The 70,510-nt window shown below is 36.5% G+C and overlaps 7 protein-coding genes and 1 long non-coding RNA gene across 9 annotated transcripts in view; 6 read left to right on the top strand and 2 right to left on the bottom strand.

Annotated features, from left to right (window-relative positions):
• Positions 1-31,753: 31,753 nt before the first annotated feature.
• Positions 31,754-33,071, top strand: LOC113728820 (uncharacterized). The gene is made up of 5 exons (XR_011841168.1): positions 31,754-32,088; positions 32,495-32,542; positions 32,711-32,740; positions 32,836-32,946; positions 33,045-33,071. It is a non-coding gene; the product is annotated as an uncharacterized lncRNA (long non-coding RNA).
• Positions 33,072-35,199: 2,128 nt separating this feature from the next.
• LOC113732141 (UTP--glucose-1-phosphate uridylyltransferase-like) lies at positions 35,200-42,994 on the top strand. The gene is made up of 18 exons (XM_027257787.2): positions 35,200-35,953; positions 36,840-36,925; positions 37,054-37,144; positions 37,649-37,709; positions 37,832-37,909; positions 37,993-38,037; positions 38,143-38,192; positions 39,009-39,081; positions 39,196-39,253; positions 39,401-39,447; positions 39,527-39,589; positions 40,567-40,598; positions 40,684-40,753; positions 40,990-41,073; positions 41,162-41,260; positions 41,337-41,441; positions 42,495-42,566; positions 42,649-42,994. Exons 1-18 carry the CDS (start codon positions 35,322-35,324, stop codon positions 42,685-42,687), a joined length of 1,785 nt encoding a protein of 594 aa, XP_027113588.1. The 5' UTR covers positions 35,200-35,321; the 3' UTR covers positions 42,688-42,994.
• LOC113732142 (protein PHLOEM PROTEIN 2-LIKE A1) lies at positions 42,847-43,926 on the bottom strand. Its single transcript, XM_027257789.2, has 3 exons — positions 43,749-43,926; positions 43,544-43,659; positions 42,847-43,367 (listed from the first exon to the last, which is right to left on the bottom strand). The coding sequence occupies exons 1-3, from the start codon at positions 43,797-43,799 to the stop codon at positions 42,998-43,000; spliced, it is 537 nt and encodes a 178-aa protein (XP_027113590.1). The 5' UTR covers positions 43,800-43,926; the 3' UTR covers positions 42,847-42,997.
• Positions 43,927-47,115: 3,189 nt separating this feature from the next.
• On the top strand, positions 47,116-53,318 carry LOC113732140 (putative disease resistance protein RGA4). The gene is made up of 3 exons (XM_027257786.2): positions 47,116-47,444; positions 48,965-52,745; positions 52,891-53,318. The coding sequence occupies exons 2-3, from the start codon at positions 49,220-49,222 to the stop codon at positions 52,896-52,898; spliced, it is 3,534 nt and encodes a 1,177-aa protein (XP_027113587.1). The 5' UTR covers positions 47,116-47,444; positions 48,965-49,219; the 3' UTR covers positions 52,899-53,318.
• A 608-nt stretch (positions 53,319-53,926) lies between these two features.
• LOC113732139 (large ribosomal subunit protein uL3c) lies at positions 53,927-56,963 on the top strand. Its single transcript, XM_027257784.2, has 2 exons — positions 53,927-54,606; positions 56,581-56,963. Exons 1-2 carry the CDS (start codon positions 54,018-54,020, stop codon positions 56,868-56,870), a joined length of 879 nt encoding a protein of 292 aa, XP_027113585.1. The 5' UTR covers positions 53,927-54,017; the 3' UTR covers positions 56,871-56,963.
• Positions 56,964-58,232: 1,269 nt separating this feature from the next.
• LOC113728472 (protein PHLOEM PROTEIN 2-LIKE A1-like) lies at positions 58,233-59,674 on the top strand. The gene is made up of 3 exons (XM_027252873.2): positions 58,233-58,426; positions 58,712-58,827; positions 59,151-59,674. The coding sequence occupies exons 1-3, from the start codon at positions 58,364-58,366 to the stop codon at positions 59,515-59,517; spliced, it is 546 nt and encodes a 181-aa protein (XP_027108674.1). The 5' UTR covers positions 58,233-58,363; the 3' UTR covers positions 59,518-59,674.
• A 2,855-nt stretch (positions 59,675-62,529) lies between these two features.
• LOC113732138 (putative disease resistance protein RGA3) lies at positions 62,530-67,706 on the top strand. The gene is made up of 3 exons (XM_027257783.2): positions 62,530-66,383; positions 66,517-66,579; positions 67,358-67,706. Exons 1-2 carry the CDS (start codon positions 62,885-62,887, stop codon positions 66,543-66,545), a joined length of 3,528 nt encoding a protein of 1,175 aa, XP_027113584.2. The 5' UTR covers positions 62,530-62,884; the 3' UTR covers positions 66,546-66,579; positions 67,358-67,706.
• A 1,805-nt stretch (positions 67,707-69,511) lies between these two features.
• LOC113732136 (chromo domain protein LHP1-like) overlaps positions 69,512-70,510 on the bottom strand; it is a 3,726-nt gene continuing 2,727 nt past the window's right edge. Inside the window, exons 5-6 of one of the 2 annotated variants that reach the window (XM_027257781.2) lie at positions 70,100-70,202; positions 69,512-70,027 (exon numbers count right to left, since the gene is read on the bottom strand). In XM_027257781.2, the coding sequence (XP_027113582.2) occupies positions 69,983-70,027; positions 70,100-70,202 (148 nt within the window). In that variant the 3' untranslated portion in view covers positions 69,512-69,982. The remainder of the gene's footprint in view (positions 70,028-70,099; positions 70,203-70,510) is intronic. The other variant, XM_027257782.2, reaches the window with a different exon arrangement.

Here is a 70,510-nt window from a genome sequence, read left to right as displayed (position 1 = left end):
TGTGCTGGTATCCGACCCTGTTTTGGACTAGAATTGATAGTAATTCCATCTACTAGTCGTGCATGTTAGTTTTGAGTACATAATTCAGTGATTCAGCCAAGGAAAATCCGGATTAACGATCGATTAAGCTGCTGGAATTTTTCCAGTGTAGCCGAGTGAAGAAGAAAAGAATTTTTCCAGTTTTCTTTTGCGAATTTTGGGTTCTAAAATTATGTTATAAGCTGTAAATTTCGTGTTGTTGATTAAGAGACCCCGTAAGCTTAATAAGTACCATCTGCATGATAAGCTGGGAGTGGAAAAGATCGAAGTCTTGATGCTAGAAAATTTGGTTAATGGCCGTATGAGAAAGGAGCTGAAATTCTTATATTGTTTTGGAAAATGTTCATGATAACTGGCTATAATTCTAAGTAAAACGTCTTATAACATCTTGTGCTAGTTCTCATGTTATTTTATTGATTGTAACACTTGAACAGCTAGTGAATTGGAACATGAACTAGAGCAATTGTTGAAGGAAAATATTTTCCAGCATGGCCGAGAGAAAGAGTTGAGCATTTGATTAGTTTGCTTCGAGTTTGTAGCTGAGACTTTCATATTGGATGTTAAAGATTTGCTTGTAGCTTGCTAGTTACCTTTTTGCGTGTTGAGTTGAAGTAAAACTTGAAGAAAATTATGGACAAAGCTCTATAATTAAACTGTTATATTGCTGGATATTGTTCAAGGTTGCTGGCCGATTTGGTTGGGACTTTTGGTGAGTTGATTTGCTGGATTTGTGTATTATTTACTTTAGCTTAGTTTGGACAGATTATAAGCTATACGTTTAGTGTTTCTAGCAAGTAAAAGTTGGAGATCTAATGGACATCTTGGATTGAAATTTGCTGGAATTTTCTTGACTATCGCAACAAGAAAAGAAAATCTGAATTTAGAATTATTTGGGGGTCAAGTTGGCTGTGGTTTTTCTTCTTGTTTTGGATTGAAATCCTGGTTGAATTGTGATTGAAAGTAATTGTTTGATGTCAAGAGCTAATGATTGATGAAGCTCTTGGCCATTTGAGTAAATTTTTGCAAGAGTTTAATTTTGGTGAATTTGTTCAAGTGGTTGGCTGAAATGTATTTGGAAGGTCCATGGTTTGTGATTTGGAATTTGTTTTGGATACCTTGGACTTCCTTTGCTGAATTTTGTTTGGAATAAAATCTGTTGAGACCTAGGGCTAATGATTGACGAAGCCCTAGTGAGATTTCTATTTGAAATGTGAGTTTGCTATATTGACAAATCTGAAATATTACGTGCTTGTGAATCGGAATCGTAAGGAATCCGTTTTGGTCCTGTGAACTTGAGAAAGTTTTAAGCAAGTTATTTAAATATATCTTCGCCTAGTATCGAACGATAAAACTTGGTATTGTACGTTAACGTTAGAAAGTCCTGTGTAGAAATTTTCTAAACTTTGCCGACCCGATATTTCTCCCTTTAACTTAAACTAACCTTATTACTTTTAGAAAAAGATTTCACTAGTTTCTAAAAAAAAAAAAAAAAAAAAAACCCTAAGTCTTGTTTTACCTCCTTTTCTTTCCTTAAAATTTGTCCCTGGCTAGATGTCTAGAGGAACATTGACAAAATACGAGATTTTAATAATTTTAACTAAAAAGCGTGAAAAACTTGCTCGGCAAGAAAACTTACTTCAAGTAAATTAGATTTAGTTGCACCTCTAGAAAGAAAAGTATTTTTAAGGAAACAATACGGAATATTTTGCTACTTTTACTAGTTTTAGTCTTAAGTGGATTGTCGAATTATTTCGAGAAAATAAATTATTTATATACTAGAGAATCTTTTATATTTATAAACCTAGAACTTGGATAGAAAACTTATAGTTCTTAAAACTTGGTTTTCTAGGGTTTAGCGAGGACGTGGATTTCGATTCCCAGCTTGATCTGTGACTTCACTCTTGGTGAGTGTCCCTACCTGTTTTATGACTATTTGGTTAAAGTGCTTTATCGACTCGTTATGTGATAATTGCCAAAAATGATTGCTGATCCATCGAAGTGAGCAGTGTGTACTTTATCACACTAGCCTTTCGAGTGGTGACTTGCTTGAAGTGTTTTCCGTGAATATCTTGCTTGCGCTTGCTAAGTGCTAAATTATTAGGCAGGGGAATGTACCACACCTTAAGGGTGGGAGGGCCTCTTATCCTGACCTGGTAATCAAGTGTTGGACGTAAAGTCATTGGGTGAACCCCTCGACCAGTCTATAAAAATCAAGTGTTGGACGTAAAGTCGTTGGGTGAACCCCTCGACCAGTCTATAATAATCAAGTGTTGGACGTAAAGTCGTTGGGTGAATCCCTCGACCAGTCTATAAGTGTTGGACGTAACGTCGTTGGGTGAATCCCTCGACCAGTCTAAGGTATACTCGAGTATTATCGCTTCCCTATTTGTTTACTTCAGTCGAATCAATACGTGTTAATTGTTTTAATTGATTGCATGTTTTTGGGGCACCACTGAGTTTTAGCTCACCCCACGTTTATTTGTTTTCCTTGACAGGTCCTGGCTCTTGAGCAAGACTCGAAATCTAATTTCACTTTTATGCTTGTCGTTTGAGTTAAACATTGTATCTTTTATTTTGGATTGCCTCTTGAAACTGGAAAAGTGTAAACCCTGGATTTGTTATTTGGCTATCTTTAAAATGCTGTTATCTTTGAAGTTAATGTGGTTTTAGTTATCAGCCTATTTGGAAGGAGACGGTGTTGTAATAGCTTAGGTTATTCTTCGTAAGGATTTGTGCGAGATTGCTTGCGTGAGTCCTGGCGAGAGCTAGACAGACGGCCCGCCAACCCTCTGGTTTGCCTTAGGGGGAAGTGGGGTCGCCACACAATCCACCATCTCCTGCGAATCCTTACTGAAAGAAAGCATTGTGAGCTTTCTTTTTCCCTTTAAATTTCAGTTTTCTCTCGAAATTTAGATTTTTGAAGCCTTCGAAGCATGTTTTCCTTGAGTTTGCTTAGGATAACTGTTTTTCATTGATTATTGTTCCTTCACCCCTGCTTCATGTTTATCGAGAATTTGGCTTTTCGTTTGTGAAAAACTTATGAACTAAAAGCTGTGTTTTGCATTGTATTTGACTGGTGTGAGACCCCGGTTCGTCCTTAATTTTGTTAATATGTGAATGAGGGTTTATTTATGTTGCAAAGGAAGTTTTAAGATTTATTTAATTTCCTTATATATTCGTTTTTGACAAAACCCTAATCGGAACCTTCCAAAACCCTAAGTTGGGTTTAAAACTCTAATTTCATCCATGGTATAAAGTGTGTGCATTAATTGCATTTGTGTATGTTAATACATGTTTAAGCATAGGTGATTAAGTTGGTAGGGTGATTAGTGGAGAAACTAAGAAGATTAATTAGTTGGGACTAGATTAAGTTTACAACCTATGGAGTAAATTGATAGGAAAGGAAAGGTTTAAGGGCAAGAGTGGAACAAAAGCTAAGTTTAAGTGCAAGGGCTAAGAAGCAAATAAGGTACTTTTGTGTGATTGGTTAGCCATAAGAAATATCTTTCCTAAGTGGTTTTGCACCACATATTAGGCACAAGAGATATAACCAAGTCATTAGTAAGACAAAACAAAGCAAAACAAGAGAGTGAGAGAGAGAGTGAGCCGTGAGGGAGAAGAAGAAAAACCAAGGGAAAGTTTGCAAAGTTCAACCAAAATTCTTCCATAAATCTTCATCTTGAAGCATAAAGAATCCACCTTGGAGTTGGCTTAAGGTCATTAGCCACCATACATATGTTATCTTGAGATAAGAAAGTCTAGTTGAAGGTTTAAGTTGGTTAATGATTCAAGAACTAGTGGTTATTGTGGTAAAGGATGTTAATTGTGATTGATTATGGTGCCTCTTATGTTTCCCACTTGTTTTTATGGATTAATTTGGTGAAATTTGGGGCCTTGATGTTCGGCCATATGAACCCTAATTAGGGTTTCATGCTAAACATTTTAGTTAGCTCTAATCTTGTGTTATTGAACTTGTAGTGGTTGTGTTTGATGATTGGCTTCATTTGTTTGGTGAGTGAATGGCAAAAACTGATTTGGGTTAAGAAACCCTAGGCTAAAGCAAGGAGTATAAGCTTGGTTAAGGATTAGCTTGGTTAGGGTTTGGTGCACTAATGGTTAGATTAAGTTAATGGGTACATATGAAGTTAGGTTAGAAAGAGTAGTTAGTGTTTGGTTAGTTTTAGGGAATTTGTTGGTACAATTTTGGATCATTAGAAGGCTACATAGGAGTTGATTTAAGGGTGTGTATTTGATATGAATTTGGTTACAAAACTTGCATGATACTCATAGAAACGGACCATGCGTTCGCGACGCGCGAAACCGTTCAAATCCAAAAGCAGGGCGGCCCAGACCTCCGGTTTTGGCTTCATTTTTTCTGTATATTCCACATGGATTCAGGGCTTTCCCAAAACAAGAAAGTTGTATCTTTTGGCGTCCTTTGTGTGCCTGCAAAATTTCAGGTCAAACGGAGGTGTGTAGGCTGAGTTATAGCCAAAACCCTCACTCAACTTTCAAATTCTGGTTTAGTCACGTTTTGTGAATTAGCTTCTGACCATGCTCAGTTCGCATGGATAACGATGGAACTAGGTGTTGGTTTCTTCATAAGAAATGTAGAGCTTTGTTTCAGATTCAAAACAGTATAAAGTGCGTTCAAATTCGAGCTTTGTAGCTCCAGTTATGGCCAAAATAAGATCGTGTGTCAGAACTGCCTTGAACACTGGACAGTTCTGACGGGTACTTTGGCACTCAGTTTTTGTTCTGTTCTGAGTTGAACCAGATCTTGGCCAGAACATAAAAGTTTTAACCTTATGTCTTAGCTTTCCAATACGTTTGGAATTTCTTGATTTGGGTCTGTGAGTTGTATGTTATGGTTCTTCCACTAGACCCTGTCTGTCACCCAAACGTCGAACTTTTAGCCCTTTATTTTATACTTTTGACCTATTTCCGTTCAGAACTGGATTGAGGTGTCTTCATGAAAATTGTAGCTCATCTCCTTAGCTTCACAACAGTACCTCATACACCTCGATCCGATACTCGTAGCCTACATTGTGTTCAAAACAGTTTTTGACTCCAAAACGGACACGTTTTCGTTTCTGTTTCCGTTTCAGTTTTCCGTTTCCGCGCGCGCGCATGTGTCGCTTTTGCTGTTTTGCTTGTTTGTGTGCATTTTGATATTTGTTTGAGCTATGTTATGACTCAATCTTCTGTCACAGACGGTGACGAGGTGAACGGAGATGGTGGGACCCACTGACGGTCGAGTTTGACCAAGTGCCGTTTTTTTTGTCTACCTTTGGACTCTACGTAAGTAACGGGGTGTTTATGTGTTATGTGTTAAATGTCACCAATTTGAATTGTATGTGATATAAGGGTGCTTAGGCGAGCGTGTACTTTATCTCACTCGACCTAAACCCTAATCTATACTTGCAATTGATATGAATTATGACATATGAACTGTATTGGGATTGAACCCTGGAGCATGTGGCTCGGGGTGACTTTTTGTGTGTGTGTGATGTGAAGCTATGTGTTGGCCCGATCTAAAGGACTAGACGGACTATTCGAGCCAGTTAGGGTTTGGTCGAAATTAGTCCAAACTATCCTTAAGATCACCAACTTCGTGAATACAATTAGAATATGATTCGAAGCTCGAGCCATTTGTGTGTGTGTGGATACTGGCCAGAGTGGATGTTAGGTGGTCGGAGGAAGAAAGTGGAGTTCTACGGACCTTTTCTTGTGGTCGACGGAGGATCGACAGGTGATCAGGCATGGCGGATGACTTGGCTTTGGAGCCAATCCGTATCCTTGCATTGTTTTGTTACTTTTGCTTTTATTGTTACTGTTGCTTTAATTTTGATATATTAGTGGCATAAATTTCTGACTTGACGCAAAATTACCATTTTGCCCCTGCTTGCTTACTATGCTTTAAGCTTATCAGTTTTTTTTTTGTTAATTCCTTAACAGGGGCCGTACGCGGGGATCACACTTCACGAGAGTTATATCCCTAGAATTGACCTTTGTAATTATACTAGTTGGACTTTCTAGGATGTTTTTTCTGATTCTCATAGTTAGGGTTAGGACGCTGCTTAGGGTCCACTTTTTGGTTTTAATTCTCATGGCTGTTTCTTTGGTTGTCTTTGTGCGCAATCTGGGTTGGAGAATTCTGGGAATGCATAATTTATGGCTGGGTTTTGATGATAGGACGCATAAGGTGTTGTTTTGGTTCGAAGAGATTGCCGTTTGCTTGAATTTTGTTGGCTACGTATGTCCTAAATGCCATAGTTGGAAGTTGCAGTTTTTATTTCCAGATTTGCATGATTTTCTTGAATCTTTGTGTTGAAAATGAAAAGCAAGCCTTGTGTTTCGATATTTTGATTCCAGTTTTTCTTTTGGTTTGATTGGTCTGATTGAAAGGAAGATCGCATCTCTTAAGATTCCAATGTTGCAGAAAGAGTGGCATGCAGAATGTGTTAAAGAAAGCCTTATTGTCGTAGCTTGCATGCAAAATACTTCCAGAAAATTACATTTTTATCTTTAAAGTTTCCCCTTATGCTACTATGGCCCAACTAATTGAATAATTTCATCAATTTTATCCCCTTAACATGCCTTTTTTCTTTAATATGTTTTAACATGATTCTTGGATAGATTTGTAATGAGTTTTTTTAGGATGAATTTGAAGGGTTTTAATAACCTTTTCTAGATTTATAGATTTGATTAGAATTTTTGTGGAATTTTAGGAAAAGTTTGTTGTTTAATCGTAGCAAATTGGTTTTCATTTATCTTTGTGAACTTTATCGTTCGATTGGCAGGTTTCTCCTTATTTTAATTGAGACCCCTCAATATTTGTAATAATAAATTGATCCCTCAAACTTCTTCAATTCTTTCAAATGGGTCTTTGTTTGTTTCAATTTGATGAATATGGGTTGTTAGTTTATTTAAATGCTTTGAGTGATTCAATTTAGTGTTTATTTCCGTTTCATGTGATTAATTATTAATTAAAGTGATGCCTTAACCTTTTTTTTTTATTTTTGGAGGGTAAATAAATAAATTCGTTTCATTAGGGCCCTAACTCAAGGGAGGTACACTCTATCCCTTATTTCTAATTTATTTGACTCTATCTGCCCCTATGTGACTTTATGTGCTTAATTGCATGCCTTTTGAATGTTTTATTTTACTTATTTATTTACTTTATTTGCTGCAATTTTGTATACTTATTTAAGTTTAATTTGTAATTATTTGAAAGGCATTTAAATGCCAAAGTTGTAATAGTTAGGGATTTAATTATTTATTTTATCACATTCCTCTTTTTAGATTGTAGTAGGCCCCCCCTCAAATGTAATAGTTAGGATTTTTATTTGCTTGGTGTGATTTGCATGCTTACGTGCTACGTGTTACCGCTTTCTTAGGGTCTTGCATCTAGATATCATGATTATGTGTTACGTGATCTTATGTGTTTACTTGTTTTGTTTTACATGATTAGCTAGTTATAATTGATGTGCGACGTCACCACACTAGTTCAACGCTAGTTGTGGTCCCTTTCCTGTCACCACACTAGTCCAACGCTAGTGTTGGTCCCTTTTTACGATTTCTCACTAGTCCAATGCTAGTGAGAATTCATAAATATGGGTTAGTCCAACGCTAGACCCTTAAGAGCCCTTCGAGCGTTAGATCATGATTATGTGATAAAAACACTTCATTTCATGCATGTTCTAGGTTTTTTTTTATCACTTCTGCATGACATTCCCCCTTATACATATACCCCTTACCCCATGTTCCCTATTATATGTATAGCCCTTATCCCGTATTCCCCCTTATATGTATATTCTTCATCCCTTTGTATGGAAACATGACATTAGACTTGCATTTCATATAAGCATTAGAACTAGGTTAGTACATTTGCTTGATTAGATTAGGAAATAACTCCTTGGACATGGGATATGGACGAGTTTGGCTTTTCTAGCCTTAGCACGCTCGTATTCCCTCTATTAAAAAGGAAAATTGAATCACGAACATTAGTCCCCCGTATCCGACATGATGTATTCCTTTAGGACATGTATATTTGTATAATTATGATTATTTTTTAGTATTTTTCTTTTCTTTTCTTAGAGTCTCATATTATTTGCATTATTCGTGACTTCTTCAAAGAGTCCCTAATGGGCATCACAATTAATGTGATTGGCACCTATTAAGCTTTGAGGAGAAATTCCGACCTCCCGACACCCTCTTAGGTCTAAGGTTTGCATCCATATAGTACATCCAAATGTGATAAATTCTTGGGTTAAAAATAAGAAAATCTTTGACTAAATCACGCAACTAGCCTTGGTTAGGTCGAAAGGGTGTCTCGGATTTTTATCCTTGCCTTCCCTTTCTTTAAATTTGACTCCCGAACACTTTCTTGATTTTTGTAGACTTAGGAGTCGTTTAAAAAGATTTTTCTACTTTTTCTTTAAAAAATTCATTTTTAGGTGACTTGGTACACCTTAACTCGATACCAAGTGGCGACTCCGATTTTTTTATAAAAAAAACCCTTTTTAAACTATAATTTGGGCCCAAATCGTCGCACTTTCAAACCCCATTTAGGCCCCTTTTCATTTTTCTTCATTCATTTTCATCAAAAATCAAAAACTCATTTTCAATCAAAAAAATAAACCAAAATTCATTTTTCTACAAAACATTTAATTCTGATTTTTATTTTTTAAAAAAAATGGGCGCGACATCATCAACCTCTAGCCTGAAGAGATCCTCCTTAAGGGTCTTTAGGTTTGACAAAACTATCTTAAATGTAAAAGGTAAATTGATAGTCTCAGCACAAGATGACAACCGCTTACCCGTCTCTTCCATCATCTGTTTACAGGTTTTCCTACAGCAGTTATCTTGAGAAGATCAAGTGGACATTCACATCAAGCAGCATTATTAGAGTCTAGTGTGATCCATTATCAATCAAAAAATCAATTAAAAGAAGCCTTTTTGCTGATGCTACATTTTCCAGGATGGTTTCAGTTGCTGCACACTGAGTTATTAGGGTGAATAGATGCTCCTTGACCTGCCAACACTACAGTCTACAGGTTGCAGACTAATTAGAGCCACTTTCTTGTCCGTTGTCATCGGTAGCTGCCCTTCTAGGTTTTTGGATGAATTGATTCCCCACTGACAAATCAATCCTCTCATTAAAAGCTTCTGCAAAATAGTATGCAATTCCTTGAACAGGATTCCTGCTTTTACAAGCAGAGCTGTCACACACGCTAAGCAATCTTCTTGCGTGAACAAATTGTTGATTTGCAACCATTTCAACAGCAGCTTGCAATAATAGTGCAAGTTCGAGGTCTTCAGAAATTTCAGAAGGGAGACCAGATTGAGCTCCTATGGAACCAGTAAAATTTTGGAGGACATCAACGTTTTGGGAATTTGACTGAAGAAGTAGTTCTTTTGCTAACCTCACTATGCTTTCAGTTGACATATTTGGAGGGCTAGAAGCATTGCTTTGTGTTGTACCAGAGTTTTGCCATTGCTTTGTGCTCTCGCTAGCCTCATGATGCTCTCAGTCGGCAATGACAGTGAATCAGAGCTTTGTTCAGGATTCAGCTTTTCATCCCCCAAACATTTTCCTTTTGCACCTCGATGCCTCAGAAGTTCCATTGATGATAAAGGAGAAAATTAGCTTTCCTCAAAGAGTAAAAGAGGAAATTGGCTTTCTTCATCAGTTACAGGAAACCAAGAAAATTTTTCTGAAATTCCCAGATTTGCTAGATCAAAATCCATGTTTCAACACTCTTGCTGCTGGCAATTGCTCAGCAGATCATTTATACAGAGCGTTAAATCTCACTTCTCTTTCGGCTTTTTCCAAGAAAGAAGGTATTAACTAGCTAAATCAGTAATCTAGTCGAAGTTTTAAGACTGGCATGATTTCCCATTACAGCATGTCAATATCATTATGCCAAAAAAACTACATGTTTTCCTTGCATAGGCCGCCTGTCAGATCCCGAATCTAAATCAAGACAAAATCAATCACAAACCTTGACACAAATCGTAAACATCCTCAAAAGGGGACTTGGGAATCTGCTAAATTCTTGGACATTGGTACAAATCATGTGCATAAAAAATACTTAATAAGATAATATACATATATATATATATATATATATATATTCGTTGATATTGAACTCATCTTCTCCAACTTCTGTACCTGTTTCGTCCTTCAATCTTTGATTTTTGAGGTTTATCTCTCCATTTAGGTTTGCATGTAAACTGTTAGAATTTGTTTATCTAGATAGCTTATTACGTGGAAAAGATTGTATTTGTTGTATTTTAAATACATTTTCTAATCACATTTTTATTTTTTAACCATATTTTATTTCACATGTATTAAATCACAAAACAAATGCTACAAAATTTTTTACAAAAAAATTCTAAATAATCTTTTGCCTAAACATATCATATTCGAGTCTTAGATAGAAGTATTAAATGACGAAAATTGCCCTCAGTAGCCAATGAAATGTCTAGAATTACTCCATATTATGGCAGAAATTGTGCATTTAAGCATAAGAGTTATATACAGATTTTGAAATTATAGGAATATTTTATTTAAAAAAATATAATCACAGGGGGTTAAAATGTTATTCTACCTATATTTATATGTCTAGGTTATCAGTCTTTTACAACAGGCTCCACCATTAAAAATAGATTCCGTCACTTTGATTATTGTTATGGACCTCATGGTTGATTCTTAGCAGGACATGAGAAATTCAAATATATTTTCATAAGAAAACATTAGATTGATTGGTAAAAATTTTTAAAAAAAGGAGTAAACCTTTGACTGATCTGAATTTTCGAGTTTTGCTCTATTAGAATCCATGTCTACCCAACGTTGCCGTAGGAAATTGCTCAGTAGATAAACGAAAAGGATAATTGCAGAAACCTTCCCTCAGGTTTCTGACACCATCACTTACCACCCTCATGATTTAGAAAATAGCACTTAACACCCTTGAACTTAAGGTTTGTGTTGCAGATTCAGTCCATGCCAAAAAAGTTACCATTAAAAAAAATTTTTAAGAAGTGAATTGAGAAATTTGTACCAGATTTACCCTTCATGCTGCTTGCCAAGTTGTATTAACAAAGGAATGACAAAATATTAAAAGCTATTAAGAATTAGCAAAATTCAAGGAGTGTAAGTACAATTGAATGAAGTTTACCAACAATATATGAAGTAACGGTAGATACTAACGACTAGTTAAATGACTATATATTCAGGTTCTTGCAGCAAAGTTTATAAAGAACACATGCCACTTTTAAAACTCTCTATTAGTAATATGAATAGTTATTTGTAGGGTAACACAACTGCTTATGTTGTCAGCACTAATCATATACCAAAAAATATCGCTAAACAATCTGCTAATTAACAGCATAATTAAGCCTCACTAAAAGTTACTGAGTATGAGATAAATCTAGTTACAAGTAATTAGAAGTGCAAACTAATAAATAAAGTTGTTTTTAGTAAATGAAAACTGTAGTAAGTGCATTAGAACCATGTACTAAAACTGCTGCTGTTGCTGATATTTCCAGATTACAGCGTTATAATTGTATTAATGGAAAGAGATGTAACAACTTGAGAAGTAGTAGTAGGTTGAACTAGAGGAGGTTTTAAAATAGAAATGACTTGAGTTGATACATTTGTGCAAGTTCTCTTTATACTTATTTTAGTAGAAGTTCCAAAATTGCTTACTGATCTTCCTCTCTACAGTTGTATAAAATTAGACTTAAATTGACTAGTTTGAAAAACATAATATAGAAACATGTACACCGTTTTCTCCCCTCAATCGGCACCATTCCTTAATTTTGCTTATAATGGCTAATGATACTAAAACTCACAGGTAATCTAGTTTAATTAGTCACTTAATTTGTTGACAAAAAATAATTTTTCTTTTCTAAAATTCGTTCATTAAGTTTCTGCAATTAGTTAGGATATAAAAGTAAAATCATACAATTTATTGTTAGTAATAGGTCCAATTTCCTCCTAGGGGAGATTAGTGCAATTTTAGAAATCATAAGGGAGGTGAGTGCTAATGTTAGAAATCTCAGGGGAGGTTTCTGCAATTATCCCTAAACGAAAAACTGCATAAAATCTCTGATCAAAGTTATTGACCGGCTTATTTATTAAACTTGATTGTACGCACAAACTTTGTTGTCTAAATAAAAGACAAGAAAACTTGTACAAAATGAAAATTATATTAAATCAAATAATAAGTAGGTTACAATCTTTGAAAATTCTTGAACCAAAGAAATTAATCCCCTGATTCTTCTCTTTAAATAACTTAAAGAAATTAATCCCCTGATTCCTCTCTTCAAATAACTTAAATTGAAGGGTCAAGAAGACTTGTTCTTCAATCAAGAGAGCGTTTCTTACAATTTAGGCATAAAAAATGGATAATTTGAAGATGCCATCTCCTTTATTTAGGCGTAAAAAACTAAATTTAGGGATTTCATTTTCTCCTTTGTCGTGAAGGAAAACTTCTATTTACAGCTAAAATATGTTGGTTAAGTTTTCGAGCAAATCCTCAAAAACGTTCCATTTTGGATAACTTGTAACTTAAGAAACCCATTAACTTGAGTTTAAATAGTGGGTCGATCCAAATAATTTATTGTGAATTAATAAATATACATAGGCTGCCTTGCACGGAACGATTGATCTAAATCAAGACAAAATCAATGTTGTCCTATAGAATCTATAGTTTGAGTAGTAGAAAAACATGTCAAGCTATGAAGCTACTATGAGGGGTTTATTAAAAAACGAAAAAATCTCTTAACAATACAAATGGCATCATTGTCAACCTCTTTTTTTTCTGTTCTCCTCTAATAGTAGATTACAGTTTTTCCACATAATTGTTTGAAATCAATGGGCTCTATGTTTTAAAAGATTTATGAGTCATGACTTGAAATCTTGAATTTTGTATTTGGGAGTCGCTAACAATAGGTAAAGCATAAACTTATAGGTATCAGTTTATCATCTATAACACCCATTTAATCCTGCATCTTCCAATATACAAGGTTATGTCTCTTCCTATGAATTGGTAAATTAAACAGGATTTTGTATAACAAGTTTGAATTGATCATTTTTTAAAAAACAAGTTTTTCAACTACAATGCTACAGTAATCCATAAATAAAAACAATCTCAAAAACACAAAAAATAACTTCAAAAATACCAAAAACACAAAAAAGGCAACCTCAAAAACATAAAAAAAAACAACTTTAAAAACACCAAAAACATAAAAAACAACCTTAAAAAACACCAAAAGCACAAAAAATAACTTAAAAAATGACCTCATTTACAGTAAAAATTTTTCAACTACATTGCTACAGTAAAATATTTCAAAAACAGCTAATCCAAACGGAGTCGGACCCAAACTAGAAAAACGAGTTATCCAAGAGATGAGAAGTCTTCATCCCATTCCAATGAAGAAAGGCTCTTAACCAATGTATTATATAATATATGAGGGAGGATGAAAAGAAGAATTCCTGCAAATTGGATCCCCAGTTCATAGATGAGAATTTGAGGAACCAAAGACACAAAGATACACCAATCCGATGCTCTACCAAAAGCTAGTTTACTAGCTAAAATGGAACCAGTGATTAAGGCATACTTCAAATAATTAAAAATATATTTATTCTGAAAATGTTTCACATTGAAAATAGTTTTCCATCAATTTTTAAATCAAAATGTATAGATAATTTGGTAAGTTCTTAATTACAATTGTGAATAGTTATTAAGATAACTTCTAGAATTGAAAGATGAACCAAACTACTTGATATTCGATTCGAATTTAGTTTGGTAAGAGCTCGTTCAATTTTGGTTCATCAGCTATTCAAGCAAAACTTGAACAGCATTTTATGTTTCATAAACATTCCAACTCGACTCAAACTTGGTTCGATTAGTATAAAACTATATTTTATATGTAAAAATTTCAAGCTACTTGAGCTCAACTCGAATTCCATTTGGTAAAAGTTTGTTTGAATTTAGTTCAGCAAATAAACAAGTTAAATTTGAACAAAACTTTACACTCATTAAAACAATCAAATAAGTAGCTTGAACACTAGGGTGTGCAATTTGATTAGCCTCATTTATATTCCTAATAATTTCAAAATTATATAAAACCATAAAGGAATATAAATTTTTTCTAAAATATGATTGTGACAACCCCACCTCTCCCTAGGGCGTACCCCCAAATTTAGCTGATTGCCTGCCTAACTCTCGCCAGAACTCGTTCACATAATTTAAAAGACGAATTATAACTTCCGAGGATAAGGAGAGTATCAATTTCAAATCCTAAAAAATATATATATATACACTTGGTTCTCTCAAATCTATACATACCCAACATATAGCAAAAGATTCAAGTTCTAATTGAAGACTTAACCCTAGACAAGCACTAACGCTATTATAATTACAAAATCAAAAGTCTAGACAAGATCCAACCTATCCCAGTTACACGCCCATAGGTCAATGAGGTTCCAAAACAATTCATGCAAACAAAGAATCAATTTCAAAGCAAGTAAGAAGGCGGTAACTAAGCAAATTAATAACAAGTAATCAAGAACAAGTAGCACATTCAAGTAAAAGGATACATTTTCCTCACATTGGCTGCTTAACTTGTAACCGTTGACACTTCGTCAACCATGGAATACACTATCAAATCTAGTAGATCACCACTTCACGCCATCTCCGACCACCGATCATCCCCTTTACCCGAGCCCGTACGCCAATCAAGTATAAGTAGGGTAATACTCAAATATTCCAAAGCCAATAACAAGTTACAAGTCCCATGGTTCATTAGTCGCCTCGATCAAGCCCTTACTGGCCCGATTTGACCAACTAGCCGATGGGGATGAGATCCCAAGGCAAAGTATAGACGGTGAAATGCTAACCAATTTTCAAGTCATACATAGATATATCGCTTCACAAATAAACAAGTTGATTCACAAATAAATAGGTCGACAAGAATTCAAGCAAGTTAGGTCGAGTGCGATAAAGTACGCACTAATTTTTTCAATAAAAAGTCAAGATATCTAGTAACAAGTCACACAGTCCAAGTCACGTAGGTGAAACACTTACCAATGATTATTGTTTATCAAAATCAGGTTCGAACCTAACTCTCTGGCTGGATTCAAGATCTGCTATCAAATGTCGTATAGCAAAATGCAATCAAATAGGGTTTCAAAATATACAACTCTCGCTTGTTAATATCAAAGGAAGATCATGCCAATGAACCTTATAACGTTTAGCAAACCGTATACAAGATACATGCACACTCCTCTTAGTTTTTAAAAAGAAAATGATTAAAACCTTTAAGTTTAAAATTTGACTTATGCAACTAGAAATCATGCTTAAAATGACCATTACTTTCTCCTTGCAAAATATATAGTTTTTTGGCAAAATTTCAACTTATGTATCACTACCAAGGGAACTCAAGCAACCCTAAACAAATCAAGTCCGAATCAACCAAAAACCATCGTTCTACTCTCACTTTCACTCGCTTATACTACAAGAAAAGAAATGGGCAACATCTCCCCTATTTTGCCTTAACTTTTCATCCAATTTCAAAGCTAAAATTTCATAGCGAAACAGCTCCAATCAAGTCTACAAGTTATAAGATACATAGGGTGGTTAATTTGGCCACAAAACTAGCTATATTAAGCATATACCTAGTATATATTCATCATATAACTAAGCTGGAAATTCTCAACCAAAGCTGAAAATTTAGAACTAAAGTTGGAAAATCCTATTTTGAGGCTAAAAATTCACACTAAAGTTAGAAATCTTCATCTCAAAACTCTCAAGTCCATAGCAAAGTTAGATATTATCATCTCATGGCTGGAAAATATAAATCAAAGTTGGAAAAGTTCACCAATTTCACAAATCCATGATATCTTCCACAAAACCTCCATATTCAAGACATATATCTAATAAAATGCAAGATAGGAAAGAGAAGGAGAGTTTCTCAACTTAATACCTTCAAACCCCTAGGAGAAAAATGAAAATCAAAGCTTTTCTCTCTAAATCACTTCACTACAAGCCTTCTTGTCCCCTTGTTGCTACTTTCTTCGAATTAGATCAAGAGTTCTTGGTGATTCCTCACTAAATCAAGCCAAAAGTAAGATGAAAATTGAAGCTTTCTTCTCTCTTTTTTTCTCTCTAAAAGTCGGCCAAAAGGAAGAAAAAATGGAAGAGTTTTTGGTGAAATGAAAGACAAAAATGAAAGAAAGGTCTTGATCAAAGATGACCTTGATTGCTAGCACTTGGCATCCAACTATTTTTCCTCTTTTTTTTCTTCTTTTCCTCTTTTTTTTCCTCCAAAATTTCGGCCAACACCCTAAGAAAATTAAAAGAAAAAATAAGAAAATTAAGGAAAGAAAAGTCTTGGTCAAGAGGTGTCTTGAGCTGATAAGAAGTGACCAAGTTGGTTCAAACCTATTTCTTTGTCTCTCTTGCGTTTTTAACTTATATTTTACTAATTCACTTTTAACACTTTTAATCACATAATTTCTCTTATTTAGTACTGGCTTTTATCCACTAAATTTAATGCATACACCTTACCAATTGATCACACTACCATAATTCACCATAACCCAAGCATGCACCAACTATAAAAGTTAAAATTAAAACTCTCGACTCTATCATTAAAAATAGTTACAAAAATTAAGATAAGTAAATTAGTATTAGAAAACTATAAATTAACTATCAAAATAATGAAAACTATAAGAAAATATGAAAGAATTTTCAAGTCCTCACACTCTCTACCTCTTAAAAGAATTTCGATCTCGAAATTCATACCTTTACTCGTAAATAGCTCAGGATATTTCTCTTGCATGTCCACCTCTAACTCCCAGGTTGCTTCCTCTACCTCATGGTGTTTCCACAGAATCTTAACCAGTGGGATTTGTTTATTTCTCAAGTCTTTCACCTTTCGATCTAGTAGTTGAATAGGTCGTTCCTCATAGGTTAGAGACTCTTCAAACTCAATATCCTCTGGCGGCAGTATATGAGTCGGGTCTGGATGATATTTTTTAAGTAAAGAAATGTGAAAAACATCGTGAATTCGGAATAAATTTGCTGGCAACTCCAATCAATATGCCACATTTCCTATCTATTGGAGTATGTTGAAGGGACCTATGTATCTTGGTTGTAATTTATTTCCTTTTCCTGCCTTAATCTTCTCTTTTAATGGAATAATCTTAAGAAATATCTTGTCTCCAGTTTCTAACTTCAAATCCTTTCTCCGATGGTCAGCATAACTTTTTCGTCTACTCTGGGCCGTTTGAAACCCCTGACGAATTACTTTTATCTTTTCATACGCTTTCTCAACCCATGGTATTGTTGTTTAATCCATAACTTTCCTCTCTCCTATTTCATCCTAATGGATCGGTGATCAATATTTTCGTCCATAAAGCGCTTCATATAGTGCCATTTGAATAGAGATGTGGTAACTGTTGTTATAAGCAAACTTAAGTAATGTCATATGTTGGCCCAAACTTTCTTTAAAATTCATAGTACATGTCTTAACATGTCTTCAAGAGTTTGAATGATTTTTTCCAACTGTCCATCTGTTTGAGGATGATAGGCTGTGTTATAGTTTAATTTAGTCCCTAAAGCCTCTTTTAACTTCTACCAAAATATGAAAACAAATCTAGAATCTCTATTGGATATTATACTCCCTGATATCCCGTGTAATCTCACAATCTCATCCATATAAAATTTGGCAAGTTTCTTCAAAAAAATACTTCATATTAACCGACAAGAAATGTGCTGACTTAGTCAATGGGTCCACTATTACCCAAACCGCATCATGACCTTTTTGAGTTCGTGGCAACTGTGACACAAAATTCATCATTATGTGTTCTCACTTTCATTCAAGTATTTCTAGAGGCTAAAACAAACTTAGCGATTTTTTATGTTCGGTCTTTACTTGCTGACAAGTAAGACATTTTTAGATAAATTGAACAATCTCTGATTTCATGTTATCCCACTAATATAGACTTTTGAGATCTTGACACATCTTGCCACAACTTGAATGCATAGTATACCTAGAACAGTGAGTTTCGTTTAAAATATTTCTTTTCAACCTTTCGTCCTTTGATACAACAATACGATTTCGGAATTTCAAAATTCCATCGAGACTTAAATTGAAATCAGGTAACTCTCCTTTTTGCACCTTCTCTAACCACTTTTGCATCGTTGGTTTTTTTTGGCTCTCTTTAATTCGATCTAACAATGTTGACTTCACCATAATATTCTCAAAATTAACTTTCTGTGGTTCAAGGCGAGAATTCCATTCACTAATATTTTCTAACAGGTTCCATTTTCCTACCATTAAACCTGCTAGTTAAGCTTTCCGATTTAAAGCATTATCATTATATTAGTTTTTTCTAGATGGTAATTAATGGTACAATCATAATCTTTCAAAAATTTTATCCACCGATGCTGCCTTAAGTTCAATTCCTTCTGAAAGAATAGATATTTAAGACTTTTATGGTCCGTATACACTTCAAAAGTCACCATATACAAGTAATGGCGTCATTTCTTCAAAACAAACACAACAGCTGTGAGTTCTAAATCATAAGTCAGATAATTTCGCTCATGAGATTTTAACTTCTAATAAATATAGGCAATTACGTTCTTATTTTGCATTAAAACACACCCCAAATCTTCTCTCGAAACATCTGTATATACCGTATAACTATCATTCCCATTTGGCAAACCTAACACCAGTGCCATATTTAATCGCTCTTAACCTCTTGGAAACTAGTTTCACACTTAGTGTCCCAAATGAATTTACCCTGTTTCTTTGTCAAATCTGTCAGAGGTCCTGTAATTCTTGAAAAAATTTTTATAAATCGACAGTAATACCCTGATAGATCCAAAAAATTACAAATCTCATTAGAATTCTCTGGTTGCTTCCACTTGGCCATAGTTTCAACTTTAGTCGAATCTATAGTGAGTCCGTCTTTTGAAATTATATGGTTTAGAAATAATACTTTCTCCAATCAATACTCCCACTTACTAAATTTGATGAACAATTGATGTTCTCTTAAAGTCTGCAATACCATTCTCAAATGTCGCTCATGCTCTTCCTTTGTTTTTGAATATATCAAAATTTTATCAATAAATACTACTACGAATTGATCCAAATAAGATTTAAATACTGGATGCATTAAATTCATGAATGCTGTTAGGGAATTAGTTAATTCAAAAGGCATCACCGCAAACTCATAATACTCATATCAAATGTTAAAATCAGTTTTTGGCATATCGTCCTTCTTAATCTTAATTGATAATATTCTTGCCTAAAATCCAATTTAGAGAATACCACAGTCCCTTATAATTGATCAAATAACTCGTCAATGTGAGGTAAAGAATATTGATTCTTGCCGGTTACCGTATTTAAACCCCGATAGTCAATGCATAACCACAAACTTCCGTCCTTCTTCTTAACAAAAAGCACTGGAGCACCCCAAGGTGACTCACTTTTATGTATAAATCTCTATTCTAACAAATCCTACAATTGCAATTTCAATTTCTTAAATTTAGCGGGAATCATCCGATAAGGGATTTTCGAGATAGGTGTAGTTTCAGGTGCCAGATCAATCTTAAACTCTATTTTTCTCTCGAGAAGCAATAACTCTAATTCATCGAGAAAAATATCTGGATATTCATTTATCACTGGCATATCTTCTAATTTAATCTTTTCTCTGGGGGTGTTAACTAGAAAGGTTAGATACCACTTTGCCCCCTTATTTAACAATTTTCTAACCCGAATTTTCGAAATAAGGATCGATGAGACTAAAGTACCCCTCACATCTAGTTTTAAGATTGTTTCACATAGTATACAAAACTTAACCACCTTCGTCCTGCAATCTAACCGAACATGATGACGAACTAACCAATCTATTCTTATAATAACGTCATACCCCTTAATGGTCAAACTTATAAGATCTACTATCAATTTCTGCTCACCAATCTAGATCTCACAATTTCGATACACATCATTAACAAGCAAATATTGATCACCTGTAGGTGTTCTTACTTCAAAATCATACGGTAGCCTCTCAATTTTCACATCAATAGTACACATAAAATTAGGGTTTACAAAAGAATGAGTGGTACTAGAATCTATCAAAATCTTAGTCAGACGATGAAAGACAGGAATCATACCTTCTACCACCTTAGACGGATTAGACACTTGCTGTTGGTCTAAGGCATACACTCTGGCTGGCACCCTCAACCTATTCCCTCCTACATTTGTTTGGATAGGGTTCGACCTGTCCGATCGTGAAGCATCGCCTCTATCCATAAGTGAATAGTTAATAAATGGTGGAAGATATTTTTCATTAAACTCTTGTATAAAATTTAACCAAATCCACGCTGTCAGCTTCCTTTCCCACTTAACCCTAATCACGTTCCACCATATTCGAGCTAGTCCTTCGAATTGAAATACAGCAAAATTTACTTGCCTTTCCTCCGTATAATTCAAGACGGTGAAGATATTAATCATTATTTCCAACCATCTCTCCGCTATTTCTGGATCTGGCCCTCCAAGAAATTTGGGAGGAGAGAACTTTTGAAACCGCTCTGGAGCCCTATTTTCCCTTATTTCAGGGTTTCTAGACTGGTTAATAGGGGTTTAACCCTGTTACTCTACTAATCGTGCTAAAATATTAGTCATTTGTTGGATTGCCGTTGCTACCTGATCTCCTATTTTGGCTCTTGGTTCAAGTTGTTGTTTGCCTGATGCGCCTCTTTTGTCTCTTGGTTTCTGTATTTGTCCAACCCCACGTACATGGTTAGTCCTATGTCCTCAACTAGCCCTACATCCTTGATTTCGTCTACTTTCCATACCTCTTTTTGAAAATAGTCTATATAGGCATAAACAAAATAAAATAGCTATAGAATTAGGGCTGCAAACGATTCGAGCCGCTCGCGAGCAGCTCGAGTCAAAGCTCGACTCGAGTTCGGTCAAACTCGAGCTCGAGCGGCTCGTTTATAAATCGAGTCGAACTCGAGCCATCCTATATTAGACTCGTTAGCTCGTCGAGCCGCTCGACGAGCTTTGTGAAATTACAAAAATACCCCTATTTATATAGCTAATTACTAAGTTATAACACATTGAATTCGAGTAATGACTTAATGAGTAATCAGAGTATCAGACAAGGCGACCAAAAATTACTTTCCCCAAATTGAATTCCATTTGTAGTTACTTCTTCTCTCCCGCATCTCTGTTTGGTCTTTCACTCTTTCCTTCACACTTTCTCAAGCCCTAGCCATCGCCGCCACTACCCATGACTGCACCACGCTGACCACAGCCACCACCGCCACTGCTACCCTTCAGGCCTCATTCGACTGCAATTCGACTTCATTCGAGAGAAACCTTCTTCCTCTCGAAGCAATTCGACTTCGTCGTTGGCTCAGCTGTATTCGGAGTCCAGGGAGCAAGAAGGAGCAAGAAGAAAAAGGAAATAAGCGACGGGGAGAAAGGCTAGGGGGGACTTCGGAAAGGCAAGGAAAATTGAAAAAAAAAAAGGAAAGAAAACGGGCGGCGGACGGCGGAACAAGGAAAAAAAATAGAGGGAGCAAAAGAAGGAGAAAAGAAAGAGCTTTGGGGCTGGAAGAAAGAAGAAAAACCGAAAGCCAGGCCAGAGAGAGTAGGAGGGGGTTTACGGGCAAGAAAATCAGAGGGTGAAAGGCAGCCAACGATAGAGAAAAGGGGGAAATCTGGAATTTGGGAGGCGATCTTCGGGGACTAAACGAAAGAGACAGAGAGAGATAGAAGGAAAACGGGAAATTGGGAGTGAGCTTGAGAGAAAAAAAAACAGAAAGAAAGAAAATCTGGAAGAAGGGAAAGCAGGGGAGGCTTGCGGCTGAGAAAGAAAACGGAGCAAAAGAAAGCGACGGAGGAGGAGCCGGAACTGCCACCAATTCGTCGGAATCCACCGCTGCCACCACCAAAATCTGCCAGTATTACTTGCAAAAATTCACCAAGCAATATCACTATAAGCCGTTTGCTTTTCCTTTCTGTTTAAATATCGGTTTTCTGTTTTCCCTTCTTCAAGAGTGAACGCTGGAAATCCCAACCCCAAACATGTCTCTGTGAATTTGTTATTGCAATTTCCTTGATTGATTGTTCATCATTTTTTGATCGTCCGTGCTTTTATGGCTAAGTTTGTTTATACCCTTGACCTGTTCGATGAAATGCCCAATTGAGAATCCTCCTTGAAGATGATTTTTGCCTGTGTGTTACGTGTGAAGAAAAATGAACATTCGGTTGGCTTATTGCCTGTCCAAACCTAATAGCTAATTTTTCCTAGTAAAAGGCAGTGTTTTGAGAGGCTTTGAGGTGTTGGTTCTTTGCACTTTTTCTGTCTTTATTTCTTTCTCTATGTTTCTCTATGTTTGAATCCGAATTGATGTTAGGGGAGGGACGTAAATCATGCATTCAACACTTAATAATCAGGAACTAAATCATAAACCCTCGGTTGCTGCTTATTTCCCTCGGCTTTAAAGAGAAAGCGGCTTTGCAGTTAAGTGCGATTTTTTTGGGGCTGGTTAAGTGCTATTTTTCGAGAATTGCGCTTGTTAGTCTTGGTGGGCTGTCCAAATTTTAACTGTGCCATCTCCAAAATTAGGATGATCAATATAAGCTGCTGATATGACTGACTAGTTTGCACTCGAATCTGAATGAATTTCTCCTTTAAATTATAAGACAGTTGTCCAGTTAATGCCTTGTTTACAATTTTGATGCTTAGGTTTTCCTCCCCTCTTTGAGTAAAATACTTGCTTTAAGCTGTCTAGTTAACTTACAGAGTAGATTTTCCTCATTCAACTAGGTACTAGATTCAGTCCCCTTGATTAGTTTAGTTATATGTTCAGTGAGTACATGTCCGAAATAGCAGCCAATGAATGCTAAACACTGTCTAAGCCATTTTACAAAGAACAATTGCGGAAACTTAACTTCAGCTTATTGGAAGTTTTTTTTTAATATTGAATATCTGATTTTGGTTTAGCATTTGCAGTGATGTTTTGGCTGATACTTCTTGGCATTCCTGACTACCATTTCACCGTAAGCATCCAGCAAAAGTGCTTAGTGATGTTTTTGTATAGCTCCTTGATTGGCACTTATTTATTTTGGGACGTATTGAGCAGGTTGGAGCTGGGACTATGAATCCTCTGACATTTCTAAGAAGACAAGAAGTTCGTGACTTCTATGACTTCAATGACTATGCTTAGTTTGTAATTTTTAATTCAATATGTTTCGGTAGTAAGAAGTTCTTGGCTTGCTTTTGGTTGTTATTTACTTATTTTCTGATATTGAACTTTGTGACCGAGAATGTTGAACTTGTATGAAGTGTTGGGCATTTAAATTCTAGACTTATGTGGTATGTATTTCTAAATTTATGATTGTATTTAGTGAAAAATTTGTAGGCCTTTTTTTATTATGATAATGTGAAAAATTATGGCCAATTGTACGCATGATTTGTAAGCTATGATTATGCTCATAATTTGGTTAAGAATTAGTTGATAAAATGATATTTTTGTTAGATTAATTCCTAAAATTCGAGCTAACGAGCCGTTAACGAGTCAAAAATTCGAGCTCACAAATCGAGCTACTCGCGAGCTAGAAATCAAGCATCAGCTCGCGAGCTTTAACGAGTCGAGCTTGAGCTTAGTTTTTTTTAGTCGAGTCGAGCTCGAGCTCAATTCTCTAGGCTCGTCGAGCTCGAGCTCGAACTCGAACTCGAGCCCATCTATTTTTAAGTCGAGCTCGGCTCGATAAGTCCAAAACTCGACTCGACTCGGCTCGTTTGCAGCCCTATATAGAATTCAATAAAAGCATTTCTAAATCATAAAGTGAAAATAATAGAATACACTTAAAATAAAACACTCTATTTATATACATACCATAACAAGTCATAAAATATTGTACATGTCAACCTAATAAAGTCAAGTATATAGAACAAAACCAAAGAACATACAACAAAAACAAGCACTATATATATCAGTTTTAACACTTCAATATCAAAAGCAAAACAAGAAAGGTAACGTGTCATCCCAACTACCCTATACCATATCCTAATTATCTTGCACAACCCACAAAACCTAGATCTCTCGCTCAATTCATCACCGACCCAGCCGACTCTACCTCCCCTTCAGGTTCAACTTGACCTTCCTCAGGTTCAATGTCAGATTCATTAAGGGCTACGTTCCCTTGACTTTCTTCGGCTAAGTTCACTTGTATCACTTCCTCTATGAGTACCCCACACTCAGTTAACATGCTTTTCGTTCGATCCATCACTTCTCTTACCACCCGAACGAGACGACCATTAATCTCCTGTGTTTGCTCTCGAAAAGCATTAGTTCGCTCATGTTCCTCAAGAATAGAAGTCTCAAACTCTCGAATTCTATTCCCTTGCATCCGTAACATTGTCCTCAGTCGCTTGATCTCCTTTTGGGCTCCACAATTGGCATTAGCCAACCTTCTCCTCTCGTTCGTTATGGCGAGGACCACCCTATTGGAATATGAGTAGGTCCGCCAGCAATCATAATGTCTGACCTTACGCCCTGGAGCCTATCGAAATACAGGCCCTCTTGGACGCTCTTGATAGCTAAGTACTCGACGAGGTCATTCAGAACTCCCGTTCCCACCGTTTATTTCCATTGCCTACAGTACAAGCAGTATCAAGAGAATAAACGGTTTAGACAAATAAAACAAGTTAGCCACTTAATTCTTTAGAATTTCACACTTAGACATTCACATATAACCCGTTACCACTATAAAACATTTAATCCGCCTAAACCAATTCAAACCTAGATTCTGATACCACCTATAATGACCCCACCTCTCCTTAAGGCGTACCCTAGGTTTTAGTAGACCGTCTGCCTAACTCTCGCTAGGACTCGTTCACATAATTTAAAAGACGAATAATAACTTCCAAGGACAAGGAGAGCATCAGTTTCAAATCTTAAAATATATATATATATACACTTGGTTCTCTCAAATCCATACATACCCAACATGTAGCAAAAGATTCAAGTTCTAATTGAAGACTTAACCATAGACGAGCACTAACGCTATTATAATTACAAAAGTTAAAAGTCTAGACAAGATCCAGCCTGTACCAATTACACGCCCATATTAGTATCCCCTGTAAAGAAAACAAAACTAATGGGATGAGTCATAACTTAGTGAGGTTCCAAAACAATTCATGCAAATAAAGAATCAATTTCAAAACAAGTAAGAAGGCGGTAACTAAGCAAATCAATAACAAGTAATCAAGAACAACTAACACATTCAAGTAAAAGGATACATTTTCCTTATATTGGCCGCTTAACTTGTAACCATTGACACCCCGTCAACTGCAGAATACACTATCAAGTCTAGTAGATCACCACTTCACGCCATCTCCGACCATCGATCATCCCCCTTTACCCGGGCTTGCACGCCAATCAAGTATAAGCAGGGTAATACTCAAGTATTCCAAGGCCAATAACAAGTTACAAGTCCGATGGTTCATTAGTCGCCTCGATCAAACCTTTGCTGGCCCGATTTGACCAACTAACCGATGGGGATGGGATCCCAAAGCAAGTATAGACGGTTAGATGACACTCTAACCGATTTTCAAGTCATGCACAGATATATCGGTTCACAAATAAACAAGTCGATTCACAAATAAACAGGTTGACAAGAATTCAAGCAAATTAGGTCAACTATGATAAAGTGTATACTCGTCTTTCCAATAACAAGTCAAGATATCTAGTAACAAGTTCAAGTCACACAGGTGAAACACTCACCAATGATTATTGTTTATCAAAATGAAGTTCGAGCCTAACTCCCTGGCCGGATTCAAGATCTGCGATCAAATGTCGTATAGCAAAATGCAATCAAAAAGGGTTTCAAAATATACAACCCTCGCTTGTTAATATCAAAGGAAAATCATGTAAATGAACCTTATAACACTTAGCAAATCGTATACAAGATACATGCACGCTCCTTTTTGTTTTTTAAAAGAAAACGATTAAAACCTTTTAGTTTAAAACTTGATTTATGGAACTAGAAATCATGCTTAAAATGGCCATTACTTTCTCGTTGCAAAATATATAGTTTTTTGGCAAAATTTCAGCTTATGTATCACTACCAAGAGGAACTCAAGCAACTCTAAGCAAACCAAGTCCGAATCAACCAAAAACCATCCTTCTATTCTCACTTTCACTTGCTTATACTACAAGAAAAGAAATAGGCAGCATCTCCCCTATTTTGCCTTAACTTTTCCTCCAATCTCAAAGCTAAAATTTCATGGCAAAACAGCCTCGATCAAGTCTACAAGTTATAAGATATATAGGGTGGTTATTTTGGCCACAAAACTAGCTATATTAATCATATACCTAAGCTGAAAATTCTCAACCAAAGTCGGAAATTTGGAACTAAAGCTGGAAAATCCTATTTTAAGGCTAAAAATTCATACTAAAGCTAGAAATCTTCATCTCAAAACTCTCAAATCCATAGCAAATCTAGATATTATCATCTCATAGTTGAAAAATATAAATCAAAGCTGGAAATGTTCACCAACTTCACAAATCCATGATATCTTCCACCAAACCTCCATATTCAAGACATATATCCAATAAAATGCAAGATAGGAAAGAGAAGGAGAGTTTCTCAACTTAATACCTTCAAACCCCTAGGAGAAAAATGAAAACCAAAACTTTCCTCTCCAAATCACTCTACTACAAGCCTTCTTGTCCCCTTGTTGCTACTTTATTTGGATTAGATTAAGAGTTTCCTCACTAAATCAAGGCAAAAGCAAGATGAAAATTGAAACTTTCTTCTCTCTTTTTTTCTCTCTAAAAGTCAGCCAAAAGGAAGGAAAAATGGAAGAGTTTTTGGTAAAATGAAAGATAAAGATGGAAGAAAGGTCTTGGTCAAAGATGATTTTGATTGCCAACATTTAGCATCCAACTATTTTCCCTCTTTTTTTTTTCTTTTTTTCCTCTCTTTTTTCCTTCAAAATTTTGGCCAACACCCTAAGAAATATAGGGAAGGGAAAATAAAAGAAAAAAAATAAGAAGATTAAAGAAAGAAAAGTCTTGGTCAAGGGATGTCTTGAACCGATGACAAGTGGCGAAAGTCGGTTCAAACTTATTTCTTTGTCTCTTTTGCGTTTTTAGCATATGTTTCACTAATTCACTCTTAGCACTTTTAATCACATAATTTCTCTTACTTATTATCCGCTCTTATCCATTAAATTTAGTGCACACACCTCACTATTTGATCACACTACCACAATGCACCATAACCTTAGCATGCACCAACTATAAAAATAAAAATTAAAACTCTCGACTCTATCGTTAAAAATAGTTACAAAAATTAAGACAAGTAAATTAGTATTAAAAAAATTATTAATTAATTATCAAAATAATGAAAACTATAAGAAAATATAAAAAAATTTTCAATTCCTCACAATGGTTGGACCATTTTAATGCATAAAACCCTCCATAGACTACTACTATTACATTACTTGTACTTTATCTCATAAAATATTTTAATAGGCACATTATACCCTTGGTCAACTAAAAAATGATTGAAAAATTAACTCACCAAATAATTGATGAGAGGATCAATTTAGCCTTCTTTAAAAGCTTAAATGGCAAACATCCTTTTCAACATAAGTAGATAACGTCCCAAGTGAATTCAGCCAAAAGTTTCGTCGTCCTCTCACGTGCCAAGGATTTGGTCGTTTTTCACGTGATTCGTCGTTCTCACGTGACCTCCGTTGTTTTGTGTCTAGCGCATTGCGCGAGGCCTAGGTCAGACTAAAAACGCCGCCTCTCTTCTCTTCTTCCTTTTCTGTTCTCTTTTTTTTTTCCCGTTCTTCCTCTTCCTCTCTCCTCTCTCTATTTTTTCCTCAGACTCTCTCCGTTCCCTTCTCCTCCGCCGAGACCTGGGTTAGACTAAAACGCCGCCTCTCTTCTCTTTTTCCTTTTCTCCTCGTTTTTTTTCCGTTCCTTTCTCTTCCTCTCTCCCTCTCTCTATTTTTTCCTCGGGCTCTCTCGGTTCCCTCCTCTTCCGTCGCCATATCATCTCCCTCTCCGACACCCAACATCACAACTGCCCCATCTCCCACCAGCCCTGGGATTCCCCCCTCCGCCTCCCTCCGTTTCAAGTCATCGTCGCTACATCCCCTCCCGGGATCTCCATTCCCTCGTCTTCACTTTATTTTAAAATTTTTTGCTCCTCTTTTTTTGTTTTTGTAGGTTGAATATCAATATCAGGTAGTATTTCGGTATTTTTTTTGGCTTTTCGGTTCTTTTTCTGTTTCACTGTCTACATGGGAAATTTTTTTTTTGTGCAACATCACAACTGCCCCATCTCCCACCAGCCCTGGGATTCCCCCCTCCGCCTCCCTCCGTTTCAAGTCATAGTCGCTACATCCCCTCCCGGGATCTCCATTCCCTCGTCTTCACTTTATTTTTAAATTTTTTGCTCCTCTTTTTTTGTTTTTGTAGGTTGAATATCAATATCAGGTAGTATTTCGGTATTTTTTTTGGCTTTTCGGTTCTTTTTCTGTTTCACTGTCTACATGGGAAGATTTTTTTTTGTGATGTTATATCTTGAAATTCTAGGGCTTAATAGCTGATCATTTAGTGGTTTTTTTTGTATATTGACTGGTTGTATTTTTTTTTTGCTTATTCAGAGGATTTTTTTGTATATTGACTGGTTTGCTCTCGGCCTCCTCTTCGCCTGCGCCTCCGCTAAAGTCTTCTTCGAAGAGCGTTTCGATGGTATCTTCATCTCCCGATCTCTCCCTCTGACTTCTACTTGTTCTTTTTGTGAATGTTGAAGTAGTAATTGAGTTTGGTTTTCAGTTATTTCCAATTTGTCTTAGCTTTACTTGTCGAAATTAATTTGTGGAAGATCGGATTTGGATTAGCGGTTGATGTATGGATTCCAGTTTTCAGATTGGATGATTTGAAATGTGAATGGAATTCTGGTCTCTTGCCTAGATCTGTTGATTCTGTCCATATGAAGTTGAGACTTGGATTTCTTTTTGATGATTCGATGTAATGGGTTGTCGGATGTAATTGATCTTTTTTATTTGTATGTGAGGACTGTTTTCTGGGCAGTACACTTGCTTCCCGGATGTTGCTTGGTTACTAGATAAGTTAGAGGTGTGATTTTGTGCGATTCCAGGGGGATGATGGTGATGTTATATGATCTGTTTATTTAGCTTTCCAGTTGAGATGTTTGGAAAGAATTGAATATGTTAACGGTTTAACAATGTTATTGTGTCGGTTCTAGGTGGCTTTGAACAATGTTTTCGTATTGCTGATGGTTAGTGTTATCAACTGCACATTGTTTCAATTGGACGAATATGTTTCTGTAGAACAATGTACAATCATGTCAGTTTGTTTTTGTGTTTTGGACACCCCACTTGTGCTAGACTAAGGGAGGAATGTTGGTAGATAGCTTTCTTAGATATCATTTTTTGTCCAAAAGGAAGTCTGTTAAAATGTAAAAGCAGTTGCTATTTGATTTTTGTACTAAAATGAATGTAAAAGCAATTTCTATTTGATTGTCGTACTAAAATGCTTTGTGCTGATAAACACTTTTAGATTGCACATGCATGTGATTGTAGTGTACTTCTATGAATTTCATATTACCTTGTGTATTGGAAAGTGTAGCATCTCTTTTTAAATATGTGATTACACGTGACTATTCCTCAAATCAATTTTGAAACAAATACTTGGACTGCATAGGTAGTGCCAAGTCTTTCTTTTCTCAGAATTCAAGTGCCAAACTGTCCATATGTTAACCCTTTAAGGTTTGATGGAATCCAAATTAAGTGAAAATTTTCTTAAGTACTTGTAAGTCTTATAGCATGACTTGATGTATCATGTCCTGTAGCTTCATCATAATTGAAGTATTTTTCCACTTTTTTGCTTATTTTGAGGTATTTGCTTCTGTCAAATGTTGAAGAAAAATTTAAAGATGTGTTGACTACAACTCGGTTTCAAATTATATCTAATTTGATTTTTTTATTTGTTATTTGTAATATATTAAAAATTAATTACTTCCTGATTATTTTGTCATGCCTTGAATAGATTGAGGCAGTTTTCAGCAACAACAAGATGTACAATGCAGAGATGACTGTTGTGATGGCGAGTCGAAGTTCAAATTACTGCTTGTAAGATTTTTCTCCAAATATTTTTTTTATCTGGTTTTCTTTTAATTTGCAGAATTAGGTAACGTTGTCCCAATGTATATCTACAAGCTCATTACTTATTTCTTTTTTCTTTCTCTAATTTCTGACATCATAAGAAAAAGATTATTATAACAATGACAGACAAACCGTCCTTGCTTAGAGGAAACAGAGAAAGGAAACAGTTAAAGCAAAAAAAAAAGAAAAAGAGAAAAGGTTGAAAAAACTATACACTTTTTTACTCTATGCTGACTTGTGATGTACTTCCTGCGCCTAAGTGTATCAACATGAATTAATATAGTTGATGAACATGTTCTGTTATTGAATCAAAGCTGCTTTTAAATGTGATTGGATATACCTTTCCAGCAAAATGAAGTTCTTTCATGTCAAGAATTAAATGAGAATGAGACAGGCAGACCTTGATAATTGTCTACTCCATGAGGGTTTATATGTGTAGGTTTCAAAAAAATTAATGGTCCTTCTATCCACTTTGATAACAAAACTAATTAACTTTTCCTAAATTATTGGGTTGCAATCACTTGTTTATGCCAAGTTCTAAATAATTATATACAGTGTGTACAGACTAGGAATTCATTGGCTAAGCAGTAGGAATTCATTGGCTAAATTTATACCCTGTGATTTACATTGTAGGTTCAACAAGCTTTTTCAGACTTGGAGAGGTGATTTTCCATTTGAAAAGATTGTCTATTCTTAGTTCCAGCTTTATTTTGCTATTGCTAACTGTTAACTGAAATTTTCTTTTGATTTTTTTTTGGGTTTCTAATGGCTTCCTTGAAGATCTGTAATTTATCTTCCTTCATTCTTGGCTATTATTCCTTTCCTTGCATGTTGCTTATTAATTTTTTTCTGTGCTGCCTTTGAACTTTGGATGGTATAAAAGTTGCTGAAGGGCTTTCTTTTGAGGAATGTTTGCTTGGCTAAATAATATATTGTTGTTGGGAATTGGCCAGAACTGTCAAATGAATCTCTTTTTAACATTTTCTTCTAAAAATTTTCTTGATGAAAGCTAAAAAGTTTGTCAGTTCAAAACTAACTGATCTTTCAGCAAAGTTGTTGTTGTTTTAATATGCATGATTAGGATTGATCATTACGTATTGGCAAAAGTAACTTATTTGATGCAGTACTGATAGGTATACGGTCATGTTGACATCTTGCATAGCACGTATTCAGGTTGAGTCACTAGGTCAAATGAATGTTTAAGTTTCACAGTTTGAGGTACCTCCTCTTAAATGCTCTGACCCAAGGGCTAATCATGATATTTTATCTGTTTACCTGCAGGGGTCGTGGATATCTTGTACCAGACGATGTCTACAAGGTAATAGTTTGCAGATGACCTTTTTCTTGTATTCCCTTCTAGAGAAAGCATTGCATTTAGTTTCAGCTGGTCAATACATGTTTCTACTACTCCGTTTCTTCCGCCAGCCATCAATTTGAAAAGTACGCTATCCATGATCAATGTTTTCAGGGGTTGGTGAAGATTGGAATTCCACTTGACTCTCCTACATTCTACACTGTCTGCGAGGTATGACAATACTGTTATCTTGTTAAGTGCCTAGATTTTATCAAAGTTAGGATTTTGAACATGTTACAGAAGTTGGAGGCAGATTCACCAATAGGTAAGGCATTAATATTTATAGTACTGTTTACTATGATTGTTAGGTGTAAGTTTCACAATACAATTGGATAAATGTTTGAGTTCTGATGATATTCTTTTATTTACTTGTGAGGTGATGTGAACTGCACCCTCCCCTCCCAACAAAAAAGGCTAATTAGGATGGAGATTGAGCAAACTTCGTGTATGTTACCTTCTATTTTATATACAATCTCCAGTTTCTCTTAGAATAGTGAGGATTTACATGCATATAGCAAACCTGTTACCTTTGAAGTACTCTGATGTTCAACTGATTTGTGTTTTTAAATGATCTGAACAGTGTGTGTTTCAATGATTTGACACTCAACCGATTTGTGTCTTAATGATCTCACACTTTGCCACTCAACTGATTTGACCTGTTATCTAAATCTTCAGTTTCTGAACACTTATCATGATTTGTGTTTTAATGATCTGAGGGTTCGGAGCCAACTTGCAGTTGATGTGCTCTGACTAATTTTTACCTGGAGTTTACTTGTGCTTTATGTGCTCTGACTAATTTTTACCTAGAGTTTACTTCCGCTTGTTGACACATGGAAATGTTCATGTTGTAGGCTGAAAAAGCTGCTTTTGATGAGGCAGAAAATAAGAGAGAGGAGGAGGTACTTTTCATTAATTCTCCTTTGTTGCATAATGTCTTGAGTACATTTGAATTCCATTTCTGTATAGTTTGGACTTTGGACTTCCTTTATACTGCATTATTTGAATAGTGATCATTTGATTATGAAGAGACAACTTATATCTCAAACTCCTGTCTGATTTTGTTTCAGGAAGCAAAGGATGACCCAGTTGATTCTGATGTAAGTTCCTGACTAAAATGTTGTTCTCAAAAGAGACTCTTTTTGCTCCAGATTTTATTTGTGATATGTTCTTATTGCATGCACTTTCTTATTAGGCTGAGGAAGGCGATGATGATGATGCTGCTGATGAAGCAGATAGTGATGATGAAGACCCCAAATCAGAAACAAAGGAAGATGTTACTGCCGCAGCTGAGGAAAATGTTAAAGTTAAGGCTTGTCTGATCTTTCAGTGTTGAGTTAACTATGATGACTTGTTATCAGAAATTTGAATTGTTTTAACGTTCTTACTTCCACCCTTTTGCAGGACGAGCTGTAGGAAAATACGTACGAGTGCAGTTGTTGGCCAAACATGGTGCTGCGAAGAAGAGCTTTACTGGCAACTGAGCTTTGGACATTTTCATTTCCTTTTAGCTTTTAACTGTAGAATTGCTGTTTAGGGGAAAAAAAGGATATGGAGGCTGCATGAACTTGGTGTTGCGATACTTCTTTATTCTCATCTGGCTCAGCCATTAGAACCAAAAGAGAAACATGCCTGTTTTAGTTTTAGATTTATGAACAGTTTGGACTTGGAACATTAGCATTGTTAAGATTGATTTATTTCGTAGTTTTCAGCATTAGTCTGACATGGATGCTCTTTCATGTTTTGGAATTAAAGCCCCATTCCGTCAATTTGTTAACTAAGCTGTAAAACTAAAACCCCTTCCACAACCGTTGGCCAGCTTTGACCCTTTGAGAAAGTGTAAATTATTTCCCCCGTTCTGATTATTCCTTTTCTTAACATTAGTCCTTAACATTTTTTTATTAATAAACGTATGATAAGTTGGTACCATAGTAACACAGGAATAGCCTTTTATACAGTGACTATGTTACATTGAAAAATATAAATTTAAGCTTAAAACTTACAACCAATAACTAGCATTCAAATACTTTTAATAATAGGCCTAAATAAAATACAAAAAATGTTAGGACTTAAGAAAACACTGCAATTCTATACCACCTATTAATGACACTCAAAATCAAAATGGAAGCTAACAAAAACGTATGATAAAAAAAGATAAATATTTGATGGAATGACAATATTAAAATGAATTTATAATTTTTTTAAAGTCTGTTATTGTTTACCTCTCACTACTAAATAAGAATAATTGATTACAAAATTAATAGTTTAGATGTAATAGACATAGAAAAAAAATTTGAAAGAAAAATCAAAATTCTTAATTTGGAAAATTATTAAACAGTCGTGCCTTGAAAAGAAACTACAGAAATTTAAATGTTGGTCTGTTAATTATAATCATAAACAAGAAGAACTTGTGGGGTACTTTTTCTTTCCTTACTCTGTATTATATACTACATTGGCTCCATTGTTTCGTCAGAAATGGTTTTCTAAAAAATATAAATTGCCAATTGCCATTCACCAAATGCATTGTTAGAAACATTCAAGAAATATCAACAAAACTTCAGACTTGTAGAATACATATACTTAAAAATATACTTTTCTACATAAATTATTATTTTGATTAGTTCAAGACTGGGCAGGGCATTTTATATTTCTATCGCGCGAAGCGCGTTCATGCCTCCTAGTTGGTAAGAAATAGTTAAGGGGCGCAAACTTTCAGTCACACGAAGTCACGAACCACCTCCGCCGTCGCCCCCGCCCCAAAAACCCGATCAGAAAATTCTCATTTCAGCTCCTTTTTCCGGCGACAACAAAATGAGCAGCCCGTTATAGATAGGGGTGGCAATCGGGTCGGGTTCGGGTTGGCGGGTCGGGTTGAGGCTTAAGTATAACAAGGAACCTGCTGACCCGAACCCGACCCGCCAACCCGAAACGGGTCAGGGTACCTGACACGAACCCGAAAATTTCGGGTTGGCGGGTCGACCCAAAATGACCCGAAACTTAATTTTAATTTATTAATTTATCACTGTAATTTCTAATAAAATCAATTTTTCACAAAATTAATTACATCATCAAGTAATAAAAATTTAAATAAATAATTTCAAACCAAATCTAAAATAAATTAAGCACCATAAAAGTGTTTTATCCCAAACCAAATATAAAATAAATTAAAACAGCATAAAAGTAAAAAATAACATAATATATTATTTGTCAAAATATAATAATTTTAACTTCACACAAGTTAAATAAATTCATTTAGGATTAAGTAATTAATGTCTTTGGAAAAAAAGAATGATTTAGTTTAGTTAGATAAAATAATTTTAATGTTTATTAAATTAGTTTTAATTCGTAAACGGGTCACATCGGGTCATATCAGGTCACCACGGGTTGACCCGAAATTGACCTGTTTTTTTTTCGGGTTCATCGGGTTGGACCCGATTCTGACCCGAACTCTCGAAACCTCAACCCAAACCCATTAATTTCGTGTTAGGTTCGTGTCGTGTTTTCGGGTCGTGTCAGGAATTGCCACCCCTAGTTATAGACCCCAACGAAAGGAAAGAAGAAAAGTTTTAGAAATCCTATTTCTGCTGCTGCTACTAGCATACTGCTACCACCACTGCTACTATTTTCGTAGGACAGAAGTACCTCAAAGTTTCACTCATTTCTATATCGTCTTCCGCAACGATGACGATCCACGCCGCAGTGATCCAAAAGCTCCTCAGTACAAACGCGCATTTGGGTCGCCGGGTCGCAGCTCACCACTTCAAAATCTACTCTTGCGGCTCCCGGAACGCCATGACTATAATAGACTCCGACAAGACTCTTATTTGCCTCCGCAACGCCTGCAATTTCATGGGCAACCTCGTCAGGTTAAAAGGGCGGTTTCTTTTCGTCAATACCAACACCCTTTTTGACGAAATTATCGAGGAAATGACGAAAGCCATTGGGATTAAGAATGACAAGTCGTGGCGTCTTGGAGGCTTTTTAACAAACAGTTCGAGTCCCAAAAAGTTTCGCGGCCGGAATAAGAAGTTGAACTTGGGAGCCATTCACGCTCCTGATTGTGTGGTGATTTTCGATACGGAAAGGAAGTCTTCGGTTATTTTGGAGGCTGAAAGGTTGCAAGTTCCGATTGTGGGGCTTGTTGATTCGAGTATGCCGTGGGAAACTTATAAGAAGATTACTTATCCGGTGCCTGCCAATGATTCAGTTCAATTTGTTTACTTGTTTTGTAATTTGATCACGAAAACTTTTTTGTATGAGCAAAGAAAAATGAAGGCTGCACAAGGGGCAGATGATTCAACCGCTGGAACTCGGTATGAACTCTACCAGTTTTACTTTTTGGGTTCATTTTTGTATAATTTATCAGATTTTTGCTCCTCGTTTCCCTGAATTTGTGGAGTTAATCTGATCTTTAATATTTTTCTTGGTATATATTAGTGTTCAAGTTCAAGTCTGTGGGAGTATTACATTTTTTAAACGAGTGAGACAATTGAATGATTGCAATCAATTCTGGCTCTAAAATTGGACTTTTAAGTTAGATTGTCATCTATTTGTTTGAGCCGAAGTCATGGCATGGTATGTTGTGAAGATAATGGTATCTGGCTGACATAGCTGCAGTAATGCTCACTGATGATAGAATGAAACAGCTCTTTGTACACTTTAAAACTGTTTTCAGTTCTCAATTTCCATCTGGAATTATTATGGCGCATGATTTTGCATACTGAATTTGGTGCAAAGCTTGGTATTTTGTCTATCATATACAAATAATAAAAGGGAGAAAAAGAAAAGGCTCAATCTTGCACTACATTCTGGAAATATCTTCTGGTCTCATCTTGTTGATTTTGTGAATATTGAATGGCACTTGTTTTAAGCATTATACTAAGCTTACTCGTTGCCACATAAAAAAGTGAATTGTGTATAGTTAATTTCTCAGCTTTGATAATCTTGTTGGGACTGCAGCGACTCTCTGTGCTCCTGTCTTGATAATGTGTTCTTTTGCTAATTGATTGGGTGCAATACGTTGTTGTCGGCACATTCATGGAACTTGAAATTTCAAACTATATCATTATTATTGAGTTTTTGAAGTTTATACTTTATGTTTCAATAACATAAGAGTCTCCAAAGGTCATTTGTTAAGTTTTGGGTTTTCTTCTGATGACTTATGTACTTGAATTTTGGACAAAAATGACATGTTCTTAGGGAGGATGATTTACAAATTGAGACTGCTAGCAAGAGGGGTAAAATCTTTGTTCTTCCTTATGAAAGCCTGCAGCCTGCTCCTGAGGGTAATTGCTTTATTCACACTATACATGCTTATTGATCTACAGCCTTTTATTCAGATAACTGGACGAGGGCAGGGTATTTTGTCATTCTCCTTGTGTTAATTCTTTTCTGTGCTTTTTTGCTATAGCAGATGTCTCAGACTTGAAGCAGCTGCTGGACAAAGCTGTGGTGTTGAAATTCAATGGAAGGCTGGGGACAAACATGGGTCTTAATGGGCCCAAGTAAGATTTTGACTCCAATAAAGTTTGCATTTTTGTAACTGTCTGTATTAAACAACTGAATATTAATCTAGGGATCATAATCAATCCAATATATCAATGTGTTTCTGTCCCCTGTGGGGAACGACATTGTTTAAAACAATTATACTTGTTAATAGATATACTAATTTGAAATATCTCTTATGGGACAATAATGTTTGATATGTAATCTCATGATGCCTTAGAATATTATTAATTGGTATGGGAGTAGATTGTTTGGCATGCAATTTGCAGCAAGTACGCTCTGACCTGTTGATCATGCAACTAATGAGATATTTTACTGTTGTCTGACCAACAAAGATTGATATGTTGTAAAAGGATGTCTCAGGATTTGACATTAACTCTATAGATATCTAGCTTTCATTTTGCATCAAAACTCATATATTGTTCCACATGGAAGTCATTTTTGTTATTTGATATTTTTTCATGTTGATTTTTTTCTATTTTTCTTTTTGTTTGCTTCTGCAGGTCTACCATTGAAGTGCAGAATGGAATGACATGTCTTGATTTGGTTATCAATCAAATTGAGGTTTTTCTTCAGTTTCCTCTATTAATACTCTTTGCGTTTAGCAGAGTGTAGTTCATCATATACTCACTTAATTCTTTTGAGGCTTCTTACATATGATAATCAAATGGTATTTGTTGTTGTAGTCCCTCAATGCTAAATATGGATGCAACATTCCCCTGCTTCTGGCGAATACAGTTAATACGCATGATTCTACCTTAAAGGTGACTGATCTAAGTGCTTTCTAGTATGCTGATTGAGATTGGAATTCACCAGGAAGTTTATCCTCTTCACTTCACACTGTCAGGTTTTGCAGCAACACACGAACAAAAATATTCATGCGTTTCTCCAGGTTTTTCATAGTTAGCCTATTTAATGTGATTGTATAACATCTAACTCACTTTTTGTTGTACATGCTAATTTATTTAGTTCCTGAATATGTAATATCCTAATGCAGAGTGAAGAGTACGAGGATGATTCAGATGAAGCTCCACACCAGGATAGAATGTATGTCAGTTTTCTTTTGTTTTGGTCGTTTGTGCTTATGAGCTCATTACGCTTCTGAATTGAGTTGATGGAGCTCAATAATTTGTAAAAGGGCACGTTGTGAAGTAATTGGGAGATACTTGATGTCCTTTGATATGTGAAATTGCTGCAATTGATCTCTGTTGACCAACTCCTTTTACAGTAAAATCTCCGCATCTTGATGTGTTCAGGTTTCATATGATTACTGAAAGAATAGTAACAAAGTTGGCCCTAAACTCCCATTGAATGTTCAGTGTAGGCATTGCATGGCTTGTTGCATGTGAATGATGTGATGAACTCAAGGCACTCATTTCAAGTCCAAAGCCTTAGCCTTTTCTTCCCAATGAAGTTCTCTGCTTGAATTGATTAGTAGAACAAGTTCTGTGCTCCCCCTCTTCTCCTCCCTCCTTGCTAGGTCCCATTTATTATGTTGATCTGGCCTTGCATTTTTTAGTTGGATTAAGGTTTATGTTTTATAGCTTTCATGTCCCTCTTATGAGCTACTACTGCTTGTTAACGATGTCTGTGTAGCAACTAGTTGATTTAAGTTGTTTTTCAAATCAGTGGGATCGAACTCTAACTTCAGATGATTTCAAGACCAATTCCCGTTTTAATACTTTTGTGTCTGTACATTTATGTAATATCAACATATTGAATGTTAGGCATTACATCCAGTTTTTATTCTTCCGAAATATCTGTAAAGCATCAGGTTTCTAGTGTTTGTTAATTGTTTCTGCATTATAATTTGTAAGATTTCAAACACTTATTCTATGGTGAATTATGATATATGGCATGAAGGTATGCGTCCAGTCACAGTGAAGTTTATCTTTCCTTGAAGAACAGTGGTAAACTTGATGTTCTATTATCTCAGGTGGAATATCCTGCCCATGTCTTACCATTTTCTATCTCCAATCTACCATCTATATTTCAGTCAATTTTGCAATTAATTAACATGTCTTTCTGTCTTTCTTTTATTTTTTACCAGGGTAAGGAGTATATTCTTGTACTGAACTCGGACAACCTAGCTCAGGTTATTGAGCCCAGTATCCTTTGGTGAAGTATTTTTTGACATTTTCAGGTTCTCAAAATTTTCATTTCTTATTTCTTTGGCATTCAAGTCCAGGATAACTCTGCATCATTTGCAGTGACCTGGTTTATCAAATAGGTAAGTGCCTTAATGCGTGTGACAGAAATAATAAGTCATTTGGTGCAGAACAATATCGAAACTTGTATGGAGGTAGGGAGAAAACTGCTGCCATTTTTGTGCTCTGTTACTCTTTTTACAGTTTCTAACTTTTTTTTTTCCCTTTTTCCAGGTAATGCCTGCCTCCTCAGATCTGGAAGTAAAGGAGGTTCCATCTCATGAAGGAAAATATGAGGTTTGTTAATTTCTGTTTTTGGAACTATGCCTTCATCAAGTAAATCAGTGCTCTTAAACTATATAGACGTTAAGGAACTTCTTGTTATTAGCCACATTGGTGATGAATCAGGATGACAATGATAACACCATTTACATGTCTCTGATTTTGGAGTCGTCATCTCCACATAATTCTTGATCGATTTAGTTTTCCCTTTGCAGCTTTAGTGAGTCATAGCTTGATAAATTTGGTGTTATCTATAGTGTCCCGTGTATGGTCAAAGACCATCGATGAATGTGAATAGAAAAAGATTTTTAAAAAATGAAAGGAAGAATGTTGACCTTCTGAATTATAGAATTCCAAATTGTTGTATCTGAAGGGAGTTTATACTATTTACCGCAATATCTGCTGGGACGTTAGATTATAAGAATAAATTACTTGTGCAAAAAATGTTCCATTGATGGTAAAGCTGACAGCAGGTCGATGATGCCAATTAGAAATTTTCTTATCTCTTCCTTTCTTACTCTTTTTATGTCTGGTTATCTTGCTTTCTAAAGCTATCCATTTTGTACTTTGTGAAAACTTGAGGACTTTGGATAGATAATCTTGGATCAGTAGGGTGCTTGTCTAGACTTATAGATATGATAGGCAATACATAGATGCTTCTTTCATTTTCTAGTAGAGATGGATTTTATGGGAGATGTAGGTGGTGTTTGTCTGAGAGAGACATATCTTAAGAAATTTGAACACAAAATAGCATTGTTCTTTTAGGAGCCACCTAGCAGCATACTAGGAGTATCCAACTGGAATCTCAAATGTGTACATGCTTCAACTAAATTCAGACCTTGTATAGCTGGAGTCATAACCTTCCAACGACAGACTACCCTTGATGTGCTCTTTTCTCTCATTTGACATCTTACTTGGATTCCACTAATTTCTTAATTAGATCTTGGACAAAGCTAATGTGTTTTTGATTTTTTTTTGCTGGCAATTTGAAGTCGAAGGAGAATCTGAAGTTTACTGATACCGTGTAAGTAATCAGCAAATTATACTATACTCGTTAAAATCAGATTGGTGAAGAACTTCGGCCACTGATTAGTCCTGTTCTTGAACAGTTGGGTGAGTATGAACTCCATTGAAAGTCTTATGCATAGTTCTCTCGTTGAGAGCTCTGCTATTTCCGAGGTACCAATGCTTTATCTTTACTGGTAGTTTCTGTGAATTCAATGATTATTCTCATATCTGTCATGTTGCTATACCAATTCAGAGTTGTTTGCTACTGTTATATACAAAATCTTTGCTTGTGGGCTTTGGCCATCCATTGTACGCCTGGGGCCAAATAAAAATTGTTAATAGTATTTTGAATATCTTCATGATTAAATGTTTTTGCATATTCTTATTGCCATCTGTACTTTTTCCAGTTTTTTGACCAGGCATCTGCAATAAGTGTTCCAAAATCAAGATATCTTCCAGTTGAAGCAACATCCGATTTACTTCTGTACCAGGTTGTAATAGGGCTTCTTGCTTGCAGTTTTATAATTTGACATTTTAGTTTTGAGGAGTTCTTATTAACAAGATTTTGTTCGTTGGCAGTCGGATCTTTATAGTTTTGATGAAGGCATTCCTACACGGAGCTCAGCCAGAACAAATCCTGCTGATCCTCTGATTGAATTAGGACCCGAGTTTGCAGATGTAATGACTTTAAATTTCTAGTTGTTTAGAATGCCGCATCCAATTTGTCTAAAGATAACCTGATTCTGTTTTCCAGGTTACTGAATTCCATGGTCGTTTTAAGTCAATGCCTAGCATCATTGAGCTTGATGCATTGGAGGTAACTGGTGATGTATGGTTTGGAAGTGATGTAACTCTGAAGGTATGCAATTGCTCTCCCTGCCTCTGAATATCCAGCTTCCACTTCTGGGATCTGCAGAAATTATACTTGCCTTCTATAAATGTCAGGCTAAGTTTTTTCCTAGTGGATCCATACATTCATTATGTTCATAATTTCTTTTTCAAAATTACATGTTTCAAGTCTTTTTTGATGTTAATCAAGCAGAACATCCAATCTGAAATTGAAGTAATCTTACTTTTCGTGCTTTACAATCAATTCTCAGAAAATTTTAATGAATTTAATTGGTTAATATCCTTAAAGGTGATGCAATGTTCAGCAATCAATCTTTTAATGCAATGTAAACTTTTTTGGGAATCTAAACATTACTCTCTATCTTGTGACTACATTTAACCAATCTTATTGCATGGTAATGTGGATGGTTCTTTCTTGTGTCAACTCTTTCATAACTCATAGTTGAAGAACGATCTATTTTTCTCTTATCAAGGTAGTAGCTATTAACCAACATTCATATAATGTTGTAATATTTACGCGGGTTTGCATCCGGAAGTAAATATTCAATAAACTTCTGAATGTATAGAAATGAGGGCAATTGATGGTGTTTATTTTTCAATGAGTAGAGTTTCATTGACTTATAATTTGCATTATTATCAAAGCTTCTTGTAAATGTTTCGTTTACTAAATTCTGGTTTAGTAGCATTAAATGCATGTTTACTCTCCCCAACCCCTCAAAAAATAAGAGGAAGAGTTATTTTTCCGAGGAATATTAGGTACAAGAGTTAGCATTATAACTCAAACATAGTTAGATAGTAGACTTTTCTTCTTAAATGAATAATAAACTGTTGCAGGCACATGATTTTCTGCGTCTATTATTAAGCAGTTCCAGAACACTGCCTTGGGCAGAGAAAATATGTTTTTATCTGCATCTGTGTATCAACGTAAACATTATTGTTCCTAAAGAACACGGCATTTTCTCCTCTGAAAGAATTTTCCATTTTATCAGTTTATCTGTTGAGTGTATTTGATTTCATATGGTTTCTTAGAAATTTTCCTTGTCCGGTGGATGCACTCTTGCAGGGGAAAGTTAGCATCCACGCAAGACCAGATGTAAAGATGGTAATTCCTGATGGAGCAGTACTTGAAAACAGGGTAAGGGGTGGCAGCTCAAATTTGCATATCGTTTTATAGATTTGGACTCTAAGGCTGAATGAGCTCTTTTTCCATGTTGCAGATGATTACAAGGCCGAGAGACATTGAAGGACCTTTATAGTCTCTATTGCTGCATGAGCTTATAGATCGAATCAGAGCAGGAAACTGTTGTATTTAAGCTGTTTTCAGTGCTTTGCAGAGTGATCGGATGTCTTCATATAACTATATATCAAAGAAAGTAGGATAGATCCCCCCCCCCCCCCCCAAAAAAAAAAAAAAATTCAAGGGAAAGGGTTCAATTTTGTATTTGTCCATTTCATTGAGATTTGCTTAATTGTACCGAAGCAGAGGAAGCAGAAATTACGAAAAGCTAATTATTGCTTTCGGAAATAATGAAACCCTTACGGTTTACACTTTTGGTCTGTGGATTTTCAGGTTGCAGGTCTTATGATGAAACCTTTAAGAGTTAATCCTTGCTTCCAATACCCACTTGCAGTCTTGAGATTACCAACAATATCTCCACCACTTTCATTCTTCTCAATCTGGAAGTTGCCGATACGGATCTCAATCCACTCCCCTCGAGGCTCTTCCAAAAGTGGAACTCTACGTTGCTGTACTTTTCCGCCGGGGAGGGTGAGTTTTAGCCTCGAGGGTGTCTCCCACCCGTGTGCCCACTGGGATAACTTGATAACAAAAACAGCCTCATAATCAACCTTGGGAGATAGCTCTGAAGTGTTCAGTCTTCCTTCTATTTCGAACCAGCATACCTGTTTGAGTTTTGCTATCTCGAAATAGTCCCCACTACAAGGGCAATTTGATGAAACTGGTTAAATGCATTTCTTGATTTTTTTTTTCCTTTTTGGTAAGAATGAAAACTTGGGAAGGAAGAAGAGAGGATAGCATGTAAGTACTTATTTCACGAGAGACTATCTAAATAGATGGACGAACTGACCGACAGTGAATCATACTAGTATTACCTTGTTTCTTGAAAGTATTCCCAGCTCCAGTACTCTTCACTTTCACCCCAGAAGATTACCATAGACCTGGGATAGATCATGTAGCAAGCTCTTTTTTTCTTGTCAAACCATTTCTTCTGCACCCATCAGGGTCCAAAATGATCAGAGTGACAAAGATTACGACAAAATAATTTTGGTGGGTTGAATAATAATAATAATACAATACCTTCCTTCTTGGATCAAGAATGACATCACTGCTATGGCCGAACGGCTCCATAGATCAAAATTGAAGAAGGGCTATAATTAGGACAAGGCTAACTTTAAGGTCCCAATATTGCTGTGGTGAAGAGAAATGAGAGGACAGAGTTTTTCACCTAGTATAGTAGCAGTTCAATTTTGGAGTAGATGGTAAAAACAAGTGGAGACGAGAAAAAGGAAAAAGAATAAAGGCAAAGTTTGACCTGTGGTCCTTTTTATATTTAGTAGTACAGCAATAATTTTAGTCCAGCCTTTTCATGTTTCATAAGTAGGGGCCATAATTTTGGTGCGGTCTAAAGCTCTGGCTTCTCTGCTAAAGTATTTCATTGCGGGAATAGGGGTCCTGTTTGTTCCCTGAAAATGATGCAAATTTGAGGATAAGCTGGCTGAATTATACTACTGCAAAAAGAAGAAAAAAAATAAAGATATTACCGAAACAAAATTGACTGCTTCGTTAAAAAAAAAAAAGTTTTGATAGTAAATAATAATAATATTGCTTTAATTTGTGATTCAAATCAGCCTTAAAGACCCGCAAGTAAAAGTACACACAATATGGCAAAACCCGAGTAGTAGTAATTCCTAGCTTGCTTGTTGAGAGCTGAACAACAATTGTCTTCTCACTCACTCCACTCAAGTCTCAAATTGATGTTGGTTGCCTTGGAGGACAACAATACGCTAGATAGGAATAGGATCCAAAGACATCAATGATGGATCTCCTCTTTTGTTGTACTCCCTCCCTCTTAATAGCTTTGATTGTTTGTATTAATCGGATCTCCCTCGAAAAAGCATTGAGACCAATCTTCCCGAACACACACTAGTTTTAACACTTCAATGACAGCCTTTACACTTCAATTGTTAATTGTCTCTCTTCGAAATTAAACCTACTTTTTTTATTTCCTCCCACCCTACCCCACACACTTCTCACCTTGAACTGTCAACCCTAAGATTTGTATCTTAAACTTGACAGCAAGGAGAATGCTATCCTATCCCTTGACGTGCTACAAATTCTTCTCCGTTCTCATCCCATCCCTTATTCTCCCTACCCACCCGCCCGCCCCACATCCCAAGTTGCCTTGGAGGACAACAATATGCTAAATAGGAATAGGATCCAAAGCCATCAATCATAGGTCTTCTCTTTTGTTGTACTTCCTCCCTTTTAATTGCTTTGATTGTTTGTATTAATCGAATCTCCTTCGAGAAAGCATTGAGATCAATTTTCCCGAGCACACTCTAGTCTTTCCGATTCAATGGCAGCCTTTATGCTTCAATTGTTATTTGTCTCTCTTCCAAATTAAACCTACTTTTTTATTTCCTCCCACACTCCCCCACACACCCTAGACTGTCAACTCTAAAATTTGAACCTTAAATCTGATATTAAGGAGAGTGTTCCTCTTTCCCTTGTTGTGCTACAAAAATTCTTCTTCGTTCTCGCCCCATCCCTTATTCTCCCTACCCATCCACCCGCCCCACATCCCAAGTTGCCTTGGAGGACAACAATACGCTAAATAGGAATAAGATCCAGAGCCATCAATCATAGGTCTCCTCTTTTGTTGTACTTCCTCCCTTTTAATTGCTTTGATTGTTTGTATTAATCGAATCTTTCTCAAGAAAGCATTGAGACCAATCTTCCCGAGCACACACTAGTCTTAATGCTTCAATGGCAGCCTTTATGCTTCAATTGTTATTTGTCTCTCTTCCAAATTAAACCTACTTTTTTATTTCCTCCCACCCTCCCCCACACACCCTGAACTGTCAACTCTAAAATTTGAACCTTAAATCTGACATTAAGGAGAGTGTTCCTCTTTCCCTTGTTGTGCTACAAATTCTTCTTCGTTCTCACCCCATCCCTTATTCTCCCTACCCACCCGCCCGCCCCACATCCCAAGTTGCCTTGGAGGACAACAATACGCTAAATAGGAATAGGATCCAAAGCCATCCATCATAGGTCTCCTCTTTTGTTGTACTTCCTCCCTTTTAATTGCTTTGATTGTTTGTATTAATCGAATCTTTCTCAAGAAAGCATTGAGACCAATTTTCCCCAGCACACACTAGTCTTAATGCTTCAATGGCAGCCTTTATGCTTCAATTGTTATTTGTCTCTCTTCCAAATTTAACCTACATGTTTATTTCCTCCCACCCTCCCCCACACACTTCTCACCCTGAACTGTCAAGCATAAGATTTGAACCTTAAATCTGATAGTAACGAGAGTGCTCTCCTTTCCCTTGTTGTGCCACAAATTCTTCTCCATTCTCGCCGCATCCCTTATTCTCCCTACCCACCCGCCCACCCCACATTCCAGGTTGCCTTGGAGGACAACAATACACTAGATAGGAATAGGATTCAAAGACATCAATCATGGGTCTCCTCTTTTGTTGTATTCCCTCCGTCTTAATTGTTTTGGTTGTTTGTATTAATCAAATCTACCTCGAGAAAGCATTGAGATCAATCTTCCCGAGCACACACTAGTCTTATCGATTCAATGGCAGCCTTTCTGCGTCAATTATTATTTGTCTCTTTTCTAAATTCAACCTACTTTTTTATTTCCTCCCACCCTCCCCCACATAATTTCTCACCTTGAACTATCAACTCTAAGATTTGAACCTTAAACCTGAAAGTAAGGAGACTGCTCTGCCTTCCACTGTTGTGTTACAAATTCTTCTCCCTTACTCTCCATACGCACCTGCCCGTCCCAAATCCCAGGTGCCCCCATGGGTGGCCGCTGCCATTTTTTTATTTGACCTTATATGTGTATAACACCTATACCATTGCAATGACCCTGCTTTTAAATTTTTAGCAAAAAATTCAATGTGAAATAATAAAAATCACCTTAGTCTTTTTAATTCATTTTTTAATATTTGGACCATTTGAAATCTAAATCAATAGCAGTTGTTTTTTTTAAAAACAATATACAAAATGTGACGAAAAAATAAAGTAAACTAACATAACAAAGTCATTCTTTTACCACCAAACAATAAATTGACAAGAAAAAATACATCTTTTAACCACAACGAAATATCACATTATTTATTTATTTTATAATAATATAATTTATCCCCTACACCCTCTTCCCGGCCCAAAACTCTTGCCCTACATTTTTTTCTTATTCCTTTTCTTTTTTGCGAGCACTCGCCTCCATTACCATACCTAGTTAAATTTAAACGTTATTTGGATATTATTTGAAAAAAAAATCTTTTGAATCTTTTCTTAAACACATTTTCTAATTATTCTTTGCCTCGTAACATTACCTCATAAAAAGTGATATGGTAACTAAGAATGCTTGACTTGATGTTCTTTCTTTGCATCTTATTCTCACCTTTAATTGTCTGTCCCTCTTCCATTTTTCATTTCAGCTAACCAAGTTCTAGCAGAATCCCCCTTGCTCCTGGCTTTCAGTTCTCTCCGGAACTCATTTCCTTCAACAAATTAATCATGACTAGACCAAGACAATCTCTCCTTACCTCTCTCCCTCTCTAAACAAATACTCATTCATTATAGAACTGGTCTTGGATAATTTTGGAGCTGAATAGTAATTTGAGCCACGGAGTTAAGGTACAAAGCATTTTCTTGCACCACTTTTGGAAATTGGATATGATGGTGTTTGTTTCTTAAAAATTGATTGTAGAAGAAGCTGTGAAGGATTGCAAGTTGAACTTTTGCTTTAAGGTACGTTACAAAACTTGACTTATATATTTACTTTCGGTTTTAAAATGGAATTTTTTAATGGGTGCCTAATTAGTATCAAAGGCAGACATGGGGATGAGCGGGGGCAGTCGTCCCTCTCCCTCCCGAAGTTTTTAAAATTTTAAAATTCTTTTTATGATTTTAGTGGTCAACTAAAATTATATTACTTTGGCCCTCCCCCTAAACATAATTATTAGTAGTTCTTTTGTTATGTTACTTATTTTCTTTTGATAAAGTGTCCTACACCAAACTAACGTTTAGTTTTCTTATAGAAGTATACCATTAATATCAACGTTACCGTACAATTAATACTATTTCTTAATAACAATTACAAAAATATTAAATTTCTTTTAACCAAATTTCTTCTAATAAGTCAACTCTTAATTCTTTGATTATTATAACTTTAAAATAGAAAATAAGGTAACACTGTATAATTTGTACAAGAAATCAAAGACCAAAAAAAAAAAAATTCAACTATCATACAAATTGAAGAAACTTCAACCACTGTTTTGAACATTTTTCTTTATATTTCGTCTTCATTTCTTAAAATTTTCTGATTCCTAATTATAGTCTATTGAATCTTCATTCTACATTTAATATGCTTTATTTGCTATAGAAATTTTCTGTTATCATATCATTGATGGTTGTTCGTCATTGGTTGGTACTCATTAAAATAGTAGTGTTACCTTTTTTTTTCAAAGAAAAGTGAAGTGTTTGAATGCAAGAAGAGGCAATAAATATTTACTAAATCCTGTTGGTTGTATTTTCAATTTTTTGGCCTGCATGATGTTTACTGAGTATCCTAACTGTATATTTATCGACAAAGGTTTTTGTACTTTTTCTTATGCTTAAAGTGATGTCTAGCTCATTTAGTTATTCTTTCTTGTAATTAAACTTTTTTTTTAAGAACTTAAGTCAAGAATGAAACATATGATAGTACTTAAGATTATTGTTCTATTTTACTTCCAAGGTTATTAGAATTAAAAATATTGCAATGGCTATTTATTAAACTATCATGTATGGTAGGATTACTAAATAGAAAATGTTAACCGCACTTCACTTTTTGTCATCGCATGCATATCATTTGTTTTATCATATAATCTAGCACATGAAAATCGTATGATAAAAATTATAATGAGAGTGTGATTAACAAAAAGTGAAGTGCGATTAACATTTTCCTTACTAAATTTGTTCTTCCAATTGAATTATGAGAAGTATTCCGCCAATATCCAATTTTGAGGGTGGAGACTACTGACTAGGGACTAATACAGTGCCACTTATGCACATCTTGTCTGAAGGGATAAGAAAGAGAAAAAAGAGAAAAGAAACATTGATGCAACTTTGTTCATACTTCCTTGAATTATCAAGAAAAGTTTGGATAATTCATGTCATATACCTGGCATTTACTTCTGTTTTACTGGGAATCTTGTTTGAACTTGATTATGAAGCAGTTTGAAGCAGATGCCTGCTACTTATCTCACACAAAGGTTTAATTCTTGCAGGAAGGATCATTGCCATTTAAGCTTGTTCTTTTCACTTTACAGCCACATTTTGCTAGAATGAGCAAGATAACAAACTCAATGGCCTTGGGAGGATGTTGCATGAACAAACAGTGACTAATCTCTTCGGTAGAAGGCAATCATGTTATGATCTTGCACAAAGCCGGACCATTTTTAATATTTAGAGCTAATCCTTGCAAGAAAAACTGGGATTTCTGTTCCTAAGCCTTACATTTTGTTCAGTTGAAAAAGTGAGTGATGGCAGACGCCATTTCGGCATTAGCAAGTCCTATTTTAAAACTGGCTGGCGAAAAACTTGCTTCGTTAATCCAGGATGAGATTCTTACTCTTGCTGGATTCGAGAAAGATGTCAAAACCTTGCAGGATAAGTTCATGGATATCCAAAAAGTTATTGAAGTTGCAGAGAAGAGTCCCCGAAGGTCAGAGGTGACAGATCTCCTTGAAGAGTTGAAAGATGCAACTTATGACGCTGAAAATGTTCTAGACATGCTATCAACAGAGATGCTGATATGGAATGAAATGCGGCAGGTAAATACCTGCCCACCTGTTGCACCTGATTGGATTTTTCGTTTGAAAAACAGGTCAACAGTACATGACATACATGAAATCATGCAAAGGTTTGATTCAATCAAACAGAGGTTTTTAAGTATAAAAGATTTGTTGAGCCATGTCAGAGAAGATTCTGTTGGCAAGGAAAAGGAGAAAGAGGGTCCAGCTGGAAGTAGCCCTGTTATGGATCCTGGGGTTGTCGGCAGGGTAGAGGAGAAAAGTGAAATAATTAAGATGTTGAAATCGAGTGGCAACAGTGTGGAGGGTCGGGTTTCTGTGACCACGATTACAGGTATGGGGGGCATAGGGAAAACAGTGCTTGCTCAGCAAGTGTATAATGACAGTGAGCTGGCTGGGCACTTTGATGTTAAAAGATGGATTTCTGTTTCAGACAGTGAAGGTACAATTAATATGAGCAGAATCTTTGACGAGATTATTGATGCTTGTGCTAAGGATTACATACCTGTCGGTAGCCTGGAATCAAAGCTACAGCACTCTGTGGAAGGACTTAAACTTCTACTTGTCTTGGATGATGTCTGGACTGAAAATCTCGAGGATTGGAAAAAGCTGGAGAAAGGCTTATTGAAAGCACATAACGGAACTAGGGTGATTGTAACCGGTCGAACAGAAAATGTATTTGGTTTGAGTCCGCAGAATGTGCCGATCCCCCATATTTCCTTGGGAAAATTGCCCCATGAGGATTGTCTGAAATTATTTGCCAGAAATGCAATTAACGGGGATGAATCAGACCTAGTGAATAAAGGTGTAAAGGCTATTGCTGATGGAATTGTGAGCAAATGTGATGGTTTACCTCTGGCTGTAGAGGTTATAGGATGTCTTTTAAGAAATAAAGCTCTTGATACATGGTCGGATATCTTGAATAATGATCTGGCCAAGGTAGAAGAGGAATATAGAGATGAGAAGCATAGAACACTATTTGTCCTTAGACTAAGTTATTTTCACCTCCCACCTGAACTAAAGCACTGCTTTTCATTTTGCTCCATATTCCCTAAAGGCCATGAGTTTGACAAAGATGAACTAGTCAAATTGTGGATGGCTCATTCACTGGTTCAGCCGAGTAAGTTGGCAGAAACACTGGAGGATAAAGGACGCAGATGCTTTGACAGGCTGCAAGAGCTTTCCTTCTTTCAGCAACAGCCAGAGTCAGAGAAGTACAGGATGCACGACTACCTTCACAATTTGGCAGAATTAGTTTCTGGAAAGTATTCTTGCATAGTGAAAGGTGAAAATCCAAGTCCCATTGACCCGAAAACTCATCACATTGCGCTAATGTGTGAAAAAGTGGAGGGCGCATCTAAATCCATTAACAAGTGTAAGAAGTTGCGTACCATTCTCATGCCAATGTCTCGTAATTCCTTAACAGACTTTGGCGAGACACTTGGTAAAATGTTCCAGACTCTGAAATACCTACGTGTTCTAGATCTGAGTTCTAGTAGTGTTGTAGAGTTGCCAAAAACACTTGCAGAGTTAAAGCTTCTTTGCTTCCTTAACTTGTCGAGAACTAAGATCAAGTGGCTACCAAATGAACTATGCAGTTTGCTGAACCTGCAAACGCTTAAGCTCTTGGACTGCCCTTGGTTATTAGGATTACCCAAGGGCCTCAGTCGCTTGATCAACTTGAGGCATCTTGAGATTGAGGAGGCATTCTGGAAATACAGGTGCCCCAGGCAGCCACCAAACATTGGTAGACTGACTTCTCTTCATAATCTCCACAAGTTCTGTGTTGGTGAAGCCAAGAAAGGTTTTGGAATTGAAGAATTAAAGGACATGAAGTGCCTTGAAGGATCACTGCATATAATGGAGCTCAATAAAGCAGAACGCGCAGCCGAGGCAAACTTGAAAGACAAACCAAGAGTCCGAGTTCTAGAGTTAGAATGGGCTGCTGAGACTGAGAGAGAGATTGCACGATTGAAAGGTAAAACACCTGATGAATATGATGCCGAGGTTCTGGAAGATCTTGAACCTCATTCAAGTCTCACAAAGCTCAGAGTTCACAGATATTGTGGTAAAAGGACTCCTTCTTGGTTAAGTAGGGGGAAGCTTCAACTTCTGAAAACCCTTATACTAGAGGGATGCCACAACCTTGAAACTCTCATGCTTGGTAGGCAAGAAAATCTTGAAGTTATTTGCATTAAGAATATGCAGAAACTGAGGGAATTCTCTGCACAGCTCGAGTGCCCTGTACTGCACACCCTGAAGATTATCAACTGCCCCGACCTGATTCAGTTGCCCCGAAGCATTCCCGAATTACAAATTTTGAAGGTCAAAAAGTGCAATTCTCTGAAGGTAATTCCTCCTCTGATATATTCTGGAACTCTAGTGCTTGTAGACAACCCTGTACTTGAGGGTTTCCCGGGCAATTACTCTGTGGATTTTCGCGACTTTGGCGCGTATATTTGGAGATGTATGATTACAAATTGCCCAAAAATCCATGGTCTTCCAGCAAAATATTACAACAGCTGCAGTGCATCAATTAACCGTAAACTAGAGATTGGTGAATGTGAATCAATCGATTTTGATCCATTAGAGCCTCTGACACAGCTTGCAATAGATACATGCCGCAGTGATACACTTTTGGAGGCAATGAATATCATCAGTGAGTACAAATTCAGAATCACCAGCGATTCTGTTGTCTCATTGCATTACTTGCAGTCCTTGAGCATTTCCAACATATCAGACTTGATTTCCTTTCCAACATCATGGGAAGTACAAATCACATCACTTTACATTTCAGCCTGCAAAGATTTGGAAGACCTCTTTGATTCTGAACAATCTTGCAAAGGAAGTTTACCACGTCTTGTGAACTTGTGTATTCGTGATTGCCCCAAGCTTTCAAAATTTCCAGAAGAAGGACTGCCTCCCAAGCTTGAACTTCTAGTGGTTCAGTCATGCATCAGCCTTGAATCTCTCGGGCCCCCTGATACCTTAAAAGACCTTACTTCACTGGCAGATGTTTGCATTGTGGATTGCCCAAAGCTTCAGTCATTTCCTGCACAGGGATTTCCCTCATCTCTCCAGCACCTACGTATCCGAGATTCCCCCTTGCTGACAGAAAAAGTTAGCAAAAATGAGAAGGGCAGAGGCCCAGATTGGCCAAAGATCATGAACATCCCTTACCTGGAAATTGATGAAGTCCATCCATCTCCAGCACCAGTCTTTGCTTCTTGTTCCCGGAGTTTGGCATGCTTTAAAGGTACGAGATCATGAACACGAATTTGCTTTTACATGAACACATGGTGCTTTAAATTTAGATTTGATAATTAGGAAACTAATACCTGGACTTATAGTTATCTATAGAACCTCCATGGATTCTTGAGGATTTCATGTCTTTTGCTTAGGCCATTGATTGAAGCAGGATGACGTGTTGCAAGAACAGGAGCTCTCATTGTGGCTCCAGCTTGAAGTCCTCTGTTCGCCTTGTTATTGCTTGTTTGCAGGAAATTTGGTTTGAGTGGTGAAAAATAAAGATGGAATCTGCAGGAATGTTAATAAAGTGCAGTAAGCATGAATCTGCATGAAGATAGATGGATGCCTCTGCTATCGACGCCCAACAATTCCTGGATTTCTTTCCAATCTGTATTCTGCTGAATAAATACCTAAAGAGTATGATTGTTGATGAGTTGTAATTCTATTTCTGGTCAAAATTAATGTTGATGGAAAAAAGAAGCATGCTACTACTAGTGACACTATGTTGTATGGTTTGTGTATTTATATAAATGTACGTTGGCTTTTGTGTACAAGCATGAAATGGAGTGGCTTTTTACTATTTTCTTCATATATATAAATATATATATATATATATTATAGATATAAACATGTAGTGGTTCAACTATAATTACATGATGATTAATAAATATCTATTGCAATAACATAACCAATTTAAAGTGCTTAATCAACAATTAGATCTATTCCTTCTTTAGTTCTTTTGAAAATCCCTCCCAAGAAATCATTTCTCAAAAAATGCACTAATTACTACTATTAGGTTTCCCAAAACTTCAAATGTGATTATGTTGATAACAAAATTCCACCACTTATTTGATGCTCAATTTATCATGTGAGTTATAGCCTTAAATAATTAATTAGAATTTTGCCTGCGTATTAACACGGTTTTATTTATTTATTTATTGTGAATTTATACAAATATGAATAATTTAAATATAAAAAGTAACAATAGTACTACATTTTCGTTCATATTAATTTTAAAAAATTAAGGCTATAATTTTTATTTGATGCTCAATTTATCATGTGAATTATAGCCTTAAATAATTAATTACTCTAACAATTATTTTAAAAAAATAAAAAAACCTGTAAAATAGTTTAGTTGATCCCAGAAAACAAAATAAATTAAAAAAGATAAAACTCCCTCACTAGTCACTACCCCAGTCCCATTTCCGACTGGATAAGAGAACTCAAAACACTAGAATTCTTTACCTCTTCCCAGTTCCCACCACCGTCTTCCTCAGCCATGTCCGCCATCTCTTCCCTCTCTTCCTCCTTCTCCTCCCTCACCCTCAAGCCCCCCAATCCCAGCTCCCATGGAACCCCCAATACCCCACTCTCCTTCGCTCTCCACTCTTCCTTCATCCCACTTTACAAAACTCCCATTTCCAAATCATCATCTTCATCATCCCTTTTTCTCCCTTCATCCCATTCAGCTCCACTCCCCCTCATCACCTCCTCCATGGAAGCCGGCATCGGCGTGATGGGGACAAAGCTCGGCATGATGTCGTGTTTCGAGGAGTCAGGAACTGTTGTGCCTGTGACTGTAATTGGGTTTAGGGAGGGGAACATTGTTACTCAGGTGAAAACTGAGGCGACTGATGGATACAATGCTGTTCAGGTGGGCTATCGCCGCGTTCGGGATAGGAAATTGACTAAGCCGGAGATGGGACATCTTGAAAAATCTGGGATTATTCCGTTGAGGCATTTGCAGGAGTTTAGGCTGCAGAGTGTGGAGGGGTTTGAGGCCAATCAACGCCTTGTGTTTGATGAATTGTTTAAGGAAGGGGATTTGGTGGATGTTTCTGGGACCACTATTGGCAAAGGATTCCAAGGTAATTATCCAATGTGTTTGCTTGAATTAAGCTGCTTCTTGATTTGATGAAATGCTTTGGTTGGAATTCACAAGAATTATTCTAGGGAGTGGAGAAACAACGAAACCTATAGCTTGGCATACGGATAATTGATATTTGAGGGAAATTAGCTTGGTGGTTGTCGACTACTTTAGCAAAAATGGTGCTACATTTTCCTGCACTTTATGAACGTATAATAAGCAAGGAGTTTTGGTTTTTTACCACTCATGCTGAGAAGGGTTGGGACCTGGGAAGTATCCCAATTAGTTAATTGGCTTCTTATAGGGATGTTTAATTCGATGCCATTGTCTCGCAAAAGCCCTGATAAAGAAGACGGTAGAATACACACACTGGTTATAGTTTAATGGACAGAATGGGTTTGGAAGGATTCCAACTGAGATTAATTCCTTTCGATGTTCAGTTAGATGCTAGCATTATTTTTAAAGTTCTAAAAGTTTTATCTTGATTGGTCGTCTTTCTTGTTGTCACATTACTAATTTCTGGCGGATTAAACCTCAATAAAAGGATAATGGCACACTATTTTCTGGTCCATATATGTGTATGTTAGCACATTAGCACTTGGTGAGGTGAATGCAGCCAAGTTTATACCTTGGAAGTTCAGTGTAATTAAATTAAACCTCAAATCGTTGCTTTTTTTTTTGGGTGCTTGCTCTTGGTTGTCATTTTATTGCGTCCATTATTTCATTAGTAAATAAAATTTCTGCCAGCTTTTAATAATATGCAGTATCATGCTTTACCTTTGTGGTATTTGAGTAAGTGACATGCTTCAATTTGGTACGAGTCATTTTTGATTATAGTGGAAAATAAGCAATCTTAAGTTTACCTCGCGGGAAGCACACTAAGTCCATATGCTTGGGATAGACATGGATTATGGAGGATGAACACTTCTATACTCATAAACATGAGGATTACTATGTGAAGAATGGACAAACCAAGTACAAGGGGCATTGATAAGGAAAGGAAGAAAAGGATGTTAAATGTATAAGGCCTATGTATCAGACCTTCAACATCTGGCTTCTCAAGGTTTTAGATTGACATGATTAGTTTCTTAAGGACCCTGATTTTTTTGGAATTGTTGTCAGATTGCATTTTGCCTTAGCTACAACTGTGGTTGTGTTTATGTTTTGTCAGCCTGCCTGATCTGCCTCAGTTTATAGTTTATCACAATGTCCAGTATATACACATATTAATGTTATTGTTAAGTGGAAGTCGTGAGAAAATTGTTTCTTCTTCTTTTGTTGTTTTCCTTAAAAATCTGTTTTATACTCATTTCGTACCTGGTAGCTTGGCATCAAAGATTCTTGGGGGTTGATTAGTTTAAAAAAAGGGAACTTGACACCATTGGCAGAAGACTTTTCCCCTTTCTTTTGTTCAACGAAAAATCAAGTTTATGTGGGTTTAACCCATTATGGCAACTGGTAACTTTTAACTTCTTATTACATCACAACAATGTGCAGATAAGCTGATATAATCTGTTTATGACAATCTAACACCAGCTGGATTTTCATAATTCTCCATTTAGTTTACCTGTAATTTGGATGTTGCTATTAATGTGATCACATTGAAAACAAATTCCTCTGTTTCATTGCTAATATTCATCATTTATAACAAATTTAAGGGAATGGTTGTCTCATGTTTCACATAGCCAAGGTTTAGTGTTTCTCCACATCAGCATAACACACTATTTGTTGTAGGACAAATTTTAGTTGTCCTTAGAACGTTATAAACAAGTATGGTCCTTCTGGCCAAGGATTTTGCAATTCATTGCTATCCAGATGAAAAACGTTCGCCGTGTTTAGTTCATTCTTATCATTCTTTTGTTTCCCTATTTGTTATTGGTGTCATTCTTGGCACTTCTGTTTTATGTTGCTATCTGCGTTTAGTCATTTTGTGGGACATGACTCTTGACTTGAGCATTTTAAATTTGGCTACTAGGCGGAATCAAGAGACACAACTTCAAGAGAGGCCAAATGTCACACGGATCGAAGAGTCATAGGGCACTTGGATCAATTGGTGCTGGAACAACTCCTGGACGGGTATACAAGGGAAAGAAAATGCCTGGAAGAATGGGAGGTACCAAGAGAAAGATTAGGAAGCTGAAAATTATCAAGATCGATAATGAGCTTAGAATTGTGATGGTTAAAGGTGCTGTACCTGGTAAGCCAGGAAACCTTCTCCGCATAACTCCAGCAAAAATCGTTGGAGTGAATATACCCAAGAACTAGCTCTCTCTCTCATTCTCATGACTCAAATCTCTGTAATTTACATATAAGTCCCAAGCTTACTCCCAGCATTGATTCAGAGTTTTGGATGTCTCACCTTGCCTCTTGTTTTTGGTTTCCCCAGAACGTAGCTGTTTTAATTCTGAGGAGTTAGACAGAACTAGGAAACAACTTCACTCTCTTAGAGCCTGACTATATATATATATATATATATCGAGTTGGCATTTATTTTGATGTCTATAGGCTTTCCCAACTAGTCCCTATTCTTTTTCATTCAGATGGCAAAGAGTAGACTCGAGCACTAGCCTATAAATAGCCACTGCATGTGTAACTACTCGAAATCGTTTGGATGGTAATAGGGGGTGGAATTCAACCACTGCTAGTTTTGTTTCCCTTGCTTGCATGAACGAGTATCTATGCATTGTAGTCCGTCCTAAAGTTGCCTTCAACAAATATTCAAATATTTCTACCCAAAATCTATTTTTGGGCCTGCGGCAATAGAGAAGATTAACATAGAAACATAGGTAAAACTAAGTGTAAAACGACGTTTTCTAAAAGGTTTACATATATATGAAAAAATGGGTGATTTATCAGGGCCAGCCTTTACAGCAGCTTTATATTCTGCTTATACTCTGGTCTGGACAGGCTGCAGGGGAGGGAAATCAACCATATGGTACCTTTATCGCTTTCATTTTTTTTATCCTGTTCCAGTTTCACCATAGGCTGATATAAGTAGATTACACATATTCCACTGGACGTGGATTTCTGTTGATAATTGACATTCCAGAAATCTTTTCGCAACGAAACAACTTTCAGAGATTCATATGTAGTTTCTTAAAATTCATGTTCAGCACCTCATTCTTATCAAAGAAAATTGGGATGCCATATGGGTATTTGATCTAAAATTTAGCTGACTGGCCATCTCTGCTGTTCTAAAGAAGTGGATGTAGTCACTGCATTCAAATGGCTTTTTGTTTGCGAAAAGTAGACGATATGACATCCAATATTTCAAGTTTTGTTGAATTACGTTCATGATAGGGCGGAAGTTTTCTTATAATCGATGGAAGGGGGCAAGAAAATTTGTCTAACTAAAAATTGTAAAAAAACTGGACAGAATTAATTAATTAGAGACGCTCCTGATCCAGACTAGCCCATCATAGATAGACTGACATCGACTTCCAAGGCTCAAGCGCGTCCCAAACGGAGCTTAATGTGTTTTGACAGTTTGAGAGCAAGACTCAAGCGCGTTACTTACTAAAGTTTAATATTATTGTTTCCCTGTATGATAACGTCTGTGTCCGTTGACCAGGAAAGAATCTTCGTTCTTGAAGGTTTCTACATTTTTCTGTATTAATACAAACCAACCCTCAAGAAACACAAGCAGCTGACAGAAAAGGGCTTGCTTTTTTTCTTTTTTTTTTTGAGGGTTTGTGTATATCACGAAACACAAGCAACAACAGCCAGAAAGAATCCGCAGCTGATTCACTTGCAATTCGATGGCAGTAGGCGGCAAAATTCGCGAAAACAAAAAGGAAGAATTTTTGGAGCACAAAAAGAAGGTTTCCCTCTTCCCTCAATTCAATTATTTCTCGCCTATCATGTCTTAGCTTACGTGATTTTTATCATCATCATCTTCTTCTTCTTCTCTCTTGTGCTTCGTCAGTCCAAAAATTCATCTTAACTGCAATTTTATTTATTTATTTTTTTTGCTCCGGTGTGTATATTTGTCACTTATGGGAGAGATGCATGCGTATCTGTGATAGTACTATTACATTTGAAAAGAACCAAACAAATAAATAAAGACAGACGATATAATGGTTTCGGCGGTGGGTTGTTTGTTGCAGAAAAGATGGGTTGATGAGAAGTCCGGAAATTATTGCTTCATGCTGTATCCAAGATCCTTGTATGTAACTTGGGGACAACGGGAATACTGGGACTGGAAATGCTTCAAGGAAACGAGGTACATAACCTACTAATTAAAATGCTTGATCTAATTTCACATCTCAAAACCCCATTTGATAGTAAAAATTGACACCATGATTTGATCATTCAAAACTCTTTTATTTGCAACCCAAAAAAAAAAAAAAAAATCTGGATTCTCATCTTACACTATGATATATAGACTAGAACCATCTAATTTACACAATTCAAGTAATTATACATCTGAACGGAAGCTGATGCCAGTACATAATATATGGATACTTAAATGCTATCTATCAGAATTAGGAAAAAGGAGAAATCCTAATACTCCACTTTGTAACGCATAATTATTAATTCATGCAGCGACGACAACATTGAAGTTGTCAAACTGAGTCACATCTGCTGGTTGGATGTGAGGGGAAAATTCAAGATGTCTGATCTCTCAAAAGGTGCTATGTATGAAGTTGTGTACGTGGTGAAGTTGACAAAGGGAGCTGATGGCTGGGAACTTCCTATCACCTTGAGACTATCTCTTCCAGGCGGAGAAGTTCAAGAACGAAAAGTGAGTCTGTTGGAGAAGCCAAGAGGAGAGTGGATAGAGCTCAATCTGGGCAGCTTTCGGGCGAGCGATGGAGAACATGGTGAGGTCTGCTTTGATCTCTGGGAACATGGAGGACACTGGAAAAATGGACTTCTTGTCCAGGGAGCAATCATCAGGCCATGCAATTAGTGTCATGAAAGAAAATTACCATCCCTGTCTGTATTCTTGTGTTACATCCATCACCCTCGGTAGTTCCGTTCAGAAATATGAACTTGTATTGATCACGTCCTGGACAAGATGAAAGTAATTACTCCTATAAATTTATAATAAAACAATTGTTTCTGAAGATCCTAACAGAAAGATTGTAGGATTAGTTTTGGAAAAGTGGAAAATATATTTTTATTAATACTTCGAGGATTGTTATTGTTGTTATTATAAATAGTTGTTGTAAATACTGGCAAGACACAGGGAGGAACAAATAATAGCAATTGATAAAAAGAACAAAAAAAGAAACTAACAAAAGTTAAAAAGAAGGGGAGATAGGAAGCCATTATTGTGCAAAGGAAGCCATTTTGACCCCTTAATTATACCAAAAATTTTCAGCAAACTTGTTAAAAAATTTTGGACTAACTCTATTTTGCACCTCTGAACTTATATCTCTTTGTCACTTTGCACCATAAACTTCAATTTTAGACACTTTCCATCCTAAATTGTAGGCGCATGATATAAATTTGTTGGAATTTAGAGTATAAAGTAAGAAACAATGCTTTAGTTTAGTTAGTGATGCAAAAAAAAAAGGCTTTACTTTTTATTCATTAATTTTCCCTTTTATAGAGGTAGTATAACAAATCAACCATAAATATTTTTGCCCTCAAATGTCAAACAAAAAATACTTGTCAACAACTGAACATAATCTTCTACTAGAAAATCTCCTAAACAATTCTAACAAACAAGAAATAACCAAATACTAAAAATGTGAAAACAACTCCTAACAACTAGTAGATTTACTCAATTACTATATATGTTATTTATCCAACATAAACTCTCAATTTTGGAAACTTTGCACCCTAAATTCTTAAGTTTATTCTCTATTTAAATCCAATCAATAATGACAACTTTAGCAAAATTAACGGTATAACAGATCCAACAAATCAATGACAACATGCTGAAAACAATTGTTCCTAGGTGCCAAGTATCATAGCAAAAATAAGACAATACATAATTGTCATTAATTTTGCACCATCTTTTGTCTCATGAATTTTGCTGACAATAATATTAATTGAAGTCATATACTTAAATCAATAACAATTTGCTAAAAGTAGTAAAAAAAAAAAACTAAGAGATCGCAATTAGAATAAAGCGGTACAATATTATCATTAATTATCATTATCCTTTTCTCTTCTCGTTAATTTTACAAAACATAAGTAGTGATTGGATTTAAGTAGACAAATTTGTGAGTTTAGGATGCAAAGTATCTTAAATTAAGAATTTAGGATACAAAGTATCTAAAATTAAAGTTTAGGGTGTAAAGTTCGAAGCGGAGTTAGTCCAAAAAATTTGGATGGAGTAAGGCAAGGCAGCTACTATATCTGCTTGCATTGCAAATGGCGATTGGAAATGGCCTCAAGGGAGGTAAGTTCTCAAATGAAGTTAAAAGCCTGAGGAGGATGAGGTGAAATGGACTGGCAGTGCTTGTGGGAATTCACGGTAAAAACAGCCATGAAAATGTTGAGACGCGTAGGGCAACCAGTTCGTGTTGGAGTAAACGCTCCTGACTCGTTCTTTTTTGGACTTTGGAGCATTGCCGCTATTTGTCCACGGAATCTTCTCGGTATTCTAATTCAACTTGAAGCCAGAAAAGCCAGAGGAAAATAGACTCGTCACTTGTTAGTCGTCACTTTCGTAGAACTTTCTTGTAAACCTACCCCGAATCTCATTGGAGGCTCGTTCATCAAACTTGCAGAAATTCCACAAACCGCGTTAAAAAGTGGTAGTTGGTTCTGGCTGAGCTTACAACGGCGATGCAGACAGCTTTCAATTCCTGCATGCATGCGCGTCTAAGGAAAAGATCATAGTAACAATTTTCCTATCCGTGTAAGCATAAGTTTCAACTCTCGAAAACATGCTATGGATCGACCAATCATTGAGATTTCAGTACAAACACGCTAACAAAATCATCATCACATCTTTCTCCATTCCATTCTGCATAACAACAAACATTATTACAAATAAATAAGTTTCCAAATTGTTAATTACTGATATCCTAAACACTTGAGCATATTCTAGATTAAGTGAGAAGCGTATACTAGTTTACGACTTATTTTTTGGAGTAAGTTTTGTCTAGATAATTCGAAACCATTTAATTAATTAAGATGTTCTATTTTTTGTTATCAAATACCTCTGAACGTGTTAAGATTTGAATCTATTAAATTTAAATGCTGAATTGTGTTATCAAACAAGTAAGGTGTGCCAGGGATTGTAAGTGTTTGTATGGATCTATAGTAGTAGCGGAGTTAGGACCTACGGCCAGTGGAAATACTCTATTGTACCACTAAATCATGTCAATTATATATCAAGCGGAGAGAAATTCGACGTGAAATTATGTTTTCATTCAAAGTTTTTGCTTTAATCTTCCTAATGACAAGTGTATTTTCTAGAATTGGGGGCACAATTGTGACAAGAAATTTTAAAATTGTGAAAACTATTTATTAGTATTTAAAAAGTTTTCCAAAGCTGACGCGGTCTCATTAAAACATGGCTCCATCCCTGATTGGTAATTTTCTTGTGCTTTGAATTGAAAGTGTCAAGCTGGTGAAATAGCCAGTAGAAATGTTCAAACTACCCCCGTGTCAAAAGAAATAAATTGAAGATTATTTCTGTCAGTTTTTTTACTTTGATCTAAAAACATAGAGATTATGTATAATTTTTGCAATCATAACAAGGTTATAAATAAATTTAAAAAAAAAGGAAAAAAGCATTAAACTACAAGGGGCTGAAGTATATTTGATCATAAACGTTTATATCTTGATCACTACTGTCATATATTTTTGACATTTTAACTGGCTAAAATGACTCCGTGTGTTTTGAAATTATTTACGTTGACTTCTTGAATTTCTTTTCTTGTTTTAAGATGAAGTCAGTCAATGAATAGACGTAATTGGTCAGTTTTTCTATATATATACATTGGCTAGGCTAGACATAACATAATTATCAGGACAGACCTCTTCTGCTAGGATCGGCTTGCTTAATTTCTCTCTTGCTATTCTTCCTAGCTAGATATATTTCCTTGATCCACTTCAATACTTCATAAGGAACCTGTCTTGTTAAGCCTCCTAGCTACCTACCCTTTTAAATTCATCATCCAATCTTCATCTTCATCGCCCTTGACCCAAAAAAAAAAAAAAAGAGAGAGAGGAGTTCCCTTTGTAAAGCTAATTGTTCCCTTTGTAGCTCGTCATTGAACAAAGCCTATTCCTTTTTTCTTTTTGTCCCCCTCTCTTTCTTTAGATTTGTGAGTCGGTGGACTTGGTTTGTTTTTCAGCAACATTCTGAAACAATGACAGGAATGGAAGCAGCCATTTTATCAGCCGTCGTGTCTCCTATTGCTAGAAAGGTTTTTGATTTAGTCAGTTCCCTGTTAGCGGGGAAGTTCCATTTGCACCAAGGAGTAGAGGAAGATATTCGGGACCTGTCCAGCCAGCTGACAGCTATTCTAGCGGTGCTTGAGCATGCAGAGGAATTGCAACTGGATTCTCCACCAATTCGAGATTGGCTCGGGAAGCTGAAAGAGGTTCTGTTTGATGCAGAGGACATACTGGAAAGTTTCCAGACTGAAGCCTTGCTTTGGCAGCGGCAGCAGCAGGCGAGGAACGTTCATCTCCCATTCAGTGCAAGTCAGCTGTTCATGAAACTGAACGTTGCACAAGAAATTAAAAAAGTTTTACTCAGGCTCGAAAAAATTGGGAGAGAGAGACAGAATTTCCAACTCGATGCGCATGCAATTGATTCTGGAGCATCATCGACAAGGCCGTCTATGAGTAGAAACACAGGCTTTATAGTCGCTGAATCTGATGTTGTTGGCAGAGACGATGACAAAGACAGGATGATCAATCTCTTGCTGTCAGAGGAATCTGACAGACAAGGTGATGTTTCTGTGGCTCCCATCATTGGTATGGGAGGTGTAGGCAAGACAACTCTTGCTCAGCTTGTGTACAATGACGAGAGAGTCAAAAGCCATTTCGAGTTCAGGATGTGGGTATGTGTCACAGATGTCTTCAACTACACAAAAGTCCTGAAAGACATGATAGAATACCACACTGAGATCAAATATAATGACATCAGTTCATTGTCCAATGTCCAATTAGAGTCTCGCCTTCTTGAACTCTTGAAGGGAAAGCCGTACCTACTCATTCTAGATGATGTGTGGCCGGAGAGTTTTGATTGGAGTGATCTTCAAAAGCTCCTGAAACATGGGGGAAAGGGATCTAGAGTAGTGGTAACCAGTCGTAGCAGTCACGTCGCAAATCTCATGGGGACGCTGCCTCCTCATTTCCTGGAACTATTGCCGGAAGATCAGTGTCAGTTTCTTTTTGAAAAAATTGCATTTGGTCCAGGGGGCGCCAAGAGGACTGAAGAAACAGAGGAGATTGGTAAGGATATCGTCCGAAAATGTAAAGGTTTACCATTGGCCATAAAGGTCATGGCAAGCCTCTTGCGAGGGATCGATGGTGCAAGGAAATGGAGAAATATCCAAAAACATGAGATCTGGGAAGCAGAGAAACATAGTGATGCAAGGAAGCCACAAATTTTGCCTGCTTTAAGTTTGAGTTATAATCATCTGCCTGCTCATCTAAAACGGTGTTTTGCATACACTTGCATCTATCCAAAGGCATACGTCTTCCATAAGATGGATCTGATTAAAGTATGGAAAGCAGCATCTTTCATCCTTCCAAGAGGACAATACTCGATAGAAGATATTGGGGAAGAATATTTTGATGAGCTGCTGAGAAGGTCATTCTTTCAACTCTCAAAAGTTGATAATCAGGAGACTTTCAGGATGCATGATCTTCTTCATAATTTGGCACAGTCGGTTTCAGGCCCCTACTGCTATCAAATCAGGGATAATGACCCCTGCAACTTCTATGAAAAAGCTCGGCATATCTCACTGCTGTGTAGTGCTGCTGAGCAGCCCATCATGGGAATTATGGAGAAATCTCGGAAGTTGCGGACACTTCTATCACCCAGTGACCATCAGAAAAACTTTGGCCAGGCCCTTGACAGCATATTCCAATCTTTGAAGTACATAAGAATCTTAGATTTAAGCTCAAGCATCATGCTTGAACTGCCTGAATCAGTTGGTGAGCTGAAGTTGTTGCACTACCTGGACCTGTCGAAAACAGAAATCAGAAGGCTTCCCAACTCAGTTTGCAATCTCATCAATTTGGAAACTTTAAAACTTTTGTCATGCCTTTGGCTTTTTGAACTACCAAAAGACCTTGGAAAGCTAACCAATTTACAGCATCTTGAGCTCGATGACATCTTCTGGTACAAGCTACGTACCTTGCCACCAGGAATCGGGAGCATTACTGGCCTACAAAATCTGCATGCATTCCCTGTTAGCCGTGAAGCTGGAAAAGGAATTAATGAACTGAAGGGCATGCTTCATCTGAAAGGAGCATTGCACATTAAGGAGCTCGAAAATGCAGCCAATGCTGGAGAGGCAAATTTGAAAGATAAAGAAGATCTTGTGAAGGTTGTATTTGAATGGAGTAATAATAGGAATGGTAGTCCAGAGAATGCAGAACTAGATGAAAATATCATTGAAGATCTTCAGCCTCATCCGGACATTAAAGAGATCCAAGTCATACACTATCAGGGTGCTCGATTCCCAGCTTGGATAAGAGACGGGCAGGTAAAAAATCTTACTTCCTTGACCTTAAATCATTGCATAAATTGCAGAGTCCTTTCTCTTGGCCAACTATCACGCCTTCAGAGCCTCAGCCTCAAGGGGAATCTTGAGTTGGAGGAATGGATAGATGCACCATACCATTTTCTCCACAGGCTAAACATCAGCAACTGCCCAAAGCTCAGAGACACGCCTAAAATATTTCTCAACCTTGGGGCCATGAAAATCAAAAAATGTAATTCGTTGAAGGCCCTTCCGTTGATCCCCTCAGTGATGTTTTTGAAACTCATGCACAATCTTGTTCTGGAGGATTTCAATGAGCACACGGTCATTTTGGGTTCCGTCAATAACCATGGCCAACCAGTCCATGTACGCCAGCCTTCCTTCATTAAACTCTTGGAACTGAAAGTCATAGACTGTCCCAAATTGCCTTGTTTGCCAGAGGTATTTGCACCACAGAAACTGGAAGTAAGTGGCTGCCCACTGCTTACCAAACTGCCTACCCCAGAATTTTCGAAACGCCTTCAACACCTAGCGATTGATGCCTGTGATGATCCAACGTTGGTGAGGGCAATTCCTGATACCGGGTCTTTGTATTCGTTGGTGATCTCAAACATCTCAAACTTAACATCATTTCCCAAGTGGCCACATCTTTCTGGACTCAAGACGTTGTACATAAGCAGATGCAATGACTTGACATCCTTGTCAGATGAAACAGCAGCTTCAGTACCATTTGAAGGCATGACTTCCCTCGAGCTACTTTCCGTTCGGGGCTGCCCCAATCTTGTGAGATTTCCAGATAAAGAGCTACCCGCGACACTCAAGTGTTTGATTATTAGCTCAAACTCCGGTCTTATGTCACTTGGTCCCGAGGAGGCATTCCAGAACCTTACATCCCTGACCGATGTAAACATCGAGAACTGCCCTGAACTTCATTCATTGCCAGCGGAAGGTTTTTCAGCATCCCTTCGCCATTTGCTAATTGAAGGGTGTCCAGAACTGATCAAAGAATGCCAAAATGTTTCTGGAGCAGATTCGCCGAAGATCCAAGGCATTCCTGACCTAGAGATAGAGCCTCTTCAGGTCCTCGCAAGTCAAAATCCACACAATCCTCCAGCTGCTTGGTATCATTGCCTTATTTGCTGCAAAGGTTGGTACTCAAATTTTATGTAATTTCTTCCTGTTATTTCCCATAAGATATACGTATGTGGGTAGACTTTCAAAAGTTATCTTCCCTAGAAAATGGATACTTGTTTCAAAACTTTTTCTTCTTGTCGTTGCAGGTACAAGAACAATTGAAGACCAAGCCTAAATCTGGTTAATGCTCTTGACAGTGGTTTAAACAGGTAATTTTCTGAGCTAACACAAATGAGTGTGATTGCTGTTTTGCTGTTTAGGCAAGAAATGTGAACAGAAATATATTTTATGTTTGTATGTAGATTTTTGTCGGTGCTTATGTAACAAATAATCGGACACATTTTCTCTTTTCATTTGCCTATCAAAAAATAGCTAAACATAAAAAGTTGAATGAGCTGCAATATTTATTCATTTGCGTACATTTATTCTATGACAAAATAAACGGGTACAAGTACTTATTATGGTTTCTATTACTACTTGTTGTTACTAAAGAATGTTAACAAAGAGCATAACATTTTGTCGTACTATATATGGTACCCCATTTGGTTTATCATGTCTAAAAATGGGTTTTCCTTACCCACAACCCATATGGATTGGTCTAAAAAATAGAATTCATCTTAGAGCCAACTTGTGTTAGACAAGAACGGATCACTTACTCGTAAAAGGTCGTATGTTCGAATTACATTGCTAATGTAAGGGCAATGTGTTGATAGGCAATTTATAAGATTAGATCGTATATTTGAATTCTGTTATTTATATAAGAACTGTGTGTTGATGAACGATCCGTAAAAACCTCTGTAAATGACTTATGATTTCGAAAACATGTCTTGACTTACATCCAGACTTTTCATATTAGAAAGTGTGGTCATTGACTTTTCTTTGATGTGTATATAAAAGTTTCTTTTTTTCTTTTTTTTTTTGGGACAGATAATGGATGTGAATATAGAGTTAAACGACTTAGCTAACTTTTTTCCATGGATTATTCAGGGGCGATGTCAATCTCAAAAGGAGAAAGAATTCTATTCAGGATTGCAGCATAATCAGCCCCTATCTCCACAGATTAACAGGTTTTCATGAACCTTGAAGGAAGTATGGCAGCAAACACCTTATGTTTTCGGGTCCAAGACAACATCTTATAATTATGGAATCAAGCACTATAAATCAATTTTTGAGGAATTTGCGGTCCTGTTTTTGGTCTGCCATCATGGCTGAAGCTTCTCTCTTACCAAAAAAAAAAAACTGCAGTAGTACTTTTTTCGGTTCTTATTTCTAGCATTGTTGTTGATCCTATTGCTGGACCTTTAAGATATCTATAATAAAGTGTTGCGTTTTTTCATAGCATGATATTAAGCATATATTATATAATCCATGTTTTGGTCCAATGTTTAGTAGTTAGATACCCTCTTTTAAGTTAAAAGCATAATGAATTTCATCATCTGTTTTGGTTCCTTTTACACAAAAATCTCATTATAGAACTTCTAGGGTTAATTCCATTCTGCACCCTTCAGTTGTACTCAAATTCCCACTTTGGTCCTTAAACTTTAAAATAAGACTCTTTAGTCCATAAACTATAAAATTTATCTTACTTAAATAACATCAATAAGGAAGTGAGACAGATTTTATGCCTAAGTGAGTATACTTTAGAGGAAAAATGGGGGCAAATTTTATACTTTAGGGACTGAAATGGACAAGTTTTATAATTAAGGGACTAAAGCGTCCCATTATAAAGTTTAGGAACTAAAGTGAAAATTCGGGTCTAATTAAAGGGTGCAAAGTGAAATTAACCCAAACTTCCACTCAGATTTCAACCATTTGTTACATTATAGAACTTCTACTCAGATTTTTTTACATTCCATTTTTTCACTGCCAAGACATAACAAATTTTGGAAATCATTCAAAATATGAAATCGAATGATAATAAGTACAAAAGTATTAGAACTTGTTTTGATCAAACTCCACGGTTTAAATAATTCAAGAATCTGTTGTTACTGCCAACAAATTCCTCTATTAGGACCATACATGCCTAAATAGAGGTTATTCAGCCAGGAAACTCCAAATCTCAAAGCATCTAATTGTATCTATGGGCGATCAGATCAATTGCAAAAGCAAAGTTCTTAGCTACCTCAATGTAAAGTTCCACTTGTTGCAAGAGCTTAGCACAGACGCTTACATTAGTTTGTTAAGGATTAGAAAGATCAGCACCAGAAGAAGAGTCACCACCCCAGAGCCATCCCCCTCGTTATTTATTTATAACCATAATAACTAGACCGGCTGCTTTGCCGCTTTCCAGGACTGGATGCAGCGAGAAAGCGTACAAGAAACATCAAGAACACAAGCAGGATTTGCATCAGGAAACTAGTTGAACTTCCAGCATCATCTGCATCTACCTCTGCTTGGAACCGAGGCACGACAATTCCCAGGACGAAGTATATGTGAGGCCAGAAGATGATCAGGCTCAGCACCAAAACCATGAGTGCAGGAACAAGCGGTGATGGCCCTCTTCTTCTTGCCATTTTCACTGGATTCTAAACTGGTCTCCACTGGGGTTGATGGAGCATAAATACCGAGACTAGTGTTGGTTGAAGATGGCTAAGAACGAATCATCCTAAGCTTCTTTTTCTTGGGATACAAAGGCTGGTGACTTGGTGCCTGTTTCTAGGGATGAAGACGCGGATTTTAGTGATCCCCATCAATGTCTGTTGCCTATATTATTCTTCGTTGCACAGATGATGCCATGGCCTAGCAACACTATCATAGTCTTGACTTCTTTGTTTCTTGGTGGAAAAAAAAAAAGAAAACAAAACGTCTGCTTTCAGGTGCTCCTAATAATGATAAATACCGATGGTACTTTCTGGACATTTTTGTTTTTTTTTAAAGAACGGCCAACAACAATAGTGACCGTGACATCCCAAATACGTTATCGATCGATCGGATCGATACTTACGAGATGTAATAATAATGATAAATAATGAACCCCCATAAACTGGCTTAGGCAGGGAAGGATAAAGATCATAAGAGAGAGCATGATTATAGTCATTTAATTATTGAAGACAATTTAGACAAGAACATAGACATCATGACTACAGGCCTGAATGCAAATAATATTATGAATGAAAACTGAAAAGACTAGGAAGACCAAAATGCAGAACAATTTAAAAATCCAGATCATTTCTGCACCAGGTCATTCAAAGAACTAACGAACTGGTACAAATGTTTAAGCTTGAATGGTTCTCTTCGCATACATCTTGAGCAGGGAGTTTACGGCTGTCAGGTGTCCGCTAACATGGATGAGCCCAGACAGAAACAACTAAGCCTTTTTTGTTCACATATGACATAGTCCAGCACTAAAAAGATGACAGAATACATGTTAATCAAGTTTGACACTAAAAGGGGAATAACCCTTTGGAGAAAGTCAAGTTACTTCACAAAAACAATCAAGTAAAAGCAGTTTGCTGCACAATTCAGCTGGATCCTAGTTGCTACTCTTCCCATTAAATACTTCACGGATTAAGTTGCAGCACTTTAGTCCACCTACAAAATTACAACACTATACATTGGAGAACACAGGTGATGCTGAGCTACCCAATGTCTGCACCATCACCAGCCCAAACCTTACGCAGGACTGTACCGGAGATGTTTCTCATAGAAGTTTATCAACTGCAAAATATAGAAAAATAATTTAAGTTAAATTGTCAGAAAAAGAAATGACAACTCTGTATTTGCCAATACCTGAGCGAAAGGAAACCTGCGACTAACAGGTAGAACAATTACCAGAACAGGGTGATTGGCCTTCAGAAATTTGTTGTCCACTGTCACTTCGCTCCCATCAGATCTGTAAGGCATGGCAAAAACACAGACACAATAGGCAAAAGTATTCAGAAAACAGAGTAAATGAATATTATAAACATGAAAACCTTGTATCCAGCACTTTAGCATCCAGTCATGTCAACAAAAGTATAATTTCAGTGCTTCTGGCACTGTCAGAGATACACTTATAGCAGCCTCCCCAACTTTATTATTTACATAGGTCGCCAAATTTAAGACAGTAAACAACATTAATACAACTACCGTCCAACACAACACACAAACATACACACACAAAAACCCTCTCACATCCAACCAAAATACATGAATTTCCAG

Source organism: Coffea arabica, chromosome 2e (assembly GCF_036785885.1).
Source record: "Coffea arabica cultivar ET-39 chromosome 2e, Coffea Arabica ET-39 HiFi, whole genome shotgun sequence".
Taxonomy (NCBI): Eukaryota; Viridiplantae; Streptophyta; class Magnoliopsida; order Gentianales; family Rubiaceae; genus Coffea; species Coffea arabica.
Note: the sequence above shows the minus strand (reverse complement) of the source record. Positions and strands in the feature narration are given on the sequence as shown.

Coding starts and splice junctions, on each gene's coding strand:
- LOC113732138 (XM_027257783.2), top strand. CDS start 62,885: ATGACAGGAATGGAAGCAGCCATTTTATCAGCCGTCGTGTCTCCTATT. Junction 66,384..66,516: donor TTGCCTTATTTGCTGCAAAG/GTTGGTACTCAA, acceptor TTGTCGTTGCAG/GTACAAGAACAATTGAAGAC.
- LOC113732139 (XM_027257784.2), top strand. CDS start 54,018: ATGTCCGCCATCTCTTCCCTCTCTTCCTCCTTCTCCTCCCTCACCCTC. Junction 54,607..56,580: donor TATTGGCAAAGGATTCCAAG/GTAATTATCCAA, acceptor TTTGGCTACTAG/GCGGAATCAAGAGACACAAC.
- LOC113732141 (XM_027257787.2), top strand. CDS start 35,322: ATGACGATCCACGCCGCAGTGATCCAAAAGCTCCTCAGTACAAACGCG. Junction 38,038..38,142: donor ATATTCATGCGTTTCTCCAG/GTTTTTCATAGT, acceptor ATCCTAATGCAG/AGTGAAGAGTACGAGGATGA. Junction 41,074..41,161: donor CCGATTTACTTCTGTACCAG/GTTGTAATAGGG, acceptor GTTCGTTGGCAG/TCGGATCTTTATAGTTTTGA.
- LOC113732140 (XM_027257786.2), top strand. CDS start 49,220: ATGGCAGACGCCATTTCGGCATTAGCAAGTCCTATTTTAAAACTGGCT.
- LOC113732142 (XM_027257789.2), bottom strand. CDS start 43,799: ATGGAGCCGTTCGGCCATAGCAGTGATGTCATTCTTGATCCAAGAAGG. Junction 43,660..43,748: donor TTCTTGATCCAAGAAGGAAG/GTATTGTATTAT, acceptor TGATGGGTGCAG/AAGAAATGGTTTGACAAGAA. Junction 43,368..43,543: donor GAATACTTTCAAGAAACAAG/GTAATACTAGTA, acceptor TTGCCCTTGTAG/TGGGGACTATTTCGAGATAG.
- LOC113728472 (XM_027252873.2), top strand. CDS start 58,364: ATGGCAGTAGGCGGCAAAATTCGCGAAAACAAAAAGGAAGAATTTTTG. Junction 58,427..58,711: donor TTTTGGAGCACAAAAAGAAG/GTTTCCCTCTTC, acceptor TGTTTGTTGCAG/AAAAGATGGGTTGATGAGAA. Junction 58,828..59,150: donor AAATGCTTCAAGGAAACGAG/GTACATAACCTA, acceptor TAATTCATGCAG/CGACGACAACATTGAAGTTG.